This window comes from Alosa pseudoharengus, unplaced genomic scaffold, assembly GCF_046254945.1.
Source record: "Alosa pseudoharengus isolate Yale_2024_CS ecotype anadromous, Long Island Sound unplaced genomic scaffold, YU_APseudo_1.1 YU_APseudo_1.1_scf_7, whole genome shotgun sequence".
In the NCBI taxonomy this organism is placed as follows: Eukaryota; Metazoa; Chordata; class Actinopteri; order Clupeiformes; family Clupeidae; genus Alosa; species Alosa pseudoharengus.
Window position 1 is genome coordinate 38,394,667 of NW_027468859.1, and position 72,089 is coordinate 38,466,755.

Here is a 72,089-nt window from a genome sequence, read left to right on the forward strand (position 1 = left end):
AATGCAACACTATTGAGCTATTGAGCTTATTTGCTTGTGTATGTCACCTTGTGTGTTCTGAGGACGTGGAGGACGGCGTGATTTATCAGGCAAGGGGTGATTTGGCCTTGTTCTGATCGCTGGCTTCTTGTAGCCTCCTCTTTCCTGTTTGAGTCTCTTGTGGTCTGTAAGGTTGCATCTTTTAAACATCAATCACAGACCTCACACAAGTCCACATGTGCGGTTCTACTAAATAAAACATGATCATCTTAGCTCCAAACAATAGAGTCTATTAGCAAAAAGCTTTACAAAGGAAATGATATGATACTGGAAATGTTATCTGGAAATGTTAATGTTTCATTTGAACATTAAGTAAGGAATGCATTAATGGTCAGAACCTCTTGAAGGCTACAGTTCAGAACCAGAAGTAGTGTGTCCTCGTGTAGCTCTGCTTTTATGTTGTTTAGCGTTGAACCACATTCAATTATTTTAACCAGTCCTCTTCTCTTATGTTTTTTTTTGTGTGGGTGGAAAGGTGACATCCTCGGACCATCCATCACTGGCCTAGAGTCTCTCATTCAGATGCCTTATGGCTGTGGTGAACAGAACATGATAAACTTCGCTCCAAACATTTACATCCTGCAGTACTTGGCTAACACTGGACAGGACGACTCAAAAACCAGAGGGCGAGCCATTTCATTCATGATGCAAGGTGCAGAGTTTTTCCTCCAGTATCCAAACCTGTCGTTTCACTCTATTTTGATTTGTAGGCATGTATGTAGCGTGTATGATAGACCACAAAACCCAATACCCATGCTTGCTTTTAAAAACAAAATATCGAGGTGATGGTCATCACAGTTGCATTAAAGGGTAAATTTTACTGAGGGCAGAAAATGGGTTTGATCAAGGTGAAACAAACAAGGACACATAGGTTTGATCAAGGTGAAACAAACTCCCAGGGAGATGATGTTGGGCCAAAGCCAAAATATTGTACGAAATGCTATCTCCTAAAAATGTGGTAAAATTGTAAAGAATGCTACTTAAAAATCACGATCTGGAAACAATACCGGATATACACTGGACAAATACAATGGCCTTTTGTGTGTACATGAGCCCACAGTGCCCATGTAAAATCAAATTACTAACACCAGCAGGTTAAAGTTTAACATTCAGAAAATCCAGACTCATTTTGTTATCTTACTATCTATCTATCCATCTATGAAACACTTTGTGGGCCCTTTGCTCTTCCAAGTATAGGGTTCAGGATTCAGCCCTTAAATAAATGTGATTTGTTTTTTTTTTACCTATGTAGGTTATGAACGTGAGCTCTCCTATCAAAGAATGGATGGATCCTTCAGTGCTTTTGGTGACAGTGACCAGTCAGGGAGCACATGGTATGTCCTTCTCTACGTGGTGCTGCCGTATGTACCTCTATGCATCTGACCAAATAGCCCACGCTGTGCAGATTCACACATGTAAAGACATCTAGACAAATAGCTAAATTTGCCCTGGCTCTCATATACTGACTTAGAAACTGTAATCCATGCTTTTGTTACATCTAGGCTGAACTATTGTAACTCTCTGTATTTAGGTCTGAACCAATCTACCCTTGCTAGACTTCAATTAGTCCAAAATGCAGCAGCTAGGCTTCTTACTGGAACAAAGAAACATATGCACATAAGTCCTGTGCTGGCCCAACTCCATTGGTTACCTGTCAAATACAGAATTCATTTTAAAGTTTTACTTTTTGTTTTCAAAGCCCTAAATGGAATGGCACCACAGTATATCTGTGACCTTTTAAGTCCCTGCTGTCCTTCTAGGCCACTGAGTTCTTCCTCACAACATTTTCTATCAGTCCCAAATGCAACCCTAAAAACTAAAGGTGATAGGGCTTTTTCTGTTGCTGCCCCTAGACTCTGGAATAATCTCCCTATAGAAATTAAGCCCTGTCCCACCATCTAAATCAAATTTAAAGACCCATCTATTTTCTTTGGCCTATAATGTCCATTAATTTCTCCCCTTGTTTTTTTGTTTGTTTGTTATTATCTTCTATTACTTTTCTGCATTATATTAACTGGCATCTTTAACTTTACTTTATCTTTCTCTAGGCCTATAGTAGTAGTAGTTTCAGTAACCATATGTTCTTTTATCTACAATCATAATCTGTTTATTATTATTATTATTATTACTACTACTACTATTATTATTATTATTATTATTATTATTATTATTATTATTATTATTATTATTATTATTTTGTATTTTTATTTTTTATTTTTTATTTTGTCATTTATATTTTTGTTTTTATTACTGTATTAATTTTATTTCTGAGCACCTTGGGTCAATTACATTGCGTTTAAGTGTGCTATATAAATAAATATGACTTGACTTGATATGTACTTTAATTTGAAGCCATCAGAATCACGACTTACAAAATCAAATCCTTTGTGTTCAGGTTATCGGCGTTTGTGCTGAGATGTTTCCTGCAGGCCCGATCATTCATTCCCATTGATCCGCGGGTGTTGGACAGGACCGCCATGTGGCTTACGGCCCAGCAGGACCCCAGTGGGCAGTTCAGCGAGACTGGCCGTGTGATCCACACAGAGTTGCAGGGAGGCCTGGACGGCCCAGTGTCCCTCACAGCCTACGCGCTCATGGCCCTGTTGGAGGATGACGCTTACAAGGTGGGAGAGTCATCACCTGAGGGGAATGTGATTTGTGGGGGCGTTCATTCTTACGGGGACAGTCACACTCTTACACACTGTGTTGGTCAATGTGGTTTGCGGGGACCTGGAGACCTACAGGCCCAGAGTCATTCTCTGACAATGTGTGAAGGCATGTGATTTCTTGAGACTTCCGCTGTCCGCACCCGTATCTTGACACTGTGTCGGGGAACGTGATTTGTGGGGACACCTTTCCGTCCCGCTGTTTTCTGACACATGATTCACGAGGACACATTACTTTTTATGTTCCCTCACAGAACATGTATACGAGCCAGGTGTCCATGGCGCAGAGTTTTCTAGAGTCCAGGGTGTCCCATGGGGTGTCCAGCGACTACAGCCTGTGTCTGGTGACGTACGCTCTGTCCCTGACCAACAGTGGGAGCGCGCGGGCGGCTTTGGATGAGCTGATGGGGAGAGCGGTGGAGACGGGTGGGTCACGGCAGGAGACTGATCCCCAGGCACCTACACCCACACGCCTGCAGTCTGGTCATAGACTGGACATGGTTGATCTTTTAGTTCAGCGGACAAAACAGTAGAAACACATATACCACATGCCACATATATTAATGAGGAAAAACAGTTTGAGCAAAATTGTTTGTGGGTTTTGTGTGTTTTTCCAGAGGTTTACGAAAACACGCTGGACCCATAAATTTCGGAATGAGGCCTCCATGCCTGTCGGTTTAAAAAAAGAAAATAGATGTGATGTGTTTCTGCTTGCACAGCTGTTCTCCTCAGCTGCAGAATTGTCTGAGTATGTGTGTGTGTGTGTGCGTGTGTGTGTGTGTGTGTGTGTGTGTGTGTGTGTGTGTGTGTGTGTGTGGGTGAATGAGTGCAGACGGGGTGCCGATGTGGAGCAAACCGGATGTTGGGCTTGCGGAGTCCTGGCAGCCACGCTCATCGGACATCGAGATGGCCGCCTACGTGCTGCTCTCTCTGCGGAGGCTCGGCCTGCTGGTGGAGGGCATCCCGCTCATGAAGTGGCTCAGCCAGCAGAGGAATCACCTGGGGGGCTACGGCTCCACACAGGTCAGTCTCACACGACCCGGTTTTCCACTCAGGCCATTACCACTGCCAGGTTCATGCTATGCCTCCAATGGCCCTATGTATCCAGCTGTTTTTTTGATGCCAACTCTTCTGTCAAAAACCCAGAGTGATGTTTAGTACTCTGTACAAAAGCAGGTTCAATTGAAAACAACTTTTGAGAAGAGATATGTTAGATTCTTTAGACAATCGCCACAAAATGATGTCACGGTTTGTACATATTACAACAAAGGGCTGTCTCTATTAAGTCTTCCCAAACTCTTCACCACATTTTTATCTGTGACCTTTGACCTATCCACATGTGTTTCTCAAAGTCCTTGGCCTAGGCAGCACCTGCTCTCTGTCAAAAGCACAGTGTGCAATGACGGCTATTAAAAGTAAGATGCAATATAGGCACAGGCACAGCATGGACTGAAAGCTCTCGGACCGTGCCATGAATCTTACAAGATCGAGGAAATACTATCAGGCTTATGAAACATGGGGAGTTGTTGATTTTCCAGCAGCCCACTGACTCATGCACTCACTTCTTCCATGGAGCAGAAAAGAAGAGTGAGTGTGTGTGTGTGTAGAGAGAGGTGGGGGGAGGGAGAGAGAGAGAGAGAGATGAGGGGGAAAGATGAGGGGGAATGATTAGATGGAGGGAGCAGCTGCTCTCCTCAGTGTCATGAGAGGGAGGCGGCTGGCCTGGCCTTAAAGGGGAACGCTGGGGGGTTCAAAGCAACCAGCTTGGATGCCGCTAAAGGCTTCGCACGAGCTGCGGGTCCTAATGGCTAGCATTCGAGTGCAATCTGGGTCCAGGACTGGAGACCCATATAACAGCACCTGCTTTCAGCGCTTACATGATACCTTGAACGTGACCGACTCGTGGATGCGCACACCTGCGCATGCACACCTGCGCTCAGACAAAACTGTGGATTGGTTGCAGGTGAGGTCAAAAGTCTAAAAGTTCAAAATGTATATAAGAGTATATAAGCACAGGTGTGCCTTTTTGACCTGCTTTAAGCTGTTGTGCCTGGATTCGGTCAGTAATTCTGTGTCATTTGCGTCATAAAACGCCCGTGTTGCTCTCCCTGCAGGACACTATTATCGCTCTGCAGGCCCTGGCGGAGTATGCCGTTTTCAGTGGATCGGAACTCATCGATCTCAACATAGAGGTTCAGACAGATTCCCTAAACACAGTGGCCACATTCAACATCGATGGGACTAATTATGGGCTCTACCAGACGCAAGAGGTCCTCCTTGTCGCTGTTTATTAAATTCCCAATTTTACATTTTCTATTTACTCGTGCAGTGAAATGAGCTGGAACCCTTGATAATGACATGGTTCTGTTCTGTTTTCATTCTAGATCGAGGCGGAGACAGACATACAACTGCAGGTCACAGCGGAGGGAAAGGGCTTTGCTCTCTTTCAGGTATCCGTTTTTTACTGGCAGAGAGCATGATAATCTCCAGGCCCCAGAGCTTACACAGTATCTAAGTCATCAATGTGATGTGAGCACCTCATATGGTTTTGATGCTTTTTATGGACCGTGATGCAACGGGCCGCTGCAGTGCCTCTTTTGACCATAAGATACGGACTTGATGCTCTGGAGAGCTCCCCACTGGTGGGAGATTACGGTGTCTGCTTCAAAAACTGGCCCTCGCAAGCACCATATTAGCAGCTGGAGTTCTCCCTGCAAAGAGCCTTTTTGCCAGTGCCTGGGAGACTCCAATTAGTAAGGTACTGCACTTGAAAGCAGCAGTTCCACAGCTGTGTGTGATAATCTTCTCCCTCTTAAGTCATTTCTGCTTACTTGTTCTATTAAAAAGCTTGTGTTTTTTTGTGCGGAGGATAACTGGGGTAAAGGCTGCGGGGGTTAAAGAGTGGCGCTGGTTCCTTTTTCCATCCGATGGCTCATTATTGGGAACCAACCAGCTGTCAGCCCTGTGTGACCGAGCCGTTTCCACTCACAGGTGTTTCCCTCCCACAAGCCGAGAAACCCCCACGACCCCACCCCACCCTTAGTATGACTTAATGTCCTTTAACCCGCTTTTTTTTTTTTTTGTTCAAACAGTCATCAGTCACAGATAAATATTTGAAAACGAGTCTGACCTGCTCAATCATGTCATTGTTTTGGTGTTTGTGTGGCTCAGCTGGCTTTGATAAAGTTTTACAGTCCCGAGCAGGCCTTTGTTGTCATGAGCTGGCTCCTGACTCTCTGGCTCTGCCTGACAGATGACCGTGTTCTACAACGTGGAGAGCGGCAGCTTCTCTCGGAGGAGGCGAGGAGCAGACATGCACGAGGCCTTCTCCTTGTATATAGACACCTTCGACATGGGCACTAAATATGTCCATCTTTTCATTTGTGTGAGGTAAAGTACCTAGTGACTGTGGGGTAATACAGCACAATACAATGCAATGAAATGCCATAGAAAGTCCTTTGTGAAGTTTAATTATTTTCCCACTTTTCTTCTGCATGGAAGCTCCATGATCTAGACATTCACCACTGAGACCTATTGCTTCAGTTGAATGCTTCCCATCTCTGTTTGCCTGACCTGTCTTCCACTAGCCTGTATGAGGGTCTGGGGCTGAACCGGACGGGTATGGCCATCCTGGAGGTGGGGCTTCTGAGTGGCTTTGTGCTGGCACAGGATAGCCTCCAGACGGATGACCTCGTTCGGAAAGTAGAGACCCAACCGGGAAAAGTCATCCTTTACCTCGACTCTGTGAGTTCTGCCACATATTGCGTCAACACCACTGTTGAATCAGTGCGTATTGTAAGCTAGCAGAATTTTGCTTGACGATAATGTTGTTAGTCCTGATACCGAGTTCTGTTTTGAATGTCATTTATTTAAACATGAATATGAGGTAGAGGGCGAATATAAATTCTTTCTCGTTCATTAAAAATTTATCTTTTCAGATTTCCACAGAGGAATTGTGCATTAACTTCCCCATATTGCTTGAGCACAAGGTGGCCAAAGTCCAAGATGCAGTTGTGGTCGTCTACGATTACTACGAGCCCCGTAGGTTGCCATTTTATTCTCAGTCTCCCCAGTCATAGTTATACATAACCTTTTTTCCTACGTATAGTCCTCTAATGGTTATTAGTGCTGCTTAATAGCTAATCCTAATTCTTACATATAGTAATACCACACCTCTGTCTATAAGAGGAAAGTAGACTTTGAAACAGGACCTCGTCTATTAATTAATTTCTTCTCTTTTTCTCTCTCTCTCTCTTTTGTTTCTTTTTTCTTTTTGTAGGACGGAAGACGGTGAGGACGTACAACTCCTGGATGAGGACGGACATGTCCGTCTGTATGTTCTGTGGGGAGGACTGTAGTGAGTGTGGAGGGTCTCACAATGACTATGACGACTACTATGTGTCGGCCTCCCCCTCTATGCACTGCCTGCGTGATGTCCACCTTCTCTCTGTGGCACTTCTTCTTCTGTCTCATGTCTGGTTGTAAAGACCTGTTGTATACATGCATATTTAGGACCTTTCTTTGTTTTTAAAAAGAACAAAGAGACAGTCTCATTTCAAACAGGGCCAAAAAGGGCAGCAAGCATAGCTAGGGATGTTCATAGTTTAATCAAATGGCTCATGCCATCTGGATACATTGTTGTACCATGTGAGTTTTAGTCACTTTTAATGCACTTTAATTATTTGAATTATTCAGTTGTTACCTTACGTAGAAACGTATAATGTCTTATCCTGAATATAAGCCATAGTATGGGTAGGCTGAACTGAAATTAAACAAATATGCTTTTGTGTCTTCCCTCTGTACAAAACTCTCCAGATTCTTTTTTTCCACATAAAAATAAAAGGAAGACAGTTAGACAGACAAACAGACAGCAGGGAGATGTTGAACGGCTTTTAGCGCTCTCTGTAAATCACAGCGCTTAAGCAGGTATGCTGCTCTGGTTCCGCTGAAGAGCGCCAACAAATCGGTCCCACAATCAAAGGGATTGAGATGTGAGTAAAGAGGGAAGAAAGAGAGGGAGAACTGTCCGACTTCAAAGCAACTCCAGTGTGATGGAGTGCCTCAGGAGCCACAGAGTTGGAGCAGATATCTTGATATTTTCCTCTCTTGATCAGGAAATGCAGACACTCATATTTCTTTGATTCCCATTAAGATGCTTGTCCTTTTGATGGAAATGGTAACAGCCCCAATGTAGAGATAATATATCAGTACATTCAACAACAACTTGATTTACTCTGCACAAGTCACCTACTTTTTCATTAATTTTGATGTCTGGATGTAATCAAGGTGGTCGTCATATTACCTTTTGAGATGGTTGGAGAATGTGATGCTCAATATCACTTTAATGAAGTCTCCTGTAGGGCCTGGATGCTTGACATTGTGTGACTAAGGCCAGACTGAACCAATAAGCAGCCGAGTCATGTACTTTCATTTCCTCTCATTCAGTGTAGAGCATAGCTTACTTGTGCTGAGTAAAGGTGACCTATTGAATATTACATCACCACCCATGTATTCCTATGATATTACATTCTTGTTGAAGTGCAAAGCATATGCTTACTGTAAATTCCATTTACCCTATGCTTTGATCCAAAGCACCGTTACACACTGAAGGTGCACTTTAAACGAAGACCTACAGTAGGTTCTCTGAGAACCAAACGCATGGCCTAGGCGTTGTAAATGTCAAGATCCTCAAATTTGAGCCCTAGGAACTCCTCACCTTGTCGGATCTGCTCCACTTACCTCGCCTCCTGGTTCCATAAGGGAAGCCTGGCTATGTTTAATGGATGCCTGCCGGCTTGGGCCTGACACATGGAGTCAGCACAGGGACCCCGACCCAGATGGAGCACTCCTGCCCCTGGGGCACAGGTTCTGCCGGTAGTTGCTCCTGCACTCAACCTGTTTCTGCTTACCCCTGCGAGGGGCCTGGGGGACACCGTGTTATGACCAATCTGTACGTCTTCCGCTGAGGTTAATGCACATCCTGATTTGGACCGGAGACGCACCAGCCCGTGCGTTCAGCCCCGTTAGCCTGCGAAATTATCCAGCTGACTTAAAGGGGGAGGAAGTGTGGAAGACGGAACCAAGAGTCCCGGCAGGAGCAGGCAATGAAAATATTTGCAGTGGAGATGATATCTTTTGAAGGATTCCTGACTTCTCATGACTTGCTCTGGCAAATAACGTGTGCTTTGTATTTAGGGAAAAAGTTATTTGATGAGGGATTACGGATCAAATATAGCTAGCTTGGCAACAGTGTAACACAACCCAGCAATTTCTGGGACAATTGTGAGCAGAAGGAAAACGAAGAAGAATAATAGATGAGCAACAACATGGCCCCTTCACATTCTCTGTCAGAAGAACGGCCTAAAAAAACAGTGACGTCTCCCGACAAAAAAAAAACGCCCAAACAAAAACATGCATACATCAAAAGCGCCACCTTAAATAAACAAGTCCCCGCAGCACACATCTTGGCCGGCGCGCCTCTCGGCTCTCATGAGAACGCGCCGGTCGCTATTGCGGAGGCAAAAACATCTCAGAAGTCAAACCAAACACATGTCTCAGAAACCTCATCACTTGCTCATAATTTATCAGAGTGGCGTGTACGTCGACGGAACACATGCATCCCAGACACTGACAGCGATCCCTGCTGAGATGAAAAGACCAGCGGAGGAATTTGTTGAAGTGATGCTGGGGCTTCGGCATATTCATAAAAGAGGAACGGAGAAAATAGGAACACCCCCCCCCCCCCCCTTACATTCCAATCAGCAAAACTTTGTAAATACTTTACCATAGTTGTCAAGCCCACATCCAAACCATTTTTTTTTACCCCAAAGGGAAAAATACTTGAGTTTCAAGTGAGGAGGCCATAAGGTGAATCCAGCAGTCTTTTTTTTTTGCACTTGAATTGACCCAGTTCACTTTGGCAGTGAAGACATGACACGCTCTCGCCAGCGCCACAATTGTGTCCAATTAGTGAGTAGTAATTGATGAGGAGATCTTTTGGAGGGATACGCGTGTGGACGGTGCTGGAGTCCATGCGCTCCAGACTCCAGACTTGGGAAGCGGCGGCCAAACTTGTTCACAGAGAGGCAGGGGGAGCCCAGCGTGGGAGCCAGCACTCACGGCTTCCTCCCCCGAGGCAGCTCAACATGAGTCACTGCTGAACAGCTCATCGTCATTCAGACGTTATGGATCTGGTGGACACAAGGCCACACTGACCGCCGCAGTATTTGGACGGAAGCCTTCTTGTTTCTTTCTTTCTTTTTTTTTTTACTGTGGGCATTTATCCACCACTAGATGGCAGACTTGGTCAAGCCAGTCTTTTGTCATTATGGCCAAGTTGGAACAGCTATGGAGACTGGTGTTCATTATTGTGTTTATGCTGTCTTATGAGCCCTAAGTAACAGTTCTCCAATCCCAACATCCATCTTTGGATAAAATGGGGAGTTTTGACAGGGAATGTCAGGTACATATCACTGTTGTTTGACACTGCCAACTTTCAAAAGGAAATGGACAAATAATCCTGTTCACTTTGCTCAGCAGTTTGGGCAAGCGATGGAAACTCAATGTTCTGTCTCTCATCACTGTCCCTCTCCTCTCTAACATCAACAAACCTCACATGCCTGATATACCCAGGCTCTAACCACATTTCATAGGTATATAAGCACCACAAGAGAAATATTGAAGTTTAAGCCACATAACTCAATGATAACAAATTAGCCTCTGTTTCCTAACATAACGAGATTCTGCTGCCTGTTAATCATCGACCCTAAAGGATAATGGGATGAAAACTCACTCTTTGGCAAAAGTAGTCAACATTTTGGACCTATAAATGCACTGCATCTGATTTTTTGGCCTGCTGACATCAGTTCAGCTCTTCTACAGTATATGAAAAAAGAAAGAGACAGAGCAGAGGAACGTCTTCAAGAAAGGCACATTCCTCCAGAATATCCAGGCGAGTGTTGAATGCTGTTGCTACACACGTACGCACAGGCACACACACATACACACACACACACACACACACACAGAGCCGCTCATACAAGTTGAGCCAGCAGACGTGCTCTCCTCCCAGCGGCTTGTATGGAATTCTATCCATAGGGATGATTTACTCCCAGGATACAGTTACAGACTCAACCTCTGGAATCCTCCACTCCATCAGCCCTAGACACGCACAGACCGAAACACACATACACACACACACACACTCTTTCTCTCTCTCTCTCTCTCTCTCTCTCTCTCTCTCTCTCTCTCTCGCTCTCTCTCTCTCTCTCTCTCTCACTCCAAGCCCTTCAGTTGGTTCCTATGTTCATAGAGGAGCATTGGGAGAGGGAAGGTCTGAAGTCAGAGACGGATCACTGCAGTAGCAGCATGACGATATGGTCCCAGAGCTCTGCTTGTGGGGATTAACGACTGACCGCAGGACAGTGGTGCTGATTGAGCATCTTCCCCTCTGGACTGCTGCTTATCCACCTCAGACTAATTACTAGCTGCAGGGAGGCGGCCATGCCCCCCCCCCCTTTCTCTCGCTTCTCCGCAGTGAGTTGGCTGTTCACTGTTTGATTATCTATGGCGCTGCAGCAAGGGATTAGTCACTCACATTAGTCATTGCTATTGGCGTCCACTGTGGGACTGAAATGGCCTCAATGTTTGTCATTCGATGCATTTTGAAACTGAACTCATGTAAACACAGCGATTTAGCCTCCCAGCACGCACTGGGCCTTGTGTTTGGAAACAAATCGATGTCTGGGAATGGCTAGATGCAAATACCTCTGGGAGCGGAGCAGATTTCACTTAAATATTGTCATGGAATCAAAACAATGTCAAATTGCTGGCCTTGTTAATGTAGTCATGGGGTAATCCAGATGAACGCAATGATATCCCACCCAAAGGTCATCATTGCAAGAGGCCTAGCTTCATAATCTGGTTCTTGCATGTCACATGTGCACAGCCCTCACAGGAGCCTGCAGGTTGTTCGAACCCCCATGTGTCCAATCATAGCCCACAACTGGTTATGTGTCCTCTGACAAGCACGTGTGTGTCAGACTCACAGGCCTGTAAAAAAGTGTTGCCCAGGCAACAGTGTAAATAAACAAATAAAAGTGCTGTGCCACTTGCTGACTTTGCATTATTAGCAACATAATTATAGCTTGCAGGGAAAGGCACAAAGCTTGGAGAAATCAGACATTCTTGGCAAGTATTTTAGTTGGAGACAACGACAAGGACATGATGCAAAAGGGATGTTTTTTATTTTAGGCTGAAAGAACCATTTAGAAGCAGGAAATCGATATTTAATTAAGGAATTTCATTATGATTTGTGCTTTAACCCAGCTGTCTCACAGACCAAAAAGCCTATTTTCCTATCAGAGAAGACATTACTGCATGGCAGTGGTTCTGGGTGAGTGTGAAAAGGTCAAGAGCTGACATGTCACTGTTTATGGTGGTCATTAACTTCCTAAATGACCCATTCAAAAATTAGAAAAAAAAACTCTATCCAAACAATCTGTGATTAAATGCTAACAGAGTTTGAGGGGACAGCAAGGACTTCTTAAGCTTCTTCTCACTTTTGGAATGGGGAGTTATCACTTTGTAACACAAGACTTCGATCTTAAACTGCATGTGCACTCGTGTTCCAGGCGTTGGGAGGGAGGGCGAAAACTTTTCTCATTGGGCTACCTCTCTTCGCGGATTATCACCTCTTAAGACGAAAAATACTCTCGAAGCCGTCTCTGACGAGAAAATGACTCTGTAGCTCCAGAACAAAAGAGGTGAGAGAACCACTTTTTTGACTTCGCTGTCTCTGACAGTGGATTTTCAGGTTATCACTTTTCACACATCATACGCCCTCGCGTCCTATGACATGACAAGTGAGAATGAAATCAGAACACGGTGGCTTATCGCACAAAACACATCTAGCCCTCCGCAACAGACTTGAACTTGGCGGCGGCTCAAAATGATATCATGCGCGTGCGGGGGCCGATGGGGAAAGTTCTCATTTGTTTCAGACAAACAACCAAACATGACCTTGCCCCTCGGGCCCAGCTGAGATGAGGCGAGCGTCTGGCAGGACGTCACGTTGCGTCTTGTGGACTCATGGAAAGTCCTCCACGGACATCCCACCCAGGGTTTTTATTTAAACAAGCGCGCTCATAATTCAGTCTGGGCTCGCTTCAAAGAGACAGAACCCGGCCCTGCCTTGCCGACGGTGTCGACCCACAAATCTATCTCCTCCACACCGGCATCCCCTCCCAGGCTCTGTGCGGTGTTGCAGTGGATCATGGGAAAGGTCAGAGGTCGGGTCAAGGAGGTGGATCCTCTCAGGACAACTGCCTCTCACCTCCGTGGTGAGGATTGATGCGCGCCCTTTCACCTGGGTGTGTTTTGTGTGCCGTTATTTGTTTTTGGTTTGGTTTTGGTTTGCTTCTCCTGTCTCATTCTGGACCCATCGCACACCAGCAATGATAATAAACACAGTGTTTGCCAAAGTGCACATAGCTGAAAACTAAAAACCAATTACATAAACAGTCTCCTCCAGTTTGATGTTTAATTGCCACGAATTAAATCAAGACTTAGCCTGAAACCATTATCAACAATACTGAAGCTCATTGGACAACTAATAAATAGTATTTGAGGGCACATTTTCATAAATGCAAAAGCCAGATATGACATAACTATGGAGAACATGACCGATTTATTCCTGGAGCTGGAAAAAAAGTAAAAAAGGAAAGTCCTAAAACAACCAGATCCTGCCTATTTTAGAGGGGGAAAAAGAAGGGGGAAAAATGTGCCTCTTAACTCAGAGGTCAAAAGGTCACTCCCTCCTGTGCATACGTGCGCAGAATGGGTCACATCTTGCTTCTGCAATGAGTCGAGGAGAGTGAGTGGGTGAGTCAGTCAGCCGGTAGCTCAGGTAGTTTATGGTCCCTTGAGTGTGAGGGTTCCAGCAGGAGTATCCGGATGAGTGTCCACTGCCAGGAAAAGAGCTGTGTCATTGGTGAAGGGGGCCAGCGAAGAGGGGGATACAGAATGAGAGAGAGAGAGATAGTGAGAGAGAGAGAGAGACGGGTTTCCCGACTCCAGGGGCAGTGCTCCACTCTCTCCACCGTGCTGGCAGTCACATCGCTGGCTTCCCTGAAGTATGCGTGAGCTGCGTTTCTATCAGCTTGTTGTGCCGCTAAACACATTCCGTTCCACTGAAGAAGTTTTGGCCTCTGCACCATTTCCATGGAAGATGTGGTGTGAGTGGATGACATGACCCCTGGCTTGCCGTGATATTTCACTTCCACTAATACACATTAGGTCAGATGTTTAAAGTAGAAGCTCAGTTGACATGGTTACTAAACGACTGACCTCAAAACAAAGACTGCAAAAACTCACAAAGACCAATAACAACAGCTTGTCCCGTCTGTGAGCAGTGTTGGAGAAGACAATGCAAGTAAATGTTTTAGTGAGACATTCTTTGAAGATTTGGTCATCCTTTTTAGGTGAAACCAAGTGTGGAAGAAGCCTCACAGACTGTTTAATGGAGAACTTTAACTAATGTTTTAGCTCTTAATTGTAGCCTGGGGAGCTGTTAGCCCCGAAGCTAGAGGCCTAGCCAGTCTCCTATAAACAGAAGTTTGCTCATACCCCCAGCACAGCAGGAGCCTACTGACACACTTGCTAACAGCTACCTCACATTTCAATTTTACCTTACGTCACAGCTTACCATCAGTCTAAACATTTGTCTTTTTTTCTGGGGACCCACTTTTTAAAAATGACAGACCGTAGCGACCCATTTCACTTCAGATCTAACATGCAACCACCAATATTGTTTTAGGCCACAGGTTCTCAAACTTTTATATGCCCCCCCTAATCATTCTACACTGCCATATGTATACATAATAGCGCCTAGGTCTGGCCTACTACCACTACTATTACAGGGATTGGTGATGCACTGACTCAGTTTCCCACAACTCTGCAATCTCAATTACACATGAAACAATGTTAAATATTTTCAAAGCTATAAAATTCTCGCTCAGTTTTGTACAAACACACAACCTCAGGTTTTCCTCATCCTGCTTTGAACACAGTTGTGTTGCATTTTGAGCACCATCAGCGTGGAAAGTTACCTAAAAGATAACATTTTAATGCGCATCCGAGAGTTTGGGGATATTCTTGCATTCTACGCAATCGTCACTCTTCAACATAGTAAGCTGTTCCTGTATATCTAAAGAGAGATGTTGTAGGCTACGTTGCGTTGCAGACAAATGGATCCATAACAGCGTTAATTCCGATGTAAACATAGCAAATACTCAAGTCGTTATATTGTAACCTATTTCTGGAGGTTTCTTTGGAAAGTTGAATCCGCATTGAATCCGCAAGTTAAACGTTTGCTTGTTTGTAGGCCTTATACTAAGGCTGTGTATTGATGTTGTGACAAGCTATGTTGTTGTAAGAATGTGAAATGAATAAATATCAGAACAAGAGGCTTTTGTGCAATAGCCAAAAGATAATAGAGTTTGCGAGGTGGAAAACAAGAGGAAATAATAGCTTTTAAAATGGCCATTTAAATTGTAGCCTTATATAATGCATTGGTGTGCATTTTTAAAAAATAAAAAAATAATTCTCAGAATCAAATTGTACCCGAAGATCTGTATTCAAGTACATCATCACTTATAACTTAATTGCATCAGCATAGTCAATGTATGTACCATATGGTTGCTCTTGTTTGACATTATCCTTTTAGCAGATTTTCGGGCCTGAAACAGCAGATTAACTAAGAAGGAGGCTTTTCAATAGATTTAGCTGATGTCTGTCCCAGTGTGGATGAAAGGACTGAGACTAGTGTTGAGTGAGTGAAGCAGCAGACATAACTAGGTGCTCCTTTAATGTTGGGCATTGTCTTATGTCACTGTAGAAAGACTTAAAGATATAAAAGGCAGCCAGGTGAGACGTCATCTTATTTTACCGGCAAATTCTCGACATGAGCGAATCTGCTAGATATTTTCTATACAGGAGAACGGCAAGTGGGTAAAACCGGTGAACCCTTCCAACGAGAGCTGTGGAGCTCATATGAGGGTTTCAGTGGCATGTAAAACAATATGAAAAACTCCAGCAGCAGCATTTTTCACCACTGCGTGAATCATAGCGCGTGTCGGGGCTCCGTGCCCGGAGTGGAAAAACGAAGCCCTCTGAGACAGCTCCCCCCCACCCCCCAAATACTGGTGGGAAGGAGTCACCGCCTGAGCGTCCTTCCTGGAGCTCCGGCTCCCCAAAACGACCTGAGTCAGTCAGACACTGGCCCAGACCCAGTCAACAAGGTCGGGCAGTCGTGTTACTCACTAATTGCCTCACACCTCGGCCTTCTTGGACAAGGCAACACATATTAAAAACATACAATGGGAGTTATTGTTCCCATCACTTCTTATTTGGAGTGTATTCAAGCCTTTTAATCTCTTTTTTCCTTTTTTTTCTCAGCAGCAATACATGCAGGCGTTTTGGTTCAATCTAGCTGAGGAGAGAGCGACAGAGAGAGAGAGAGAGAGAGAGAGAGAGAGAGAGAGATGGAGAAAAAGGGAAAGATTTGGTGGGGAAGTTGGAACGGTTTTCTCACGAGTCACACTTTCCACATTGTCCAGAGTGTGATGAAAGTGTGACTCCACGTGCCAAGCCTCTTACGCTCGCCGTGGCAACAAAAGGCTGGATTTCTGAATGGCCTCAGATGAATCTGGGGGTCCACTCCACATGTGGATCTCTTGGGGCTGTGGGGAAGTTTGGAGTACACGGCTTCGTCATGGCTTTTTATTGTTCTGAGAAACAAGACATGTGGATAGGAATGCACAAAAGTATACACACATACAGTATATCATACAGTATATGCTAGATCTGCTGGCCTATTTGTCTATGGCTAAAGCTGTTAACAGCTTTGAGAGGCAGAAGCCTGTGTATGGAGAGGAGCATAAGCAAGCACACAGATCCATAGACGTATGCCCATTTGTCAGTCTGTGAGCAGAGCTTAAATATACAGCATTCGTCAACTGTGGGGTGAAACCACAGAAAAGCCAATTCTGCTCTCTCTTCCCAGGCCACTTAAATGAATGGTCTGAATTGATGTGATCGGTGCAATTAACTGCATGTGTAGCTTAAGCCACCACAAACCAGATCCTCTAGCGAGTCGCACTCACTGCCATGAGTGTCATTCGGCCATCCAGACCAGTGTTTGGGACTTTGCTCAATGTGGAATCAATCTCAAGGTTATGAATTTGATCTGGTTGCTTAACTTAAGCCTGCTTGGCTTAAGCTTAACTTAAGCCTGCTTGACTTTCGGCTGGGGAAAGAAATATGCAATGGTGAGTTGAAGTCTATACGGGAAACCCTGTGCACACACACACACACACACCAAGACACAGCCAACCCCAAACCCCCACCACAACCACAACCACCGCCATTGCCGCTGGCTGCTCTGCTCACCTTATAGCCAATTGCCTCTCTAGTTCAGGAGGTCTTTTGAAGAGGGCCTCCTCGATGTGTGGGGTTGCTGATGACTTCTGACACATGTTGTATATTTCATCCAGTTATATGTATGCAGTTTGACATGAATGAGCCACTAAAAGAAGAGAAACGGTCTCCAAGTGTTGACTGTGACACACCGATGCATTTTTGTCCAGGTATAATGGCCACAGAACGGAGAGTCCAGAAGCAGACTTCCGCAGGCAGGCGTCCGTGCCTCTTGAACCATAACAGGGTCAAACTCCTCATAACGGAGATTTACGGATCAAATTTACAGCCTGCATGACAGAATGTCATTTCAGGCCTTTGATCCACTTATGATACCGACTGAGTGAAATGAAAGTTAAAAGAGTCATTTAACTCAGTCATCATGAACACATGAATTATGTTCCAGAATGTTTTACATTTTTTCACCAAATTGGTAGTCTTGCAGGTAAGTAGTGTTTGTCTCAGATTGATGGTGTTTGTGTAAGGAAAGTATGCAGTCCTCTGTTTTCAGGTTAGAGTCTCCTTCCTTGTCAGACTCAGCTTTATCAGCACAGGGAATTGTCTATCCCTGTGCTGTTGGCTCACAGACACACACACACACACACACACAAATGCCACCCTTACAACCACTTCTCCACACACACACACACACACACACACACACACACACACACACACACACACACACACACACACACACACACACACACACACACACACACACACACACACACACAAATGCCACCCTTGCAACAACTTCTCTTTGGTGTGGATTTACCGTTGTCTAGACATGCGTTTATTACATCCACAAATCACAGCAATGACCATGGCAACCATACCATGACCGTGCCGTTTACATCCACTGAAGTGCTGGCATTACAGATCCTCAGCAGCGCTTATACAGGCTTACACGGCCATGAGGCCACGCACACACACGCACACACGCCTTCATCCTGGTAGCAGAGATTTGTGACGCTCATGCACGCTTAAATTATTAGGTGTGGAATCTCCCTATTGGAAACATTTTCCCTCTCTGCTGCTTTTCTGGCTCTTTTTCACTCACACATTCTCTCTATCTCTCTCTCTTTCTCTCTCTGACTCACTTTCTCTCTCCCTTCAGGCCATGTATACTTTGTCTCTTCTCTGAATGTATGATTCTCCTGCGCGAGGTGCCACGTACTGAAGGTTGCCAGATCCGGCAGAATTATGCACTCCCAGGAATTTCCTTTTGATGGCTCACTTCGAACATCTGAGATCCACATGAAGCCCGGTCGTCCCTGCATGCGCACACACACACAGAGGGGGAATGCGATCCGGACTCCCATAAAGGCAGAGATATTACGCAGATTCGCGCAACACAGGTACTACACAATCCAAACAGACATCTACTCATGTACCTCGTGAGGTCTCCTACATTTTGTTATCTTTTCTCATATTTCTGGAGGGTTGTAAAAAAATCAGCTGTGGAGAGCTGTGGTCATGTTCTTGTTTGACATGTGGGCATATGGGAGACATTCCCTCCCCGTTAGATGTGGAGATTAGATAACAGGGCCTCAGCTTTAAGTGATTGCATAGTTGTGTGAGAGCTGTGTGTTGAGGGGCACATGAAGTCAGAGTCTCCTGCACTATCTTTCCTCATATCTCCACCTGTGAGAGGAAAAGGGGAGGTGTGTGTGTGGGGGGGAGGGCACAAAGGAGCCCTCACTCTTTGACCTCTGACCTTTTGTGACCTTTGTTCTGCCCTCTGCCGTAATGGGTGTTGCTGAGCGCTAAAGATGAATAGTGAGCATCACACCCCTGTACTTTTCCCTGGGAGCAGCAGGTAGTCCTGTCATCATGTGTACAGTACTCCACCATGTTTGGCTCTCCCTTTCAAAGCCAAAAGAGGGTCATCGCCAAGGCATCCCAAACGACAAAACAACTTATCACCAAAACACGTCAGGGTGTCACAATTCAACTAGACAAGTGTTCTTTACCCCGTTCCCTTTTTTACTCACCCTTCACTTTGTTTTGGAACCTCTTGAGCCGGTGGCTTGCTGCAGTGTCATGGTTGCAATGAAATGTGTAATGTACATAGAATTTGTCAAGCAGGGGGTGGAAAAAGAGCACCAAGTCCACATTATGTGAGTCCAGTACAGTATACTGAATTTTAGATTTGCCAGTGATATTGAAGTGATTGACAGTTTTGGTGGTCTGATGTACAAGACTAAATAGCGTGTTTGTGCGGAAGAAGCTACACATGCAGTGAATAGTCGAGATCATCTCGAGTCGAGTCGAGTCAAACTCATTTTCGAGTTCATACGAAAGAAAAAGCCTAAAATCAATAGGAGGTCATGAGGGCAAAGAAGATATGAGAAGGCGTTGATTTGACCTTCTCGGCCCCTGCAGGTCATTTGTCCTATCTCCTGTCTCTTCTGGTATGTTGGTCAAGGAGAAATACTAACAACTAGACTCTAGCCACAACTGGCCACTTCTGCGTACCTGTCTGTTGTCTGTGGTTATGTGGGGAGGAGAATGAGGGATGACAGAGCAGGTATCAGGGGACTGCTGCAACACGTCCCGAGTGGTCTGACCACTGGGCCAGATGGAGGGAGGTCGAGATGGAGGGAGGGAAGGAGGGAGTATGCAGCATTGCACAACAGGGGGAGGCTGTGGAGCGTTAGTCAGCTGGAGCAGACAGAGTGGTCGAGGGACACATTGTACTGCTGCTGTCTTCCCTGCTGGACCAAAAAGGAGAGTTTCCATTTGACTCACACATACGCACACACACACAAGACAGATGCACGTGTGTGTGTGTGTGTGTGTGTGTGTGTGTGTGTGTGCATACACAGACGGCTGTAACCGCATACACACACTCACACACAAATGAAAGCATGTGCAAGTAGACCACAAACACTCTCTCTCTCTCTCACACACACACACCATCAGCTCCAAGAAGGTCAGAGCTTTTTCGATGGCACTGAAACGAAGTCGATGCTTGAGCGGCTGTCTGTGTGTATGGCTCCGTCCCTCCCTCTCTCTCTCTCTCTCTCTCTCTCTCTCGCCACGTCCATGTGACTGGCACTGAAACGAAGTCGATGCTTGAGCGGCCGTGTGCCAGACGCTTCAGTCAATCAGAGCTCATGGCGTTTTATAGACGAGCTGATGAGCCTAGAACGCAGACTTGAGGTGCAGCAGTTACCTCACCTGCCTGGTATGACGGAGAGATAGCTCCACGCATCACTCACAGACTCACTCAGGCAGCCCCTGAAATGGCCCTGCCAGCTGGTACTAGGCTACAAAAATGTCATCCTTCCATACGCTTCTGCTTAAAGTCATACTTGTCCTTTACGAATCCAGACAATTATACATGCTGATGTAATGTAATGCTTCGTAAAACGACTGTAAGCCTGACCTATTACAGAAGCTTTTGAAAAATCACCCACCATGAGGTAATACGTCCTGAGTGAATGTGACTGATATTAGCCTTTAAAAGTTCCATAAATTGTTTTCTTTTTTTGGTCTTCAAAAACTTCAAAGTATTTACACGAGGGCTGTTATTTGGTATGATATGAGCAGACTTTGGAAAAAAAAATGTCTCAATGTAGAGAATGGGAATGTTTATAGAGAATGTATCAGGATTTGTTTCCCCTCATCTGCATGTCACCTGTGTATCTACAGAGCGTGCATAACATCAGGCCACACTCGCTGAAGTCAGTCTGGGTTCAGGTGAGGCCGGACAGAAATGCAGTGTACTCCCAGTGTCTCACTGAAGAGATTTATTCTTTACCAGTAATGCAAAGGTAAGGGGCTCCCGCAGCTCCAGATACTTTGCACTCATTTCGTATCCAAGTAACACGACCCATAAATGTACTTTTATGCCTTTAATTACTACATCCACGAGTGCTGTCATTAAAAAACATGACCAGTTGGGGAAATACACAAATGTGCAATCACACACCCACATGCACGCATACACACACACACACACACACACACACACACACACACACACACATACACACACACACACACACACACACACACACACACACACACACACTGCCAGCTCTACACACTCGATGCCTGTTATGGCTACCCTACATACCATCTTTATACCAAGGTATTTCTTTAGCCCCGGGCTGTAGAATACTTTCCAGGCCAGCTACATAAACACCGCCTAGAGTTCCACTTTCCACTCATTAAAAGCCTGCATGCACACATGATTAATTCGGCATCGTCCACGTCGCCAGGTCCGGGCACACGTTGACAAGTGCTGCAGGTCACACAGGAACTAGGTGCCCCGCTGTGAGTGAGCGAGCCCTATGGAGAGAGTTCCATAGGCAGTCCCCGTTAAAGATTTGCTGAGCATGTATACCCTCAAGGTGGCCTGTCACAATACGGCCATATTTCATCACACTATAGCAGATTTATGTGCTCACTCAGGGCTAAAGCCATAAATGATAGTCTCTCCCACTTATTCTGTGGGAGGACTAAACAAACAGCTAATTTAGGGGGGAAATTTGCATCTAAGCCAGTGGTCTCAACTGTGATGCTAGCAGGGCTATATGATGGCATTATGAAAGAGACTAAAAATGGATAGATAGATATCACATATCAATATACTGTACTTGCGCTGGATTATAATTGATATAGACAAATATAGGTATGCATTATGCCGAAGGAACTTCATAAAAGTGAGTAGTCCCAGGTCAGGTTGAATGTCTCATTTTTTCTGTTAAAAAATGTTTGAGTGGAATGAAAATGAGTGTCATTCATTTCCATGAAGCGCCCGCCGGGAATGAGAAAACGTGCACTGTGTAAATATGCTGTCCATCAACTTTTTTTTTTTATGAAGAAAGTTATTAATCAGATCACCCGATATTGATTAAAGAAAATAAACCTCAGCCCTTGTTTTTCTAAAAGAACCCCCCTTATGACCCATCAATAACTCATACAGTTCTCTCCCCTTTGCACATTTCATAGTGCAAGGCAATTCCCCTCCAATTGCTGGTTTAAATTGTGTGGCCAGGTAAATAACAATGATGAAAAGTGATAAACGGTGTCTTGTCGTGGCAGAACCACTTCGATGCCTCCTCCATATGGCCCGCTTGTTGTTCTAAAGGTGTCACGCCCTCATCTCCTCGCGTCACAAGGAAATAATCACACTACTGCTCAATCAGACACAAACAAATTAAAACACAATGCATTCTTGCGAGGCTGAGAGAACGTCTGAATGGCTTTTAGAGTTCTAGAGTCAGTTCTCAGCCTAATTTCCTGTGTCCCTGTTTTCCTGACTCTCTTCCAGTCGCTGTAGGCGATGGTACCATGTCATAGTAGAAGAAAGTGCCACAAAATGATCTAAGTTTTTTTTTTAGAGAAACAGAGAGAGTGAAAGACAGAGAGAGAGAGAGAGAGAGAGAGAGAGAGAGAGAGAGAGAGAGAGAGAGAGAGAGAGAGAGAGAGAGAGAGAGAGGGGGAAGGGGAGGCAATAAAAAAAAGTTCCTAGGTAAATCATTAAAGCATCAAAAATCTGTCCATGTTTTACCTCAGTAAATCACGACTGGAAATATCTCCCAGATGTGTACCTGAACTCTAGAACAACTCATGAAAGTCAGGTCTTATGGATGTAGAGATTGCATGCTCTCTAATTTGTGCCACCATGCACCTTAAGACCCAGATGGATGGTGGACAGAGGTCAATGCTGATGCTGACAAGGTGTAGGCAGCTGTATAAAAGCCAAACATCAGCAGTGGAGCATGATGACACCCAAACCCAAATCCCACCCCACCCCACCTCAGCTCAGCTCATGCCCTAAGACAAGTGTGACATTGGAGATGGAATGTTACAGGTGGTCTGTTGTGAGGAGAACACTTCATCATTCTCTCTTGTCTGCCCTTTACTGTAACCATACCTTAGCATCGGTGAAGTGCTATGTCGTAAAGTGGAAACTCTCTGTGAACCTGCGTGTGTCGACTCACCTCTTGCCCCAGCTTTTGCAGCAGGAGCTGGGTGGTTTGGAAAAATCAGGTAATGGTTTTACATGAACTCTTTTGATAGGGACAAGGCAAGCAGAAACAATTATGGTAATACTATACTAGTTAATATGTCTCTCTCTCTCTCTCTCTCTGTGGGTTTGTGGGTGTGTGAATGTGTGTGTGTGTGTGTGTGTGTGTGTGTGTGTGTGTGTGTGTGTGTGTGTGTGTGTGAGAGAGAGAGAGAGAGAGAGAGAGAGAGAGAGAGAGAGAGAGAGAGAGAGAGACAGAAAGAATGTCAGACAGAGATCGAGAGAAAGAGAGATGGAGAACAAGAAAGACATTTATTTTGACAATTCCCAGATGAATCATGGTGCTGAATCGCAGCTCTGTGGTGGAGGCAGGGCAGGACTGGGCTGGCTAGTGGAGGCTGGAGCCCTGGTACTGCAGGGGTGCATGGGCACCTTGGCCAGGCCTGGGCCTGAGGGCTGGCTCTGCCTCCAGCTTGGGAGCTTATGGAAAGAGGAGAGGTGGAAAGGGGACGCTGGAGCCACAGGAAGAGTGAGAGTTTATGAGAGTCAGTTATTCATGTTCCTTTGCCATTGGACCCTATCCATGAGACACAAGGAAAAGGGAAGAGGGAGAGGCCTGGTTTGCAGTTTTCTTTCAAGAGTGTGCAGAGATGCATTCTAATCTTAGATCTTGTATTCAAACAATAATACTTCTTTAGGGCATTCCCACTAACAGTCACTTGGATCGATTTTGACCAGCTTTTCGTTAGCACCCAATAAATAGCTCAAAGCTGTTTTTACTTTGAAATGCGGTAATTTCAGGCCAAGTCTCTGTTCTGAATTTTGGTCAGGAAGTCAATAAACCTTCAGTGTCTGCGGGTCAAAGTCGAGAGGAAGAGAGTTTGGAAGAATTTAATGGTGTCGTTCTTGGGAGCAAATGCACAGATGTTCATTTTATCAAACAAAAACAAAGGAAACGGGACAAGTACTGGAGGCCAAACGTATTAAGAGTCAGATTAGGGTAGCATAAATGGAAAATGTAAAAAAGACAAAAATAACAATTAATAAAAATCGCTCTCTCTCTCTCACACACTCTCACACACACGCACACGCACGCACACACACACACACACACACACACACACACACACACACACACACACACACTGTGAGATGAACTGACCTGGCCTGCATGCTGATGAGGGAGCCTGTGGGAATCTTCTCTGGAAGCTTCTTCGTGGAGTGTGAACCGTCAGATAGCATTAGCAAGATGGATCTGACACACTGAGGGACCTCTGTCTCTGCCTGATGCCTGTAGGAGTATTTGTTTGATTTGCATATTCAATCAATTCATCTGCAAACAAAAGTTTGTTTCATGTGCACACATCCACTTGACTGTATCCGACACGTTGGTTTAATTACTGTATCTGACACATTGGTTTAATTAAACTGAACGCTAACCTCTGCAATATTATTCATTTCAATTAAGGCCATTATCTGATAAAGATTGAAGCCATCAAATGAACACAGTTGTGCTCTAAAATGGAGGAGATCTGGTTTCGCAGAGATTTGGTATTAGTTTTCGCGATCTTTTGGGAGTTAAGAAGCTGTCATGACAGACTTTCCACTCAGGAAGACAATTTCAAAATGGCCATTTTTCTTCTTGGGTTCCCTTATAAAGTCATTGATTCGATCAGGAATTTCCTTGGCGCACCATACATTTGGAGATTTGTGCATAATGTTATTTATTTGCTCTGAGTAAGAAGGGATTAAATGTGACTCGTTGGAAGAACGACTAGGTTTCCACTGGAATTTGAAGATAGGGTTTGCTGTTTTAAAGGGCCCTAATTAAATTGACTGTGTTATTTCTGGGTATGCCGCGCTGTTGCAGCCCTGAAAAGGCCCTAAATCAATCTCTTGCTACTGTTTTGAAAGGAGAGAATTTGTGGTTTCTTCCATTTTAATCAAATCTCTCACGTAATACGTCTCGAAATGTCTGCAAAAAAAACCTCCTGGATTTCCCCCATTCATCGCTGAAATATAATACTGATTATCTGTCTTTGTCTGTTTGGGAATTAGTGATATTGAAGCCTTTCAACTCAATCTCTTTCTCAGCACAACGTGTCCAGTTGATTATAAGCTCTCACTCATTACTTGAAGGCAAATACCGGTATGCCGAAGATTGCCAGCAAACCCCCTAGCATTACGGAACCACTCCACACACAGCACCAAATTTGGCATCCCAATCACAGAACTGCCAGAGGACCAGTCCCTGGGTAAATGAATGGAGGCGGGGGCTCTCCTCTCATGCCCTACCGTCCCCATAGAGTGGGACACATTATTCAGCCCCACCATCATTTCCCACACTCCCCCCCCCCCACCCCCGATGATGTCATACCCGATGCTGGAAAGACTTGAACCATCCATGATGTCAAATGGTGCTGACCTTACCATAAAGAGGGAGTCTGAATGGGAGATCCAATTTAGTGTAATTACACAGTAATAACAAGCTGCTGAGCCAGAGCCCATGGGCAAAATGCGCCACGGAGGGGAAAAGTCCAGTGAGTTAATTCCTCTCTGTGGTCATTGCAGTGGAAATGGTCTTGGAATGTTGTAGAAGCCGGTTTCTGGGGTTGAGGGCGTCTTGGCTGGAGCCTCGTGCCGTGGAGTGTAGGGATGCACGGGTCGGGGGAAGGGGTGGGGTGGGGGTGGAGAGGAAATGGGATGTCTGCTTTCGCTCGTCCCCCAACGTCCAGAGTGAGAACGACCACTAGATGCCAGTGTGGATCTGCAGGGATGCTTCGGCTGAGATAGGGGCCCTCTCACTCATCATTTCAGGGTTTTTCTGCCTCCCCGTCCTCCAGACCCCCCCCCCCCCCCCCCCCGCCCCCCCGTTCTCTCTTTGCTCAGTTTTACTTCCCAGACCCCCCCAGCCCCCTCCTCCTTTGGCCCACGTTGCAGAACATTCTGACAGGCGCGCCGCAGAGTGGAGGATATTTTTCCACTACTGCATTTCACCTCAGGGCGACCGCGTCTCGTAACACAATATCTCCACAGAGGTTGTCGGTAGGAACCAGCGACATACGCCCAACAATGCCTGGGTGCCAACAACCCCTGTCTGGAGAGCACCTATGTGTCTGAAACAAGCATTGTCCACATTTATGGCAGTGACGTCAAGGATGAATCAAACCCCTCATTCTCCATTGTTTCCTTTGCAGCATAATTATGTATCTGTGTGTGTGGGTGTGTGTGTCTGTGTGTGTGTGTGTGTGTGTGTGTGTGTGTGTGTGTGTGTGTGTGTGTGTGTGTGTGTGTGTCTCCGTGTGCGTGTGTGTGTGTGTGTGTGTGTGTGTGTGTGTGTGTGTGTCTGGCTGTGTCTGTATTTGTGTGCAGCAGTAGTATAGGGTAAGCCACTGTTGAATACTCACGTTTACTGGAATCGAATGACACACTGCAAAGAATATCCAGTGTCCAGCCAGATGCAGGTGTTAAAATGATTTGTCTGAGCTACATGCGTAATGCTCTGGTCCTGGTCAGCTTCAACTGCTAGCTTTGTTTTTCCATTTGTTGCACAGTAGCAACATAAACCATCTTACCACACAACTCCCTTGCTCTGCCCTGCAGGATGCAAATGACTAAAGCGAGGGCTGCAATACAAACATCTTGGCTTCGGGGAAACTTTTCAACCCGGCATTGATTTAACCCCCTTTTTAGATTTTAAAACCATGCTAGACGTGGATAAAACGTATGCTCTCCTCCCCATCCCATAAACCACTCTAAATATAACCTCTAAGCGTCATAACAGAGAAAAGCGCCGGGATCCTATGGAAAAGGGTGTTGGGGGGAAAAACTGGAAAAACTAACAAAGAGGAGAACGGTATGAGCGATTGAACACTCTCCCATGTGATTGAACACTCTCCCATGTGATTGAGCACTCTCCCATGTGATTGAACACTCTCCCATGTGATTGAGCACTCTCCCATGTGATTGAACACTCTCCCATGTGATTGAACACTCTCCCATGTGATTGAACACTCTCCCATGTGATTGAGCACTCTCCCATGTGATTGAACACTCTCCCATGTGATTGAACACTCTCCCATGTGATTGAGCACTCTCCCATGTGATTGAGCACTCTCCCATGTGATTGAGCACTCTCCCATGTGATTGAACACTCTCCCATGTGATTGAACACTCTCCCATGTGATTGAACACTCTCCCATGTGATTGAACACTCTCCCATGTGATTGAGCACTCTCCCATGTGATTGAGCACTCTCCCATGTGATTGAACACTCTCCCATGTGATTGAACACTCTCCCATGTGATTGAGCACTCTCCCATGTGATTGAACACTCTCCCATGTGTAACCTCAGGTTAGTAAAGGGGAAAATATTTAGCATGGACAAATATTACTTATACTATCCCGTAATAAAATACAATCATCTTCAAAATAAATCCGGGGATGTGCAAATGTCTAAGAGTCAAACTCTCAACATTCCCCCTTAATAGAGGAAAATGCTCCATGCGTCATCCACTTTTCACTTCAAGAATCTAATGAGAGGAGGCACTTCTGCGCTCTCCGTCTCCTCTCTGAGCTCTACTGTGGGGTGATGGCATGCCTATGTGACTCCATATCAGACCCCCACCCCCAAGAAAATGCATCAACTTCACAGACATAGACACTCATACATAACAGGGCATTAAACTCAGCTTATTCTTGCTGTCTGGGACATATAGTTTACCCCCTTTGCCAATTAAAAGAATACGTGCTTTCTCTCTGCAGTGTGAGAGGACGTTTGTGCAATGTGCCACCCATGGCAAACCCTGTGAAAAAAAAAAAAAACAGTGGGATGACACAATGGAATCCATGAATCAGCCGCACCAATGGTTATTATTATGAAGTGTTTTTAATGCATGGGAGTGTTTTGGTCTGTGGCCCCACTGTTTTTGTTCGGCAGCGGCGGTAGCTAGCGATGCCTTGACTTGCACCGGAGCTGGCGAAATGAATTTGTTCCACACTTTTCCACTGCTGAGGGGCAGAGTTGGACAGTGGCAGTGCGATGACTGATGAAGCACGTGCCAGAGGCTCCACAGCTGCTGTGTTTTGAAAGGCTTATCCCTGTATTTGCTTTTGCATGTTCAGATTTAACACTGTGCGCAGTGCTTACTGTGTGGTACTCTTTCTCTCTCTCTGTGTGTGTGTGTGTGTGACTGTGTGTGTGTTTGTGAGTGTGTGTGTGTGTGTGTGTGTGTGTGTGTGTGTGTGTGTGTGTATGTGGGTGCGTGCGTTTGTGTGTGTGTGTGTGTATGTGTGTGTGTGTGTGTGTGTGTGTGTGTGTGGTGTGCTTGCTTTTGCGTGTGCGTGTGCATGCGCGTGTGTGTGTGGGGGAGCACTTAATGAAATGTCCATGTCAGGGAGTACCTACTTACTCGCTTGAAGCCAGTTTCCAAGTGCTGCGGATGCAGATGGATTTGCATGAAATGAATATTGAACTGTTAAAAAGTACACAAACCATCACACTGGGTGGGTGGTGGGTGATGCTTAATGTGCATTATGCCAAATGAAAGATGCCAAGAGCCTATACGAGCCTAGTACTTTCAGACTCGCTTAGCTGAACCTCTCCCAGACTTCCAATAGGTTCACTGTGGGCTATTCAATTTGTAGACATAACCTAGGCAGAAAACATACACATGATTTGGGCAGCTGAGAGTGAGTCTAAGCTTGTGTACACAGATGAGGGGGAGACGAGAGAGAGAGAGAGAGAGAGAGAGAGAGGGAAGAGGGAGAGAGAGAGAGAGAGAGAGAGAGGGAAGAGGGAGAGGCTGATGAGGCACCATATGTCCATAACCTGTTCTCATAAGGTTATAGTGCGGCCTGAGGGAGACCCACCACTGCCAGTTTCCCACCTCTCTAGTCTGTTCTCATCAAAGGCACACACACACACACACACACACTCACACACACATACACACACACACACACACACACACACACACACACACACAGACGCACTCTCGCCACACACAAGTCAGCACTTCCCTCTCGGTAAACATTCAACCCAAAACCTTCCTGCAGGCGGTTCCTCTCGCTCGCCTTCCCCACCTCCCAGCCACCGTGGCCTAATCTGTTTCCAATGCACAACAAAGCACATTAACCAGCAGACTTTCATTGTTTCCCTTTGCATCCCCGACTGCTCTCTGCTATTGGGGTGACCGCTGTCCACATCCTCTCCTCTCATGCCTCTTTCTCTCTCTCTCTCTCTCTTACACACTCTCTAGTTCTCCCGCTTTCTCTCTCTAACTCTCCCTCTCTCCCTCTCACTCTCTCTCTCTGGGTCTCTCTCTCCCTCTGTCCCTTTCTGGCATGTGTAAGTAATTTGCTGCACTCTTATGTGAGGAAACTAAAGGAGCTCCGGGTTTATGCGTCTCTGTTAAGTGTTTTTAATTAATGACTTCTTTGTTGCTGTAGTGTTGCAGCAGCTTCACAGTGAACTCGTTTCTGCCCTGACACCACAGGAAGGAACTTGCGGGGGAAGATCTCATCTTTGCTGGAACTAACTCACATACCCTCCAGTGCCCTGGTTTGCTCCAAAATGATGGCCTTTGGAAAATATCTCTTCCTGTGTTTGTAAATAATACTTGATGTCTTAGCATAGCTTTCTATATATGGCGCTCACAGGAACAAATCCTTCCAGGCTGCTGATGCATAATGATTGTGTGTTTTTTAAAAAATATATCTCACTCAAGGGAATCTGCCAACAAGTGTCTCATCTCCAGTTGCTAAAGGTGCTGTTTCTCATTTTCCTCTTCCAATATTTCACAAGCATTCTTGTTACGTAACCGAGAAGCATTCCACAACAAGGTCAGATCTTTACTATTTGCATTAGAGACCTAGGAAATGTCACATCTGAAAGCCCTTTTTTCGGTCTCTTTGATCACGTTGCATTCTTTGCAATGAGAAGTAAACAACACCTCATACTTTTTTGATCAATAAAACAGGCTCTAACTGAAAACATTACCTCAGTTACTCTCAATCAGGCTTTAATCACTGCTTTGCCAAAATAAATATGCGAGTGACACGACACGTGTCAAATAGCTAATCTTGCTCAAGGTAAGAATATTGTTGGCATTTGTTGTGATTTTTTGTGAGGAATGCAAAGTAAGCAACTGCTGGTTCTAACCCACACCAAAGTGTACATACTCATCATTGCGTGCTACCTCAGGAGAATATAGACAAGGCAACTAAATACTTTCACAGAATAGACGGGGCACTGGGTGGTTTTCTCTTTCACGTTTAAAGAGATTTTCAATTAACTTTATAATGCATTTAAATCAGATCATAATAACCACACACTCAACTAGGAACAAAACCTTACTAAATATATCGTATGGGCATTTTATGTCCTTGAATCTCGACTTGAGCATGATGTCACTTCCCCTATTAAAGACCCTGCTCAAAACAGTGACAGAATTAAGAGTTTCATGGAAAAATGTGTGAGGAAAATATGTGTAACCTGAGACTAACAGCATTCTTATGTATATGAGTGTTCTCATTCTGTTCCGATCGGTGCTAAAGACATCATTTATGGTAATTAACACAATTGTTACCACTGCATGCAAAAACCACAAACCCCTTTGCCTTGAAATCCACAAGAGAAAAACACAAGAGAAGCAACTAGTGCCCATTTAAACACACACAGACACACAGACACACACACACACAATCATACACACACACTAGAACACACACAGAGGCCTTAGCCCTGAGTGAATTAGTAGACTAAACACCCTTTGCTTTCCCTCTTTGTGGTTACCATAGGTTGCTTGACCTTTTGGCAGTGATGCCCTGCACTGGCCTGCAATTGAGGCCGCCTGGGGATGCTCAGCTCGCAGAAACACATCTGTCGTTCCCAAACAACATGCCCCGCTTTCAGCACAACCCCTGGTGCGCAGAGGCCGCCAAGGCAGTGCATTTTAGCTAAACATTCCTCCAGGACTAAAGGAATCCAACTGGTTTAATACTAGAATAAAGCAGAACATGAACAGAATCCAATGTGACATCAAACAACAGCAAGTTATTCCAGTGAAATGGCTAACGCTCATTCTTTAGCCCGTCTGTGCGCATGGAGCAGGACCACGGCAGCAGCCGCAGGTCTGACTCCTCCTGGGCCACTTCGGACGACTGAACCCAGAGAAGGACCGGAGCACACTAATAACTTTTTCAAACGTTAGTGGTGTGAGTGATTAACGTTTCGACGCGCAGTCGCGCACAGTGTCTTCCTCAGAGTCAAAACAACAACCTCAAGTCAGCAACGTATTACACTTAGGATAATGCTTTATATAGATACTTAAAGCGCTTTACAATGAAGGGGGAAACATCACGTCAACCACCACCATTGTTTCTTGATGTTGCCGGTTATAGTCTTCCTAATCAGTCCTGGAATTATTTCAATTATTGTGGCCCTAGTAAAAAATTCTCTTTAAGCAGATAAAAAAACTCACAAACACATGTTTGAGACCACAACTTTGATCAATCACATGATCACAGCTTTGTAGGGCTGGGATAAACGATTAATCTAGCGATTATTTTTTCGATGCATCGATTAATCTAAAACACATCCAAATGACATGATTTGGATGTCAACTCAACGTATGTAGGCCTACTCCCAATCATCCGTAAATTGATCTAAAGTGCATTTTACGGATAATTCCTTTAACATTAACACAGTTAAAAGGCTGCTGATGTGTGGATGCAATTCATAACATAGTTAGTTCAAATAACGGTTCGTAGGCTACTTCTCCTTTGGACAAGCACTTTTGAGTCTTGGAAAACACTTTTCCATTTACATTGGGATTTTGCAAACATTCAGAGTCAATAAAATGAGCCCTGCATGAGTAACGAATAAGCAGCTGCAAGTAAGCATGCTAAACTTGACACCCAAACAGTATTCTAACGTTAGCTTTGAGATACTGCTTGATTGCATACTGTAACTTAACTTAGTTTAGTCTTCTCAATGTACTGTGTTGTGATAAGACCTTAGCAGAGTTTACTTTAACTTTAATTCAGCAGTTTTAATGCTGCAAATCTGCGCAGCATGGTCATGATGCTAAGCGGATTTAATAGCAATTTAGCCCACTGTGTTCTATGCAGTGCTTCTATGTGGCAACAACAATCCTTCAACAATCGTGAATATTTTGTTAAATGCACATGCAGAGGAGGAACAGCGGGCTCGTTACTAGAGAGAGCGGGTGGGGCGAGGAAGGGCTGTGTGAGTAAAAAGTGCAGCTCAATGAAATTATTTTATCTTATCTTTAATTTAAATAGTAGGCCTATGTAGTAGAACATCAATGTGTGGTGGCCGGTTTTGATTTCGTGGTGCCCAGCCACAGATTAGTCAACGTATGGAAAACACTGAAGGTGTAAAATTAAAAATATTTAGCAGCACACGTTATGCTTGACGAATCGACGCTCATATTTTGTGTCGACGTATTTTTTGCGTCGACGTCATCGATTACGTCGACGCGTTGTCCCAGCCCTACAGCTTTGATATTGGTAATGTTGGTGCTACTTTTGCAAGCAATGTTGTTGCAATGTTGTTTATTTTAGATACAAACTAGTCTTAGTCTCATTATTTAAAAAATCTTGCCTACAGTCCTATTTGCTAGCATGGTGATACTGTGGGCCCTTGATCTATTTGCTAAGTATTATTACTGGTTAGCACTTCGGACTTGTAACCGGAGGGACTTGTAACCGGAGCACTGTAAAACCGAACAGTACAAGTAAAACAATGTTTTTGATTTGTAAACACTCAAAAATGAAAAAAAGTTAATAGTACTCTAATCGTCTGTGTTACTTGAACAAATTTGAACTTTTAAGTTGACAGCACTCGTCCGCTTTAAGTCATTTGAAAAAATAGAAAGCGTGGGAAACTTCCCCACGAAAATTGTAGCAAATTTGTAGGCGGATCTTCTGCCATACGTGGACCTTGTGTACAGCACCAACTAGCCAACGCCGAGTGACAAGCGACGCCGGCAACGGTCGACCAGCAGATGACAAGAGACGAGAACAAGAGCAGTGAAAATAGACAACGAGAGAGGAGACGACGAGAAGAGAGAAAAACCGCAATTAAACGTAAGTGGAAAAGTGAGGTGCATGTTGACCCTAAAGCACGTCCTTTATCATATTGTTTAAAAACCCGAATGTTTGAAAATATTGTCTTAGGCTACGTGACGTAACTTTATCCAGTTAGAACTAGCTAGCACTAGCGGCTAAGAATTTGGCTGCTGTATGCCAGCACTTGCTGGATCAGCCAGCGATCTAACTCAATTTGCCAATGTGAGTACTAAAAATATGAACTAATTAACCCCCGTTAGCACTTTTTAACACAATAGCTTGGAAGTGCAAGCTTTGTGGTGCACTGCTTGATAACAGGGCACAGGTCCTGCAACATTATCGTTTACAGCATGTTAGCAATGTTTCCTCCATTAACGTTAGTCCACTGTCATGTTACTGACTGTCTGCACATTTAAGTCAGTAGCCTAAATTCATTTGACACGGTCACACACAGTTCATGCTCAGTCAGAATGTGTATTATTCGCATGTCAGCTGTGTAGGTGAAAACAACCATTTAATGTGCAAACTGTTCTCGGCCATTTAAGGATGCATTTAAAGTGGCATTTAAAGCGACCTCATGAGATGGTGGATTGTCCTAATAGAGATTGTCAGTATGTTCAAATGTGTATTCGTCCTTCAATTCACAGATTCAGAAGTTGATGCAAACAACATTGGCATTGAGAAGGAATCAGACGTTCTTCCCCGCAGACATAGCCTATTGGTTCGGTGGTGGCCTGCAATCATGTTGGAATCTCAGGTAAGCATTTCTTTTGTACAAATACTTGGAATAGATTCATTTCATGTGTGGTTCTGACCAAATGTGTTTTAAATCTTTACACTTACCCCCCTATTTTGAGTTTTTGCTCGAAATTGCACACCGCCTACTAACAATGGCCCTGTTTCCACATACTTTGACTTATATTCAAGTGCTTGACCCCCTTTGAAAGCAGAGGTCTTGTAGATTACAACTCCTCCATGGACTTAAGATAAAAAGAATGCTTTGGTTTCAGAAGCTGTACTATCAAAGAAAGGTAATCCTATTGAATTGCATTTTGTAGTTATTAACTGGCTTGACTCCATGTTTTCTCATGCAGGGATCCTCAGATGTAAATATCCGACGTGCTGTGGCGCTCCGTGGCCTTCCTTTCTACCTCCATGAGGATTATGCCACTTTTCTAAAGACATGGGATGTAAGTAAGTATGTTTTCTATTGACATGACAGTTAAAGCGTAACTGTGGCATTAAGCGACCTATGGCCTGTTGTTTCGAGGTCAACGCATGCTATTAGAATGAAAAACAATGAGAAAATTGAGTACAACATAAAGCAAATACTGGTCCAGCAGCTTAAATGGGTGGTTCAGGATTTTGGACATAGGACCTAATTTCCAAGTTAGCAAGTGTGATATTTATCAGTGGAGACCGTTTTTAACACGTTTCATCCAGTTCTCGTCTATTCAGGCGTTATATTTATTTGCCTCGGTGTACTATGGAGTGGGTAAGACTGTTTTTAGTGGCAGGCTTACACATACTGTTGACTCGCGCCAGCCTAGCACCTGCAAACTCTGCAACTAGAAGGACTGGATGAAACGTGTTGAAAACGGTCTCCAACTTGTGTTGTTATCTTGGATCTTGGCACAAGGGATTATAACACCTAATCCTGTGTATTAATGTAATATCACACTTGGTAACTTGGAAATGAGGTCCTATGTCCAAAATCCTGAACCACCCCTTTAAACTAACCTACCAAGGCATTTGAACTGAACTGAAACTAAAGCCAAATTCCCTGGTAGGTTATCAATAGCTGCTGGGCCACTACTCAGTCTATGTTGCACCAAATTTTTTCATTCTTTTAATTTTATTCTTACGAACAGCCGTGACCTCGAACAACAGGGCTATGTGATGAATAACGCTGGAGTTACATTTCAAGCTTTTGTTTTTCTGTTTGTTTTTTCACCAAGAAACTCCAGGGAAGTTACTTAGTATTATTTCAAGTAATTATTTCAATAATGCAACTGCCCTGGAAAAGTTTGAAGATAAAATGTTAAACTTAATATGACATGGTATCACTTGACATGTAATGCCTATTAGATATTCAATTAACACACAATTGTTCTTTGTTCATTTCTTCAGGTCTCTCAATCGGAGTTCCCAGATATTGAGGACCTTACTGTTGAACTCATTCTGATCAGCACGAACAGTGCAAATGCATCCCTCTGCCCAAAGAAGACTCCTGTTGTTTTGGATTGAAATGATTGTTGAATTTCCTAGCATTGGTCAGGCATTTGTCATAAAGTATCTATCTATCTATCTATCTATCTATCTAGATAGATAGTATCTATCTATCTATCTATCTATCTATCTATCTATCTAGTCTTTATGCCCTTGATCTAAACTGTGTTTATTTGAATGTAGCCTCCACTACAGCCCTGTTCTGAACTCCAACCTGTATTTGTTTCCATGGTTTACATGAAAATAAAAGATTAAGAAGAATTTCACTGGCCTTTGTCAACCTTTTTAATAATTTTTTGAAACTAATCAAAATGGACAAGTTTGTTCAACTTTCTGGAAATTAAAACTTTTAAGTTTAATTAAATTTAATTTAAAGAATTGGTTGAAGCAAAATGAAATATTTCAGGCTGACATAAATAAATCCAATTAAGCTATCTAAGCTTAATTTTATTAATTACCGTGAACTCATGTAGTTGATGTTTTTTTAACTTAAAAAAACCTTGTTGAACACACTCAAAATTTGCTAGTGAAGACTAATTAAAAAAGGTAAGTTTCTTTGACTTAGCAAAACCGAGTTACTATTACTTAAATTTTTTTGTGTAATCGGTTTCACCAATTTTTTTGAGTTCAATTAACTTGTCGGGTTTTACAGTGAGGGTTGCCGGTTCGAACCCCAGTAGGCACGGCTGAAGCGCCCTTGAGCAAGGCACCTAGCCCCTCACTGCAACTCATTGTAAACGACCCATGTACTAAATGTCTGTAAAAGGTTATAAAGGGGTTGAGCAAGATGTAGATGTCTTTCTTTATAGACAAACATATTCAGCTGCCTCGCTAATTACTGTTAAAGCATGAGTCAATCAATAAAAATGAGTTTGAGAGCTCCCCCCTCTTAAGCAACTCATAATTACACCAAATGGAGTCTGTAAGACTCCTCAGGCACACAGTGAATAAGCATTATCTTCATCCTCCATCACTCCTCTGCTCTCATCACGTCCTCTTGCCTAGTCCATTTCTTTCACTTTCAACCCCTGAGTCTGACTAAAGCTCCTACCTAGCCCCTAATCAGAACCATTACAATAGGCCTGAATGGTTTATGATTCCACTCGGTGAGCAGACTGTCAAGTACCTGGAAATGTATTATATTAATCGAGGCACCTTTGAAATTTGATCTATGTGGAGATTGTTCAATGCATTTTATAGACTCCGATGCCCCAGTTTCATTTTATGACTCTGGATAGAGAAGGTGGAGGGGAATTTGATGACATCTTTGAATGACTCGTGTTATTGTGCAAACAGCACACATTTCTTCTCATCAAAAATACCAAACTTACTCAATTTAGTCATTTTCATATTTCAGTGCTATGCTATGTTGTTAAATAAGTTAAACATCATTTAAGCATTTTAGTGCACAATTGGATTGCTTGGTTGAACAATAGGTCAAATGTGTGCATATCTATGCTGTATCAGAGTAATGAAAAATAAACAGACACATCTCCAAACTTCTTCAATAATTTATGTTGCAGATGCAGTTTTATGAGTTTTGGAGCATGCATGTAATATTCACTTTCAGACTCCCACACTCACACAGAAAACAATGACCTTGCCCTGAAGAAGTCTGCTTTAACTTAAACTGTCCCTATCATTACACAAATGTTCCAAATGTCTCCTAATTTCGCCGAAGTTGAGGACACATTTGTGAGCTTACTCCAATTAGAAATGTTCCACCGAACTGTCCCCTCCACCCAAATGTCATAAAAAACATTTCAGGCCATGTAACTAGAGATCCATCCTCCATCTCTAAAACACCTTACATAAGGGATAGAAAACTGCAAATAGCTCTGGCCTGCTTCATAAAACAATTTATTTTAACATCAGACAGATGCAAAGCCTTCTCACTTTAAACAAACAAAAGAAAAAACTGTATTAACACATTCACTATCAATTTGACAGAAAGCCGCCTTCTCCAAGACATTCAGAGACATTGTCCAGATTCACGCTCTGAACAGCAAAGCAGTGCTGCTCCACCTGTGTATTCTAAAGGCGTCTGTTGGGATGGAATTTGGCACGTTCAAACTGACTTGGGCCTTATTACAATTTCACTCCATATATGATACAGATATTTAAAATAGGTGCTGATTGAGGACTCTTAAAGGAATTATCCGGAGTAAAATGCACTTTAAATCAATTTACGGATGATTGGGAGTACATACGTTGAGTTGACATCCAAATCATGTCATTCGGATGTGTTTTGAGAAAGTTCGATGTTACCGTTTTTAGTCAAAACTCGTTAGCGTGGAAGTGAGAAGGGCATATTATTTTGCCGCTACAAAACGCTATTTTTATACCTCTTCTACAGTTCCAAACAACATTACACTTACGTGGTAGTGAGTAGAGGGTCCCTAAAGCCAAACCGAAGTATCCCGAGGTCTTTATGTGGTCGGATAGAGAGTCCAGAATTAATTTCATCAAGCCAGTACCTTTCCGGAAATGTTGCCATCTTTGCTACCATCTTTAGGGGAAAGTCCGTAGGAGTCGATTGCCAAGTGTGCTCTGGAAATTCACAATTTCGTCGCCGTTTAAAAAAAAAAAAAGAAAACATAGTCCAGTATTTCTTTTGAAATTGAAATGAAGTTGTATGTACTGGACTATGTTTTTTTTTTTTTTTTTTAAACGGCGACGAAATTGTAAATTTCCAGAGCACACTTGGCAATCGACGCTAACGAGCTTTGACTAAAAACGGTAACATCGAACTTTCTCAAAACACATCCGAATGACATGATTTGGATGTCAACTCAACGTATGTACTCCCAATCATCCGTAAATTGATCTAAAGTGCATTTTACTCCGGATAATTCCTTTAAACCCACATTAGTCTTCTCAACATGCAACTTCTCACTTTTGTTTGCACTGACAGCTTGGATGGATTTGGGGGGGAAGCCAGTGAAAAGTATTTATGTTCATGTTAGGGCTGCATGCATGAACATACAATACACACTAACTTCAGATGCGTTTTGGTGTAATCTTAGATAATGAACTGTGCTGTGCGAGTTAGTGTAATTTCCTACAGGCATGATCTGCCAACATCTTGAGACTCCTCACGCGGTGTTGTTTACTCAGCGCAATGGGGACGTGTGCTCTGTGGCTGACACCTGGCCGGCTGGGGGAACTCCAACACATTTCTCCCTCATGCCATTACTTAGAATAACACCTCATTTTGCACCTGGACCTCACAGAGTCAGTTGTGTGTGTGGTTCGGGGAGATCCTGAGCAGGAGTAGTTTGTGTTACTGACTCTTTTTAATGACTTCACAGACAACAACTTGAGCCCATGTGCACACGTTGTTTTGATGTCTCTGGTACTGAGTGGCCTTGTTGGAGCCATTCCACCACAGCGATGGAAAAATAGTCATTTTGAAGAGGGTGGCAGGTGTTCAGGTGCCTAACAGATCCTGTCAAAGTTTCATCACCCTTCCGGACATGGTAAAAGCCAAAAGTCGAGATAGTAACACAGAATATCCTCTCTCTGCTCCATGTTCTGATTCAATCCAAAGAGACACCTTAGGTCATACTTCCAGCATCAAAAGTTCAGCTGTCTCTACTGCTACTTTGTGATTTATTCACACCTGTCATTATCTGATTATTTTTTATTTCCTCTCTTCTTTATCCCATAAATAACAAATTACCCTTTAATTCATTTTATAATGGACACACACACACACACACACACACACACACACACACACACACACACACACACACACTATTTTTGAATAGATTAGAGGCCAGACTCAAATACTTCAGTGTCACTCTGATCCAACAATATTTGTTTTAGCTTTCAATAGCCAAGGAGCATAATTTCCTTAATAGGTTAACATCACTGATTTCTCCATTCAAACATAACAAGAGTTATTTTTTAAGAAAGATTCCAATTACTTTTCATTTAGCTGTTTGTTTATGTATCAGGCAACCATTTAAAACTCAGTAAAGCAGTGGCTTCAATCTCTGACAACTCAAGGGCATTAAAGTCATCATTAAAGCCCCAATAAAAACAAGAAGCTGGTCAGGACGACTTCCTTGCAGGGTAATCTGATTCACAATATTCTTCAAATGAGTGGAACCGTAATGTTTTTAGGTAGCCAATTGCCACTATTTGTCTTTGAAGATTCATTATTTTGAAAACCGATATTGAAGGTTCCATTTTTTATCCTTCAGAGGGGGAAAAGAAAATCACAACTCAGCCAAGTCTGCTTTTCACAGATTCTGTGTTAGCATGAAGTCATATAAACATCCACATCTGAGTGCTTCAGTGAAAATGTGGCTAGTGTGTCTGTCTCTTTCTGTGTGTGTGTGTGTGTGTGTGTGTGTCTGTGTGTACTGTATGTGTGTTTCACTGACTGGTTTTTAGTGTCCATTACCGGTCCTTTTTATCATTCGGTAGGATGTGTTGCTGGGCTCCATACAAACACACAGGGGCTACCAATGACTCACTGACCAAATATGCCCCACAAGATGGCAGTTGAAAGTGTGGAAAGCTCTGTACCATGACGCCAGTCATCATTACGACACACATACACACACACACACACACACACACACAGTCTCATGCTTTTGTAAGGCTTGCGTGTGACACAGCACACGGTGTCTGACTGCTTGAGGAACCAAATCAGCCCAAAGTCCCTCAGCGCTCCCTCAGCTTGTGTGTTTTGGTACCAAGTTGCCATCTGCTTCCATTAGCTGCTAATGGCTCCACTCCTTCATGCCACCAGAGGAAAATGTGGAGACTGGTTGAAGGGAAGTGTTTTTTAAGTGAACGGTGAGGTCATGCGATATGAAACAGGAGCATGCTGGCATCGCCACATTACATGTCTCTTTCATGTGAAAATCAATGAGAGTCTAGCCGGGCAGCTGATGAACCACCACAGCCAATTGTGCGCCAATCGACATGTTTATTGCGGTGAAGCTGGCAGTGATAAGGAGTATGATGTCAATGTTTTGTGAGGTAAGGCCCTCACAGTGAGGGGGCGACCAATTGCCTCTCACAGATGGAGCCCTATGAGCCGAGACAAGGGGAGGGCCAATGTATCATCACTCAGAAGGTTCTGACAACAACCATTGAGTGTGAAATACGTGAGGAGATGAGAGGATGGAAAAGTGTGGGGGAAAAAATGGGAAAATACTCTGGGCTCAGACAAGAAAAGCATCCTCAAAAAATATAGGTTATACATACAATCTGTGTCTGTCTCCGAATGATAAAAGGCAGCCCTCAGACTCTGCCTGTTTATGTCAGAAGAATTTGATAAGGAGAGAACTTAAATCAAAACAAAGTAACACAAGAGAAAATGGAAAACAGATTTTTTGTTGCACGGATTTTCCTGGTTAGATCATAGTATTGAAACGCGAAACAGAGGGGTCCTGTAGCATGCATTTCTGGACCTATTGATAATAGTCCTGGGTCAGTTTCTCACAACTGGTAACATTTACCACAACATGATGCTGTCTGTGCAACAGAACACTATAATCAGGAACATGTTTGTGCATTTGGGTGATTACCTGCAAGGCCTGAAAATACTTTCACGGGCACGCACAATCCAGATAGCCCAACACATCCTATGTCTTGAAACATCACTGACAATGTAAGTTTCCCTTTGAAGAACTCCTGAACAACAATGGTTTTACTTTCAACAGTGTGCTCTGTGCTCCATCAATCATTTCCCCTCTTTTTAATATTGTTGTAATTTGCGCAAACAGTGATTGGAAGCAAGTGTCTTCTGCATAGTAAGCAATGCATTTCCATGTTGTTTTTGTTTGAGTTGTGTGAGGCATTTGGTTTAGCCCCAAGACAAGACTGAGTACCACTCTGATGATGGAAGTTAGACTCTACACCAAAGTGTCATTGTTAGATTGTCAGATCCATCAAAATGCATTGCATGTTTCGTTAGAACTGCTTTCACATTGCGATAGTTAGCAATAATTTAAGGAAGGAGTTCATGTGGCTTTGCATTTTTTTCAGAGAGGAATTCCTTTAAGGCTACTTCTGTCAAGAGGAACAGAGTTGGATTTACCAGTGCATTCCCTAACAGTGTCTGTGCCCTGACTAAATCAGAGACATTTGTGTGTGCGTCTGTCTCTCTCTATCTCGGTCTCTCTCTATCAGTGTGTGTGTGAGTGTGTGTGTGTGTATGTGTGAGTGTGTGTGTGTGAGTGTGTGTGCACATCACAATGGACTGGTCAGTCAAATGTCATTCGGGTTGATAAACATCTCACAAGACGTCCATGAAACAAGAAATGTGACTGGCCATCCAATAAGATTAGGCACCTGATAGGATACCAGAGAAACAGAAGGAGGAATGCTGACAGCACAATGACATCTCAATCTTACTACTGGGAGTTGCAATCTGTCGAGCCACAACACAAGGTTTTTTGCTATACTGTATCTGGCTAATGGGCTTAATGGCTTTGCGTAATATGGCATGACTGGGAGCGCTTTCCTTGTCTGTCTCTGGAGAAGAAGCAGACAAGCTGTCAAGCACCTAACTCAGTATGATGACCTTTTGTGTTGTAGACAGAGAACTTTGTGTTATTGCAACATGGCAAAGGAAAAATTATTTCAAAACATACCAGCTTGTGTTTGTTAAACATCGTCAACCAGACCACCTCCTATTATAGAAAAAATGTCCTCTCTGATGCCCTTTAAAAGTGGTGATGCTGTTTCCCACACTGTGAAACATTTCAGTACTGCAGTCTCTGCTAAAAAAAGTTGGACGGTTTACTAAGACACCAGACACCAACTGTCCTCTTTATAAGGCTCTTATAAGGACATTTTTGTCAAAAAGTTGTTGGCAGATTCTTATTCTGTGACAACTTCATAGGTGAGGTGTTTCGTGAAGTTTTATGCATTTTTGGACATGAACTCTAAAGAGGCGTGTTCCACTTATCAATATAACTATGGAATTCTAACCCGTTGAAGCTCAACTTCTCAGAATCCAGATAGAACCTAATAATTGCAAGGGGACAAAAATATATACATTCATTTTGTGTGAACCCAGACTAAATTACAGAGGTTAAAATGTGCAATAACTCTGGGTGGTGAGCAACTAGTGTCCAAGCCAGGAGACATATTTCTTAGTCACATTTAGAATCCACAGTTGTCTGTAAAAATAGTCACATTTTGTTTCCTTTGACTGTTAAGAGAGTTATTTGCAAGGTGTGGAAAAAATATCTCCATCCAAAAACGATCTTCTGCTAAGACTACCATGATTGTATTAATCAGCTTTTATAGCTACGGTTTTTACAAGCACAGACATAATGCATTGAGGGCTCATTGTTAATGAGCTATGCTAATAGGATGGCTGTATCCATCACAACCCACTGATTTCCCATATGTACATATTAAAAAAGGTTTGGTGTGGATGGAACAGTATTATTACCAGCAGGCCAGGTAAATAGACATGGAGATTTGGTCTGTCCTTTCCACATTTAACATATAATTTAACAAAATGAACTGTGAACAAAATGAACTCTTTATAAAGTGAGGAATCTACCAGTATACAAACCCAGGAAACAGTTTACACCATTGTACTATCACAGTCCATTGTGCTATCACAGTCCATCTTCTTGGCAAAAGGACGCTAGCAGCGAGATAGGAAGGATCAGTTTCATTTCATGTGAAAAAAATGTAAAGAAACTCTCCAAACTCAGTAATTAATACCTACACAATCCATTCCACATTTGTAACCTCTCTTCTGTACCCCTTTTTTCAACTTTCCCACAACAATTGCACAGCCCACCTTGGCCTAAATCGATTAGCTGCCTGGTCTAACTTGAAAGCTGAGACTCTTTAGTTGTTTTGTTCCAAGAATCTCAGCGTAGTTGTGTGAACAATTGCTAACACAAAGGAACAGATAATACAATGACAAAGTTTATTTCTGCAGGAATCATTGATCTCAAAACTGCTTATTCCTATACGTCACTTGCACGACCTCTGAAACATTGACGCTACCAAGAAACACAAATACAATTTCTCCCTACCAAATCTGATGAAGCTCTGGTCAATATCACAAACACGAATTAACTTTTCCCAAATTTATTTCTAAATTGACACCATGTGCCTAGCCCTAGCAAGTGGGAATTCATAAATTACTGAGAATCAAAGGTCCGCTGCTTCAGAAGATTTTCATGTAGCCTAAACTAATAAACTTGGGCTCAAATGAAAGATTTTGCCAAGAATTATAGAAGTTTATTACCTAAAAGTGATTTTTCAAAATTATAGAAAAAATTGTCTGTCATTTTCTTGCCAACCATAAGGGTGAAATCTCAGGATTTGTCTGGTGTTACCTAAAAAGGGAGGCTACACCAGGCATGTAATTGAAGCGTTTCATTGAATTACTGCAACAATTAGCTTCCACTTTGATCAGTGGATCTGGCTACACCAGACGTGATAGCAGCGCGTACGTTCCAAAAAAAATAGACCAGGGGCCTCATTACAGAAACTTCCTAAATCTGAAATCCTACCTTATCTCAGTTTAGGATGGCATTTAGGATTTTTGGTATTACAGAAGCATGTTTCCTAACTGCATGTAGATAAAAATTCAATCTTAACTTAAGATAGGAATTTGGCCATTACAGAACCATCCTAACTCAAGAATTTCCTAACTTAGGATGGCACATACCCTGTCCTAAATTCAAAACAACTGCCAAAACTGACTGCAAGTCTTGTTGAGTTGTTGCCTAGCCTATGACAAGATGATGAGCATGACTGTTAGGGACACCATAAAGCATATTTCACTAAATATCAATAGGAAGATAGGATTTTTCCCTATCTTTGGAACTTAAGTTAAGATAGGACAAGCAGTTAGGATATTTTTCCGTAATGAGGCCCCAGTCTTCTAAAACTATTTTTAGGCGTTGCGAACGGAATGCTTCAGTTACGTGTCCAGTGTAGCCTTCGTGTAAGACCTGATCCACATTATTATCATTAAAACAATGTTTTTAAAACGGAAACGATCTTCAGCTCCATAATCAGAAAGGTTCTGTGTGCCCAAAACACCCAAGAAAACGTCAAAAGGTCTGAATAATTCCATAGCATAAGCCTACCTTGAATTATACCACAATAGTAATATTTTAGAATGCAGAATTAAACTAAGCAGTAGCTATGGGTAAAGACAGCAATGTAAGCAAAGCTTGTAAATAGTCTTCCATGTTGGTACTAGTCATGGGCGGATAATGAACTTTCGGGCCCCTGGGCCCAGATGTATCCCCCAGAACATTTTTAATTTGTTTGATGTGATTTCCTGTATTCTGGTGCATTATGGGGATGGCCAATACTAAATTCAATCAGATTCATAGCCTACATCCTGATTTGTTGATATTGAGGCAATGATTCCATGCAAAGGCTTGAGCTTCAGGGCCCCCTGACCCCTTGGGCCCCTGGGCCTGGACCCGGTTGGCCCGTGCAGTAATCCATCCCTGGTACTAGTCACAGATAGCTGATTTCTCATTGTTTTTAGCCTGTAAGTTAGCCTTGTAAGTCACAACTCAGGACTTTGTAACATTCCAGGCAAAATCACGACAAGTCACAACAAACCCTTCTGTGGCTTGTTGTTTATGGGTCTGTGATGTCAAAAACTGTAACTGGGAGAAGAACGAGTTCACGGGTAGCCTAGTAAGTTACAAGTTTGACTGCTGTTCCAGGGCACTTTCACGGGTAGAAGGATGTGAAAACACAGGTTACGAGTTGCCTGGAACGCACCATGTGAGCACAACAAAACAGGGAAGGAAACAGGAAAAGAATAATGTGGATTTGAGTTTTGCGGTTCTGCCTGTCCACATTGAAACGTGAAACTGGAGTTTTTAGACTAAAATGGGGTCAACAGTTTACCCATTTCAGGGGCTCAATACCTTGCTGAATATTTTGAATTAACAGGAAGTGAACTCTAGTGAATGGTCAGTGTAGTGTATGGTAGTGCCGCTTTTGATACCTAGATAGCTATATTACCAAACAAATTAATTGATGCAAAACTACTAGCACAGCGTTCTACAGGTGTGCATCACAAAAACTATTGGCAAATCAATGTGCTCTTGAAGTCATTCTTGTTTTTAAAGTAGTTCTGTCCTATGGTTATATGGTGCCAAAGGGTAACCACAAAGCCCACAATGTATTACCTAACAATGCATTACCTTGAAAAAAATTGAAAAAATTGAACAAAAAAAATGGACAAAACAATGGGATGTAATAGCCCACTACTTAGCAAGACAGAGCATCAAATTAACCAAACAAACCAAATAAATCACATTAATGTCAGTTAATTTGGGTGATTTTGTTCATTATTCATTATCATGTCATTATTTGTTCATATGATTACTGAGAACGTTTGGTAAAAACAATAAAAACCCAATAGCCAGGCAATTGCGTCCAAAGTGTTACACATTTTAGCTGGGTTTAAATCCATGATACAGCCTCTTGGGCCTAATCACTTAATTAAGTCATTTTCATGTCAGCATGGCTGTACTAGAGTGCATGTGAATAAGCACTCATTGGAAGACCTTGGGATGTCCATGTTGCTCTCTGATTACTCTACCAAGAGATTCTAATATTATTATTTGGCAATGGGCTGGCCCATAGTTTTTATTGCTGAGTTCAAATTGCAACCATCTGGAGAAATTTGTTAAAAGTTACATTTTTGAATCCTAGCGTTCAGTGCAAAGCTGGGACGGTACTACATGAGAAACGTTTGAGGGGGAAAGGTTTATGGCGAAACATCTTCAAGCAACTTAGTGATGATCGGTTCCCTTTCCGCTGCATTCATAACCATTTTATTGCATTCTTTTGCGTGACAGTTTGTTGCCAGCAACAACATAAAACTCCCATGGATTCCTGTAAGCCCCTACCTCAGAAGTGGGAAGCAGCAATGACCTCAAACAGATGATGAGGAGTCGCATAGTACACACTCTAGTCTACAACGTCGCTCCTCCATCAGTACCATATGGGAAATATTAGCCACTTTGTCTTTCATCCATAGTAAATAATTCAGACCTTGTTAATGGGAAAGCTTGACTGAAAGACAATGCTGATGTTCCTCTTGTTCGCCTATTATTTGGCCATCATTATTTCCTTTTTTGAAGTTTACTTGATTAATTGCATATTTTTGATCTTTTTATACACTTAAATGACAGTGTCTGTTGTGCAGACATTGAATAATTGAGCTTATGATAGGGATTGCAGGCTTTCCTACAAGCACAACACATAGGCTACTGTATAGATACATTTTAAATGATTTTACCTTGTGTGTTTTATGTTTCCTTTTTTATTATGATTTTTACTTTTTAAACTATTCTTCAACTGTTGCCCTTCTGCTTTTATTTGCTATTACTTTTGTTTAAAGCAAATTGTGTAAAGCACATTGAATGACCTCTGTGTATGAATAAACTTGACTTGACTTGAACACATACTGTACTGTATAGATAAATAGGGATATTATCAAATATGCTAGAAATACACCATTCTGTCAATGTCTAGATTCATAACACCTAGAAAAGCATGGTGTGCTATTCAATTGCATTGTGCCTGTATCCAAGCACTTGCTAGGGTTCTCTCAGGATGTATGTTTTTTTCTGGACCAAATGGAGGTGAGAATGAAAACAGAACTGCAGACTTAGAATGTCAACTTTGGGTTCTTGAATTGCCTCCAGAAGAGTTACATAACTGGGATATGGGAGAAAGATAAATGCTACATGCTACAACTTTGTATACTATCGGTGGAGAGAGTATTCTTTGTATTAACATCCTGGCATAGATCCTCATTCTCCTATTTCTTCTTTGTGCTATTCAGACTGTGGTCTGATGCCAAAGCTCACCAATCAACTAGTAAACATTAAGAGATGTGTTACAGCATGTTTAAGAAAAGTAATCCAGCCACATCCTGTTCAAGTATGAAATGTTGGACATCTACTAGTTTCCACTGACACATCCATGTTGTGACAGTTTGTGTCAATAGCCTCTGATTGTTAATTGTCTGTCATTGTGTCAGACCAATGATTTAATAGGTCAGCATGTGTCAACATTCCAGCCAATTTCCAGACATTTTTTCCCTCCAGCCAAGTCATTTTTAAATGTATATTATAAAGACTTATTTTTGACAGGTTGCATCTTATTATACGGCAATAGGAACATCTCTACACTGTTTTGAAATGCAATGGAAATATAATTTCCATTTTTATAAACACTTTTAAATCCATAAAGTTACACTTCACCTACTTTTATGCCTTCATAAATGAATGTGAAGGTGGCCTAAAACTAAATAGACACCCCCAGCTACTGGTGGTAAAAATAGTCTTGACTTCAGACAGATGAGTAAGCTCCGCCACATACCTTTAGGCATTTAATGTGATTTCCATTTGTTTCTCAGTCCTAAGAGGAAAATGTGAACGGCTGGCAAAAGTCAAAGGCTAATTATCATAAAAGTCTGCCATACACATGAGTCACAATCCAAGGACTTGTCAGGGCTATCTATCTGGCCTGCCGCAGGTAGAGCGCAATGAACTTGGAAAGCCTCGGCGAGGATGAGTCAGTCCTGCTGATAATCATTAGGAGTTTTTCCCCCAGAGAAGTCCTGACATGCCACACTGTTCAGTCCACAGGGGTTTGGTGTAACCATCAAAACAGTCTAGCCCGGCCTTATTGATGGGATAGCACACTGTGTCTTATTTGTTTTGAGATACTTCTTTCCACTCTCTAAAACAAACAGCAAACTACACACACACACACACACACACACACAGGTTTCAGCCACCCTGTGGAAGCTACCAAACAAAAACAGCAAGCACAAGCCTTTAATTGAATCCATCTTGCTTCGGCTTTGTTTTTAGAAAGCACACCAAAGCACACATCTACACAAAGTGCTTTGGCTCATCTGCGAGGTCCAGACCGTTGGAGGTTTGGGTGAGGGAATGTACAGTAAGTCATTGAGGGCTTGGTCTGCAGCTGGAGAATGCCCAGAGGACCTAGCATCAGCGGCACTGGCCATTGAGTGTGTAATAGCAACATTAGGCCCTCATCTGTCAGTGCTTATCACTAACCCCCGCCCCTACACACACACACACACACACACACACACACACACACACACACATACACCCTCGCCAAAAACATGTGGAAAGTGTGCCCGTGTGACGTTTTCACACAGCGTGCCTCAAAGATGTCTATTCACGTTTGCTTTGCCTTCCCTCCTGCCTTTCATCTGGCCACAGATGTGAAGAAGGAAGGAAGGGAGGGGGGGGCAGGTTCACGCCGGGTAAGCAGATGATGCAGACCAACGGGTTGGTGGAGGCCAATCTTTTTTGCGTAGTAACAAGCAACCGAGGACATTCGCGATTGTTGAACTTGTTCACACGGCGTGTGGAGTCGCAATAGTCCATCTCATTGCGGAGGCTCTGGTGTGTTGTGTGCTGAGGATGTGTGGGAGACTAGGGGCCTGTAAACCAGCCAACACTGCATTTTATATAGGGCAGGGCAGCCCACTGGGGATCACACTTACGCTGGGCCTTTAGCTTTGCATTTATGTCAGGCATAGTTTCCGAGTGATGATTAGGTCTATTCCTCTCTATGTCTCTTTCTCTGCTTTCAGTAAATGGAGAAAACCATGGAGACAGTGCATTATCATAACATAAGTCCAATGGAATGTATAGCTTTCATGCTCATGAATATACAACTGTGACATATGGCATTAACATACACGACTCATATGGGGTTGTAGTAAAGACCATGGTCTCTGACTAAAAAATAATTTATTTCTCTCTGTGCGTTTAATGCTCTCTGGAAAATGATTGCTTGGTGCAAGCATTGAGGCCAACTCATTTTAAGTGAAGATTTATTCAACCGGGCTCCGACAGAGAAAAGAGGATTGACTGGACCGCAATGTGTTGCGCCACAGCAGGGATTTTGCAAGACAGACAGGGAAGCGGAGAGGGTTGCTGTTGCCAGAGGGGCCTGACTGTGGAAAGTTCAACGCGGCCCTTAATTAGAGCGTACCTTAGTGTCCTTCATCTGGAGGGGGCCCAAGAACAACGGCGACGACGACTGACCTCACTCGCTCGCCCGCTCACAACGGGCGCAGTGACTGCTGTGCTGCTGCTCGCACAGGCTCAAATAAGAGAGGGGGGCAGCAGACTGATTACTGTGTGTCCATGTTAAAAGCCCAGCTTTGAGTAAATATGTGTCAACATTCATGTTTCAGACGGAAAAGGAACACTGGTTTGTTTGAAGAGTGAGTCAGAGGCCGACCGCTCTCCTCTGCTCCTCCTGTTCGCGCGGGGGAGTGCCGGTAAAAGGCCTGGCTTCTCATCGAGTCCTGTGAACCCGTTTCAAGAGAGCACTTTTCCACCATACTTTGCATGTGTTTCAACACGATTGTCTGGGTTGGGATTCACAATAGTTTTGGATCGTCGCTACAAAGCAGCTGCTAGATAGACTCATGAGCCTTTTCAACACTTGGAGCCTCCTGTCTGTCAGTTATGGGTGAGGCAAAGAAAGCAGTCGCACAAGCACCTCACAAGTCTAGTGCATGCAAATGAAGACCAAAGAGCATAAATCAAACGTTTAAATGGTGATGGGGGCGTTAACGCTTTACAATTTTTTCATGTTGTTTAATTTCCACAGCAATCTGTCTCTCGTCAAGACCTCAGGAGGCCATCTTTTGCATCTCTGGAGGTGTGAAAAGACTCTCCCCTCTGGCTTGTTATCTGGCTGCCACTCTATCCGCGCTCAGCTCCTGGGCCAATTGGGGTTATGAAGAATGTAATGGAAACAGAGCTAATGTCAGTGGGTAGGACCCAAGCCCGTGTGCCCACTGAGCCAATGAGCAAACTCAGCCAAGACAAAAAAAAAAAAAAAAAGAGAAAACAAGGACAGAGCCATGAGGGAACCATTAAAACCGTTTTATGTGTTTGTTTATGTAATTTTGAGAAGGGAACAAACAAAAAGAATGAGAAGCACGCACTAATGCTATCCCCACGCTTGTTAAACACAGACAGTTTCAGTTGTTTTACAGGTAAAAGCCTGTCAGACTGCCGTGCTCCGGGCCACAGTCTGATGACAGTTTTATCTGCGATGATGTAATCATGATGATGTAATCCATGAAGGGTGGCCATGAACCCCAACGATCCAGCCACAAGGTTTTGGGACACGTTCAAGCGGTTACTCAGTGTATTAACCAGCTGAGATGCACAGTGACCAGCCATTGGTTCCAGATATTTAGCGCTCAGTGGTTTAAGGACCTGTGTAAAAACCTCTGGAATGGTTCCTTTCCAAGAAAGCTGCAAGGAAGTCAAGACATTTTAAGGCTTGCTGTCATAGCCACAAGTCTTGGCGTTTCATTTTATTTCATTTCTATTTATTTATTTATTTGTTGGTGATCTGTGTCGTAAAATAAAATGCACCACATAATGACTTTCCTTTGGATATCAGATGGACTAAGTGATTGAGACATGATACGTCAGATAATATGTCACCTCCTAAGATTATTTTAGTCAAATATGCAGTGCATGCACTACTTTGGTGCGTAATGCATTTCAGATTTTCAAGTGAAAAATATCAAGAATGTTCAAGTCGAATTGAAGTTGAAGTGTTCGGGAAGAAAAAAAAACATTGTTCACATTTTATTGTATTCCATCAAAGTATGAATAAGCACTACTTTTATTCCAATAGTGTTTACTAATGGAAAGTGATTAATGAACCTGTTAGATGTTTCATTGAGGTCATCAGTATTTCCCAGCATTTTAATATTCATTCTTCCAAGCAATCAGTCCTGTGGTGTTTCCTCAACATTCTCCACCGCAATACAATTCCTGAAAGCAATAAGGCATGGCCAACCCTGTCTGCGGAGAATTTCAACATGGTGTAGTCGGAGTGGTGTCTGAAAAATACATTTTTGAATTGGTAGTGATTATTGGCCAAACTCCAGAGTTTCCTTTCAGCATGTTTTATTTTGTGCTCAGTATTTTCCATCAGACCCTGTGAACTGTAATATATCAACCACTGGCATAATCCAAAGATACATTTAGTCATTGCTTTCTCCTGTTTAATTTGTGGAAGATCACATTAATCTTTGACATTTGGGAGAGTTAACGTTACCTTAAGAATAATTTAATCTGTTTAATGAAGGGAATACACTGTATATCTAAATGATTTTACTGAAATTAAAGTTTAGATTTATAGAATGTTGATAAGGATGAATTTTTGAACAGCAATATTATCCAGCTGTTCCTTGTTTATGACAACATAGCACAGCTTTAACTTGGCAAATCACTAACAACTTTAACACTTCCCCTTAACAAGAGAATAGATTTCCTTTTGCAACAGCTAATAAACCTAACCTTCTTTCTTTGAGTGCCAAGAGTCAAATTCAGAACACATTACACAAATAGTTTCAGGCCATTTTTTAAAACAATTAGTCTGTTTGTGTCTTTATTTGTTTATTTGCTACCTTATTTAATCTGATTGAATCATTCTTCTCAGTAACCACCTGTAGACCAAACGCATTGAGCACATGCTGATGAGGGTTGGGTGCGTTTGTTAATTGCATCACCACACGGTATGCTGTCTCTGTGCGCAGGAACATTGTAATCATTCAGATCATTCTAATCAGCAGCTTGTTTACTCCACACCGTGATGGAATGGCCAATAAAACCTCAGAGGACATGATGGATGCATAGCTGTTCTAAAGACATGCTCTATTCCTTAACCAACTGATATCTATATACTGACCAATTATTCGTACTGTTGAGTTTTTGCCTTTAAAGGGGCTGGTGCATATTGATAGCTAATGTGGGAGGTGGTAGATTAGCAGTGATAGCATAGTGCCTAAGGAGCTGGGCTAGCATGCAGCAGCCAGAAAAAGTTGTGGGTTCGATTCCGGCTGCCATCATTGTGCCCTTGAGCAAGGCACTTCACCTTGAGTTGCTGCGAGCCCTTGTAATAATTGGCCCTTGTAATAATTGATATAAGTCGCTTTGGATAAGAGTGTCAGCCAAATGAATGAGTAAATAAATTATGTTTGGGTAAGTATAACTGTATTTAGGATAATAAACTCATCATAGCTGGAATCCTCATTGGAAAATGATCATAATGTGTTATCATAGTTATAGCACCCTCCGCCGTTTCTGATGAGTCATAATGGCCTTACCACCTGTTTCTGCAGACTCAGCCTACTGAGACTGTGGAGGATGCACCATCCATCATAGCTGTCACTATGTAGCGTAAATCCATATCATGTACTTCAGCATACTGTTACAACATTTTGTTTAACGACAGAATTTATCTTCAATGTAAGGAAATCCAAGCATGAAGTAGTATTATGCTGTGCAAGCTCCTAAATGAAGTAGTAGGCTAGAGAAACATCCTCTGGTATGGATGCAGGATTTTTTCCATGGTAAGGAAACATTATTCAATCTTTTCATTCAAAATAAAAGCCATGATGGATGGAGCAGAGTGGCAACCAAAGCAGCCCATTTGTTGTAGAGCTGTCATTTAATTTCCCTTCAAACATCATGGCATCAGTGGTTTTCTTCTGTTTTATTTCTTTCTTTTTTAAATTATTTGGCAAAGAAAGATCTTTCAACCATTTCATTCAAAATCAGAGCCATGATGAATGAAGCACAGTGGCAGCCAAAGTAGTCCATTTGTACTCCGTTTATTGTAGAGCTCCTGTAATTTCATTTCCCTTTAAACATCATGGCATCAGTGTTTTCTGGCAACTGGGGTCATTAGAACAAAGCTGCTGGAAAGTTCTCTGTATTTATTCTAACTCTTAACATGATCACAACTTGATTAAGGTTGGCCTCGGCAAATAAATTGTTTTTTAATTGAGAGGAAATCGTTTGTGCCTCTGATTTGTGCTTTTCATGCGTGGCTCTGAAAAAGGACTTTGTGTGCTGTGAGAATTGTTTATTGGCCGAAAAGCTCAAAGTTGTCTTTGCCGAGCCATAATGTAATGTACAATCCCAGTGCCAAGACAGATGAAAAAAAGTTGTCTGCCAAAATAATGATTTATTTGATTTGAATTCACCTAAAACCATAAAAGAGATATTGAACCTGATAAGCTTTGGATGCACATCAACCCCATTCAACGAGATCCCGAAATACATGCCAGTGACCTGGTGGTGAAACTGTATGTGCAATAACCTGGAAAAAGACATCTACTTCTGACATCTTATTTCTTAACAGCCAAAACACCCCTAAAATCACCAAGGTTGTATACCGACTGCTGGCAAAGGTTTGTTTAATAAAGATATATTGAATCATGTTAGTGGATCTTGAAGCTTGGAACTCTTGGCTTGGTCTGACCTGTAACTTGAGGTTTCCATCATTGCCATTCAAAACAAGTGGAACATATTGATTACCCTGTCAGAGATCAGAGAGATTATTTCATCTTCTTTGTTATTTTGATGAAAGTGAGGTCGTATAAAAGAGGAAATTAAAGCTCTCTCTCCGGTTCAAAATGAATGAAAAACTATCTTATCTGGGCTTCTCTGTCTTTCTTTCTTGTCTGATCTTTCTTTAAAGCCTTGAGCTTGAAAACAGCCGCTAGGAAACAACTTCTTTCTATGAATCCAGCTTTTCTCCCTACAGAAACTCTGTTCGGTTTCATTGCTTTGCTTTATGCTTTATGCTTTTTGCTTTATCTGTGACTTGGCTTCACAGTCGTTTAGCTGTATTGCAGTGATTTTGCGCATCTAAAACTTTTCTTTCAAAGGGTTGGCCCATAGGCCCGCTCTTGGCCCCTCATAAAGGCTTACATTCATACTCTTCTCAACCGAATCAAAACTCATCCAGTACTGTTGCCATAGCAATGGTCATTAGTCGTCAGGAGCCTGGCCACTGCACACAGATGCTTGCCCAGCCCTGTCATCCCCTTGGCGGGTGCGGGTGCATCCCAAGCCACCCTCCCCTGGCTCCAGAGGTGCACGTCCGCTCTCATTACCCCAGTGGTCCCAGCCCAGGCTGCTGATGGGCGGTCGCCCAGCAACCATTCATCCGTCCAGCCAAAACTCCACAGGCTGCCGCAAGAGGAGAGTTCCGGAGCCGAGCTCTGGAATAGGTGTGGCTAAGCGATGAGTGGGTGAGCAGGCAGGGCTGGACCACGGTCTCACTGCCCCAGATATTCCGCACTGTACTGGAACGGAGCCCGCAGGATGGACTAGCATGCACATGTGCTTACAGATACACACACGCACACATGTGCACACACACACATACACACACACACACATGTACACACACACACGTACACACACACACACACACACGTACGCGCACACACACACACACACACGTACGCGCACACACACACACACACACACACACACACACACACACACACACACACACACACACACACACACACACACACACACACACACACACACACACAGAGAGTCAGGATTAGAATCTTCCTCTGTTAAGGATCTTGCATAAAGCCTTTAAACATTGAACATGTGCATAACGCTAGCATATTGTTATGCTATTACTATTCAGCATAGCATGTCTGTCTCTATGGTTACTGTGGTTTTATGTTAGGATTCTGACACAATTATGTTTTTTTCATTCAGTAATAGCTTTTTATTTCAATATTATTACAGAAAAGTCATATTACTTCCATAATCCAAAGCCTTTTCTCTTGTCAACTGCTTTATTTCACCAGCAGTTTCTGACTCACATGAACTGGCTCCATACATGTTTCTAACATGTAACTACGGCTAAAAAGTTTGCCTTCCGGTAATAGTTCACAGAGGATTAATGTCATGTCAGCAATCTTGACTTGGTGCCACAATCTGATGCACAAATGCATGGGCGATAGCAGTGATTTACAGAGCTTCCCAGAGTTCTCCAGAACGCCGGGCTTGACTGACAGCGTGTGCACTGCCTTTCACCCGTATTCCTGTGCTATCAGAGGCCATTATATAATTGATTCATGGCCAGGGCTTTCTTTGACTCCTTCACTAAATCCAGAATGGTATTCAGCTCTGACACAGCTGTATAGCCTTCTGCAGTTCAATCTTTAAATCCTCCTTACGGTGTCGTGGGGACATGAAAGCAAAAATGCTACCTAAACGTCTTCCCCCTTTAAAAAAAAGGAAAAAAAAAAACTCAGGAGGATACTGTGCTGACGTGAATCAGCCTGGCTAGTTACCTTGAGCAAGTTAAGGTTTCAGAAACCTCCGGCAGGTCTGGGTGGAAGTGGACTGAAATTTGTGCTGGCTTGTGTTGTGAACACCCCCTTATTTTCAATCATAAATTTGGACTTCATTAAGGATTTTCTTCTTTAGTGCTACAGCAGATGTGCACTCGATGCCAGTACTCAGTAAAACAGACCCACAGACGCACACACACACAGACACACACACACACACATATACACACACACACACACACAGACACACACACAGAGACACACACACACACACACACACAAACAAGAGCCTCAGCATCCTGGCACCCTCAATTTGAATCCTTCTGACAAAGGGATAAACAGTCCCATATGTGGACAAAGCGGTCCATCTCTAGTCCAGAGGACGTAGTAGTGATGTAGTGCACTGTAGTGCACTTAAGCTTTGTTCCATGGGAGATGAGAGAGAGGAGGGTCAGGGCAAATCCACTGCAGGTAATCCTGCACTCAGCGCAGGCCCATTGTCCTCTCTGACAGGAGGGGACGGGACGGCGAGGGTCTTTGAAGGACCGCTGGCGTCAGCTGTGTTTTGGGTCGGTGCTGCGGAGCCGTCTGCACACCTCACCAATGACTGTCTCTGACCTCTGGAGTCTAGGCAGCAGTGGCGGCACGGCGGTAGCCCATAATGCACGTCACGCACACACACACACACACGTGGGCACTAATGCACACACACACGCACTTATGTGGTGTACGGGCTCACATGCTCTTTTTATTCTTTTATCTAGCTCTTTCTGTCTCCCTCTCTCTCTCTCTCTCTCTCTCTCTCACTTACTCACCCACACAACAACTTGCTTTCAATTCTTTTCTCCACTCTTGCTTTCTCTTCCTCTTTTTCTCACACACTACTTGGCCACACACATGCACGCACGCATGCACACACAGACACACACACACACACAAACACACACACACACACACACAAACACACATACACTTACATCACATCTCATTTGCAGAGTGGCAAAACCAGATGAAATGCGTGATGGTACGTATACCGTCCGGATCATTATATTTCTCTCATTGGCGCTGGCTGTCTGGCGCAGATGAGGCGAGTTCGCCTGGCTTACCGCAGACACACCACTGGATCGTGCTCCACTCCCTCTCTGTGCAGTCTGCCGATGACATCTGGAAGCCATGCACAGGTTGGAGGGCCAGTAGACATGTGCTACAATTATTTTCCTCTCTCCTCTCCCTCAGGTTCTGAAGGCACAGCCGAAGAGACAGCTACGTAAAAAGGGGAATGTGGGGGGGACTGACATTTGATGTGGGTTCAGTCACCGTAAAAATACTGTTTGAAAGGCTATCTATAGTACTGATAGGCATTGATGGCGCTATTCATGGGGAAAAAATCTATATTTTAGAGTTTTTGGTTTAGGCGTGTGGGGGAGGGGGAGGGGGGCAGATTTCAAATGTAAAATTTGACGGCACATCTGTAAACACTTCCAAAAGCAAAGGGAAAACAGCTTTGTTTCACCAAAAAGGAATGTGTCCGTTGTTTTTTTTTGTTCCCTCCGTCATCTAGTGAGGCTGATGGTCACCTAAAGTCTCTGGTGCTGTCTCACCGTGGTCTGGGCTCATTAGCAGAACTACAAGAGCAAAACGGCCCGATTCCCGATCAGTGACCATGGGAAACCGTCTAGCATCTTACATAAGGCCAGACTCACAGTCTGTTCTTCGAGGCACAGACTAGCCACAGAGAGAGTCTTGTCATTCTCATCATCGGGGCTTTCTTGAGCCTCTACAGTCCAGGGCTTTATTATGGGTCCATCTGGCTTCATGTGGGTGTTCAGCAGTGGGGGAAGAGAAAACAAGACGTCGGTGCCGTGATTGATACCTCTTTCAGTCAACAGGCCTGGCCGCACTCTGGTGACACGGAGGCAGGATTTTGATCTATGGATGGCAGCGAGCTGGCACATGTTAATTCTCGGAAGAAAGGAGCATCTAAGTGGTCTGCCTGTCTTTTAAAAAAGGGAGAAAAAGAAAGAGCTGAGTTGGTGAAAGAGAAAGAGCGAGAGAGTGAGAGAGTGAGAGAGAGAGAGAGAGAGAGAGAGAGAGAGAGACAGTAGGGGGTGCAATTTCCTTTCCACTCTCACTCTACACAGAGAAAGGCACACATAAAAGGAAACGCTGATGGCAGGAATCATTGCAGGGTTTATGTAAAATCAGAAAAATGCAAATGTGTAGCTGTCTTGGCACATGGCAGAATTTGCTTGTGGTGACATAGAACTCCCATACAGATTGTCCAGTGTGTAACCAGCAACATACAAGGGGAACATGCAATGTAATCAACCCATCAGGACCACACACAGTGATGTCAAATCACGCTTGAATCACTTAATAAACCACGTCATTACAAGTCAAATGGCTTTTACTTATTCATCTGTGCTGTTATTTGACTATACAGTAGATTGAACTGACCACACTACTGCATAAACATCTGTAGCGATGTGATTGCCCAATTAGTGGATGTGCATGGGTTCATATCCGAACATCGCTAAACAATCACTCCATTAAGTTCAGTATAATAGACAAGGGAGGAACAGAGGAGCTCTGTACAAGAGTGTGTATAGAATGTGTGCAGCCTGAAATCCATACATGATGTGGTTAACTTAATGTTCATCCTGACTTGATTCGCCTTTGCATGAGTGTTACGTCCTCAGGCCTTTGAACACGCCTGCTTTGTATTTCACAATGTACAACAGGCGATGACATGGATCTCAAAATGGCTCCCCAGGCTGTTTTTTAGTTGTTTACTGCCTACGCCTGAGACATTGCTCGGTGTCATGCGATCTAATGGGCTCACAGATTCCCTGTGTGAGAGGTCAGTGCCTCTCAGCGTGGGGTTTAACAGCCTGACATGAGCTGCAGGACCAGAAGACTCCTGGGGTTGACCTGATGCGTGCAGCATGCAGGAGGAGAAAGCATCCCCATGAAGGCCTGTGCTGCAGAAGGGCTGGAATGTCTGACAGAGTGACCTTTCTGTTCACTAGGTCCAAGAGCGAAACTGGACCATCCACCTACACACACCCCTCGCTCCTCACACACCCTGACACTCACAACTGTACAGCTGTCTTATTGCAAGTCACTTTAACAGCCCATAGCCTACTATACAACAAGCTATCCTGTAGTGTAATAAATCTTCAGAGTTATTACAACAATTAATCTTAATGGTACCATTACCACTAACACACTATTATATTATTACAAATAGGCTTTAATAAAAACAATAATGTTATATGGCATCTGACATGACATAGTTAATCTATTTTATCAGTTTAGTGTGGAGAGTTCAAGTAAGAATACTTAATGGCCACAACACCATAAAGCTTTTTGTATATTGATACAGTGATGTTTGTTTGAAAACAATTACACAACAGTTTCCAAGTACAAGCACTTGATGAAATTTCAACTTATATCAAATTCCTTGATGAGACTTTAAGCTCCTTATTTGCTGTAAAATAGAATCATCATCTTAAACAATACATATCAGAGTTATCTGAACTAAAGCAAGGACTGAATTTGTTGAAGAACAAGAGGCACTGCGGCTCTGGCACAGGAGTAAACATCTATTAGACATTGTTCTGGGTAACATCAGCTTGCACAACTTAAAGGGCACACGTGGCTAATTAGTGTGGCCATAAATGTGCTAGGCTCATGAAGTCAGATGGAAAATGTAAAAAAATAGACTTTGTGGATTCTTAAGGCTAGTCATTATTAAATGTTGTAATGTGATTATGCTGACAAAAATAGAAGTGCATCGGGAGGGGGTAGTTTCTTGCTGTGGCTATGAAGATGAGGGTCTACATCTCTAGCCTTCACAAAAGCAATGAGCCTCATCAAAAACACAGATGTTAACATTTACAACATCATGGCCATGAATGGGTTTGAATTTGTCATGTCTTCAAAAAATGACAAAGAACTTCTGTGGATTTTGCCCTATGTGGATTTTGAATAATTTCTCTCTCAATGTGTACGTTAAGCTTTTAGGTTTGTTAGGCTAAGCTAATGTTTAGCTTGAAGCCCAATTGCTATATGGTCTGAACCCTAATAAAACTGGTTTGATTTCCAATGAGCACAACACATTTGTAATGAACTTAAAAACACTTTCCCACTGATGGTTGTGGTTGATATTTTATGGGACTATTTGTTTTCTGGAAAACTGGCCTTGCTATTTGGAGATATGACTCTATCCTCAAACAATGACATATCTCTTGTGAGAAATCACAAGATATAATTGAATAATGAGATTTTTTTTTCACATCATTAAGAGCTTCCATAAATATGAACAAAATTGAAATCTATTGGCCTATTTAAATGTATCCATGTCTATTTTCATGCAATCCTATAATGCATATACTTCCCAGTAGCATCCTGGGAAGCTTTGGCTAGCTTGCTATAGGTTTCAATCACTCCACATAGCCTTAAGTTCCACATGTGCCTGACTCAGAAAAAAGGCCTTATAGGATAACTCCAGTGCTACTGTAGCTGCCTGGCTACTCTAGCTGTTGGCTACAGCAACCTGAGCTCGGTAGCGCTGAATTTATTTGTTTTATTTTGTACCAGCAGTACTCGGTGATCTCGACAAACAGAGATCTATGTAATAAATCATGTGTAAAGGAATATGAGATCTATACACATTCACACAGTGAATGAATTTCCCTATGCAAGATATAAGGCATGAATTTGCTTGTACACAGTTGGCAAAAGGATAAATGGGCAGGGATGCAGAATAGTTAAACAGGAACTTTGCTTGAGCTATGATGCAACATTTGTCTAGCAATTTGTATGCGTACTTGCATGCATACATGAAACTTGTGCACTAAACAGAGCACATCAGTTGGGTTGAAAATCACTGTCGTCACACTTGGCATCCACTAATGTCATTACTCTACAACCATTACAGTATGTAAAACAGACAGACAGCATATCATAGCTCATGCACATCTATAAATCAGAGAGAGTTGAAGGAACTCTTCAAACTAGTTTTCGAGTACTGTAGACTGTGAACAATTTACATCGCATACAAACCCCTGGCAAACACATATTACACACACACTCTCTCTCTCTTTGTGTGTGTGTGTGTGTGTGTTAGTGAGTGAGTGAGAGAGAGAGAGATAGGAAAGTGTTTCTCCACCCTGAGGGCCCATGTCACTCATCCTCTCCCTGTCATAAAAGCATGAGTGGCTACCTCCACCTTATTCATCATGGACTATATGGAGCAGGTGATGAAAGAGGCATGCATTTGCACATTCCTGAAGTTTGTCTGTCTGAAAGACAGGAAAGAAAATTAAAGACAGATACAAATCAATAGCTAACAGTTCCAGCCAAAGGAAGACACTGTATTTCCCTTGGAATATGCATGTCATGTGTCAAGTGGTAGCACATATCATAATGTCACAGATGATGCATATACTGTAAAGCCTCATTTTACAGACTACCCAATTCTCCTTCGTTATTTACCTAAGATATAGGTAAATAATAAATTACACACACACACACACACATACTAGAGCTTACATCGGGCCCAAAAAATCAAGCCTGACCCTACCCGAGCCTGGACACGTTGTGTCCAAGCCCGGCCCAACACATTAACTAATTATGAGCCCGAGTCCGATTTAAACCCAACAATTTTTTAATACGTGGGCCGTTATAACTAACGTTATCAACTACAATTCCCAGTTTAGAATTATTTTAATGAATACTGCAACGACAAAGTATGTAAATTGCGATGTTTGTTTATTCATAATTGAATGGATCGCAAATGGATCCAAATTAAGAAAAGTATACACATAAAATGGCCTTATGTCCCTGCAGCAAAACTCAATGCATTTATGTGAGAGCTTGCCTCGCCCTCAGGGGTATGCTTGGGGAAGTAACAAAAGTGTGATCATGTGTCTGTTCATCGTCAAAGTCCTCGTTTTTTTGCCGTCATAGGTGAGCAGCGTGCCACACTTAATGCACTCGACAAAGCCAACACATATCTTGTCACTGCCCACGACTTGTTTAAAATGGTGCCATGCCTTTCCTCCAAACTTGCTCAAAGTTAATTCTCCTGTTTTTATATTTTCTTTACATCTTCAAGCTCCATGTTGCACTTAAGCTACACAATACAGCACAGCAGGCTCAGTGTGATGCGTGCGAGTGGAGGAGGCGCTGCACATGACACGTGTTGCATTTTTCTTTGTAGCCTACAGTACTACTACAGTACTGCTGTATCTTGTGCAACTTTGTACACATTTGTTACTTAGGCATAGTTTGCTAAATATATACAATATTTCTGATTATGGTATATCGGGTCAGGTCGGGTTAAGTTCGGGCTCGGGCTCGGGCAGAGAATCTAAACTCTAACACACACACACACACACACAGTAATTCATCTATCTAAAGATCAACATGTCCTTCGTGTACTGACAAATGTTTTCAAAAATGTCGAAGATGGACCATATTGGACTTTTGGCAGGAGGTGCCTCCCAACCACATAATGACACGGGAGCTCATCACTGGCAGATACCCCAATCGGACATCCTACTGAGTGGAGTGACCATGTTGCTGTCCATCATTATATCCACATCAGCATCCCTGCCAGTGGTGGCATTCAGTCCCAGCTTGTGAGTGTTTTGTTCTCATAAATCAGAAACAACTTGAGCAACATGCTTACATGCTTGAGTAATGTAATTCTATTTTATTGTGCAGAGAGGCCTATAAAGGACTTTCTCACATTTTAGGCCTTTGAGAAAACCAAACCAAAAAACAACCAAAATATGAGGTTGTCATAAAGGCTGAAATGTTACTGAACAGAACACAATGTGATGAAATAATGAGACAGAATAAAAATCACAAGAATTCTAAAACACGCTCCCATGATGAGAGGGAGGAGCCTGCCTGACTCCTTTCACAAAGATGCAAACAGCTGCGTGTGTGTGTGTTTTGTGCGTGTGCACGTGAGTATGTGTGTGTGTGTGTGTATGTGTGTGTGAAGCCCTAGATAAAGCTGTGGGAAACATATTGTCTGTGGTGGAGAGGGAGGATGCAGAGGTTGCAGACATACTGGGCCATATTCCCCATATAATGTGTGCTAGTCATTACCCGCATACAATTGTTATGTGGCGTTTTGTGTTGTTATGTGGCGTTGTTATGTGGTGTTGTGTGGTGTTATGTGGCGTTTTGTGTTGTTATGTGGCGTTGTTATGTGGTGTTGTGTGGTGTTATGTGGCGTTTTGTGTTGTTGTTATGTGGCTCTATGTGGTGTTATGTGTTGTTATGTGGCTCTATGTATTGTTATCTGGTGTTATGTGGTGTTGTTATGTGGTGTTATGTGTTGTTATGTGGTGTTATGTGTTGTTATGTGGTGTTGTTATGTGTTGTTGTTATATGGCTCCATGTGGTGTTATGTGGTGTTGTTATAAGTAAAAGTATATAAGTATATATACTCTTTTGATCCCGTGAGGGAAAGTTGGTCTCTGCATTTATCCCAATCCGTGAATTAGTGAAACACACTCAGCACACAGTGAGCACACAGTGAGGTGAAGCACACACTAATCCCGGCGCAGTGAGCTGCCTGCATCAACAGCGGTGCTCGGGGAGCAGTGAGGGGTTAGGTGCCTTGCTCAAGGGCACTTTAGCCGTGCCTACTGGTCGGGGTTCGAACTGAAGTGCTACTGTAGGCCACGGCTGCCATGTGGTGTTATGTGGTATTGGGTGGTGTTATGTGGTGTTGTTATGTGGTATTGTGTGGTGTTGTTATGTGTTGTTATGTGGCGTTGTGTGGTGTTATGTGGTGTTATTATGTGGTGTTGTTATGTGGTGTTATGTGGTGTTATGTGGTATTGTGTGGTGTTATGTGGTGTTATGTGGCGTTATGTGGTGTTGTTATGTGGTGTTATGTGGTGTTGTTATGTGGTGTTGTTATGTGCCGTTGTGTGGCGTTATGTTTTGTTGCGTTCACAAAAGAACACAGTGGTGTCCACGTCCTTCTGCAGGCGTGCCCCGCTGACCTCACCCAGCACGTTGATCATGGAAAAGCAAAGTGCACTACCCCTGACTTCTTGCTATAAAAGACACCCTTCGGTAATTCTGTAAATGAAAGACATTACTTTGATTTAATATAAATTAGTTCATTTGATTTCATATTTATTTGTTGTGGGCACCTCTGAATGGTGTGCATTTTCATGTGGTGGCAGTTTATGTGGAAAGAATTTCATCCTGATTTTCACAGCTTTCATCACAGTTTGTTTTTTTATTCACATTTTCCTCTTGCGCACTGAATCCATGACTGGCTTTAATAAGTAACGCAGCAGGATTGGCCTGCTATTTTGGACTGTCAGGTCTGAAATATGGAAGAGAGTATACACCAAGGAGCTAGTAGGTTGTCTTTTCAGCACCCATTTCTAGTATAGCTACTCTTATTTCAGTACACTCATTGCACACTCATGATACCCCAAATACATGTTTTGGAGAAACAATAAAATTGATTAGCCAGTATTGGTAATTAAACTTGGGTTTTCACTAAATGTGCATTGTATCATACACATTTGATTTATTCCAGAAGAGAAGCGCCCATTGCAATTTATTGTGAATGGACCAATGCTTGAGTTCAATGCATTACAGCATACACTTGATGGATCATTGAAAATTCAAATTTCATGAAATTATCTGATGCCACAGATTTCATGTTTGTAAATGGAGCTAGTGTTTGTTTCCAGTTGTTGCATAGTGATTGCCTTATTATTTGGCATGCATTTTGCTGATCAAAAAAGGGTTTGCATATTTTAATTTGTTTATACTGTAATCTGGGCTCCTTGCATCTGTACATGTTGTTGACTTTGAGATATTTGAGGATGTATGGTATATGTTTTGACCTGAGTGTGCCAGTCTCTGCAGTAAGCACACACATACACACATACATGCACACACACACACACACTCTCACAAACATCCTATATATTTTACATATACATACATATAGATTTGCGATGCTAACCTTGGTCTGCAATGGAAGGATTACAGGATGGCTCCCAGGAGGGGATAGCCTTGGCGGGTATTCGGAGAGATTAAAGTCTGGACCCTTATAAACAGCTCCTGCTGTTGGACCCCTAAACCCCAGAATACTCTGGGTGACCTTTACCTGTGAAAGTGTTTGTTGAGGAAGCCAGACAGTTAGAGGAGGCAGGGCACCTGAGCGCCATTCTCACGCTGTGAATATTGCATACCAAATATTACTTCAGGATGTCTCACGAAAGCCTAAGCCTATATCAGACATGTAAGCAAACATGGTTGTGTAACACTTCTGTTGAGACAATAAATCTTCTTCAGATGTTATGAAATAAGCTTGCAGGAATTCTGTTTCAAAGAAGACAGCCATGACTATCCAATAGGGTGTCCTTCAGCTGTTGACAAAAAGAATAATTTCATATTTTAAGGGCATTCTTGACAGAACATAACATCATTTTGGTTCTGGTATCCATCACTGGTAGTAAATAACTAAAACTAAATCTAACTTGGCGGGACAGTTTTATGTGTAAAGGGGCTGACATGCAGTTTAGGGCTATTTCACATGCGCCAGCTTTGAGCACTTTCTTCAGTGATCCAAAGTCAATATAGCAATGGAAGGAAGCTACAGTAAGGAGGAGCGGCTAATGAGGCGTAGCTCGACTAGCACTCTCAAACCACACAGACACACGCTCTCTCTCTCTCTCCCCGTCTCTCTCTCCGCATCTTGCTAAGATGGCACAGTACACACATGGTGCATGGATTGGAAGACATGGTACAATCCGTTGTGCCGTTTCAAAGAAGAGAACAGGACAGAATGCACAGTTCTGGCAGTGAGCACAAAGCCAAACAATCTATCATTTGGTACAAGTTTCCATAAGTTTTTTTTTTTCTGAACCCAGACGCTTGGATAATCATGTCTGGATGGATGATCACATCTATTTAGCATTACAAATAATATTTTGCAAATGGGCCATTATTGTCCACAAAATATAATTATGGATTTGATATGTCCTCCATCTTTTTCTTTAAACACAGAAATGTTGTTCATCCATACATGTATGCATCAAGGCACTTTACTGTTCACTATGCCAACATACATTTCTGCTAAGAATCTGTGAAGGCATCCTCTTCTACTTGATAGAAGATGTCAGAGCCCCTCAACAAAGACACTGAAGCTTAATTAATTAAATGGATGCATGGCGTACTGTGATATCTTGTTAATTGTTTGTTTCATGGAAGTGGCCAAAGATGACATTGCCGTTGATGATTTACTCTGTGGGTGGGTTTCAGAGCTAAGCTGATCTCCAGGCATTAGGGAAATCATCAAACAGCTGGATTTTGGAACTGTACATACAAATTGACAAAATCTTTTTTTACTCTCTCTTTCTGTCTTTGTGAGGTTTTTATGACTCCAGAGTTGACTTTATAGTGGCCTTTGAAGTTTTACCTCTTTAGCAGTAATTGTTTCAACCTCAGTGATTGGACTTTTCCCATCCACCAGTGCTGTAGTGACAAACTCTCACTGTGTTAAAACTCATGGGATACTAAGCTGGCATGGATGTTACAGGTTGTGGACACCTGTCTGTAAAGTTAACTCCTTGTGTTTCTTGGCAAGATTTAAAAAGATAAGCCCTGGTTAGTGTTTTTGAAGTTGTGCATCTGTGATAACTTCAAATGAAGTGTACAGATGCAGTTATCTAGGTTTTTCATACAGACTTTTCCTACATTGTCTTAATTCAACTGCAAATGCATTAGTCTGTAGAGAGACCAATTCCATCTCCATCTCCATCTCCTTCATACTGTGTTACTGTATGTGTGTTCTAGTGTACTGTATGCCTATTTGTAATATTATACAAGGAACTTGCCAACCACGCTATAGTCACATCGTAGGAGTTATGCTGTGTGGAAAAAGCTGAGAGAGAGCCACAAATGTAAGTATAGGTATATATACTTTTTTGATCCCGTGAGGGAAATTTGGTCTCTGCAATTAGTGAAACACACTCAGCACACAGTGAACACACAGTGAGGTGAAGCACACACTAATCCCAGCGCAGTGAGCTGCCTGCAACAACAGCGGCGCTCGAGGAGCAGTGAGGGGTTAGGTGCCTTGCTCAAGGGCAATTCAGCCGTGCCTACTGGTCTGGGTTTGAACCGGCAAGCCTCCGGTTTCAAGTCCGAAGCGCTAACCAGTAGGCCACGGCTGCTCGCGAGTCACTAGTTATAAATGATAATACAGCAGCGTTTCTCAAACTGTGGGTCGCGACCCACTACTGGGTCGCAGAGACATGCCAGGTGGGGTGCGAACTGACGTGAAAAACAGGAGTTTATTATTTATTTTTTATCTGTAGCCTGGACCCAGGTAGCACCCGATGCGCAGTGGACGCACTGTGTTATTCACAGGGAAGCGCTCGTGTCAAGGCAGCTTAATTAGTCCTGACCTACATGAGATTTTGAACGTTGTTGTGAGAGTGGTGAATTTCATCAAAACCCGGCCCTTAAAAGCGCGTCTATTCTTCGCACTTTGCAAAGAGATGGTAGCTGACCAAAAGGCTGTAGCCTACTGTTTCACAGCGAGGCAAGGTGGCTTTCCCGAGGTAAAGTGCTGTCGCGCGTGTTTGAGCTCCGAGTCGCCTCTTTGGAGGAAGAGCGCATGTTTGAATATGCAAGCACGTTCACTAATGAACATTTCTTGACGAAGCTGGCCTATCTTAGCGATATATTTGATATATCTTAGCGATACATTTGAGTTAAATGTCCAGTTACAAGGCAAAGACAAGCACCTACCTCACCTAGCAAATAAGATTACTGCATTCACCAAAAAAACTTGAGTATGGGACAGGCGCCTCGATCGCGACAGTATTAGGCCTATGCCTTTGAGATTTCTGAGCGAAATCGCTGAAACGTCTGATTGGGAGGCACTCTTGTGATCCCATGTATTAAACAGTAGGCCTACATCACATCCCTGCAAAGTTTATTTCAAAAATATTTCCCAACCAGCAGTGCTCAGTATGACTGGATTATGGATTCATTTATTGCAGCATGTTGGTATTTCATTGAATATATTGTACAATGCTGTAAAATGGCCTATCCTAATATGTTGCTGGAAAACAGAAATATGTGTGTTAGCCTATGTATTTATTTATTATTATATCTGCAGCACCAGCTGATTTTAACTCTGTTGAAGAGTATACATTTAGAACTTGTTATTATTTCAATAAATTTGACAATTTTAAGCTTGACCTACCCCTTTCTTAGAGCGATGAGGGACAGGTGGGGCTCGAGAATGCCCCCTTGATCAAAGTGAGGAATGAAAGAAAAAGTTTGAGAACCAGTGATCTAGGTTGTTACCACAGTCACGAGCAAAGATTCTAGAGCGCTACGCTTCGCTCTAGAATCTTTGGTCACGAGTTGGGTCACGATAGTCTGTCATTTTTAAAAAGTGGGTCCCCAGAAAAAAAGTTTGAGAAACACTAATACAGCGATGTTTCTTTCCCATGTTTAAGTGCATTTAAGGGGGATTTTAAAAGGTATTACACAGCAGAACACAGCCTCAAGTGAGCAGGGGATCTCATGAACGCTTATTGGAAAACCACATTTTGATTAAACAGTTTCATTGGGCCTTGCTCAGGGTCTGGTGGTCCTTCTCTCACATGGATTATATAAATTGTTTCGGGGGAAACTAACAGCACCCTGACCTGAGATCAGGAAAAAAAATGTCTTCTGCGCTACCGCCAGTTGGAGACAAACAAGAGGGGATTTCTACAGTCCTGCGTTGGAAATATCAATGTACAGAGGAACAAATCTGTCTGCCTGCCATTTTAGGAGCTGTGTGCTGTTTATTTATCCATTTTATTCCATTTTGGATCATGGATTTGAACTGATTCACTTTCCTCATATGAAACAAGTTCATTTTAAACACAACCCATTTTGTTAACAGTGTCTTGGGGTAATCCCAGAATTGCAGGATTTGGAACAATCAGGATCGCATGTCAGTAGTAAAGTAAGCCAGGAACCATGCCTTTCTCCCCATGCGATCATTTCTGTGCACTACCAGGGGTTATTCAGAAAATGTGATGCTTGGCTATGAGTTACGCTTCCAGTTCCAGCGTGACTGATTGGTCTACTGATCATGTCTATAACTCTGGTGACCACAAAGGAACATTTTTTATGGCTATAATCTGTTGTGGAACAATGCATTTATTGAGCACCAATGTTGTCAAATTGGCAATAATTAAAATGAGTGAACGGGGACATTTCTATGAAATAGAGTAGGTCCTGGAATAGCAGAACATTCTGAAGATAGAGGTCATGGGGTTAGGGGGACTCCCAGTGTAAAAATGTTGGACCAGGGCAAGGTGCAATCTCATCTGCAACTATAACAATAGCCATTTGGGAAAAAAAATAATCAAGCATCTTTAATTATTTCAGCCTGGGGGTAATCAGAAGGCCACTTAGACCTTTGAGATCCTGGAGGCCTGGGCCCAACCCACTTGGAAAGATCCATCTAGCCAGTTCTCAAGTTCCCAAAAGCTCATAGCTGATAAAATGCATTACTCATGTTAACCTGTTGAGGAGTACGGTCACAAATATGTGATTAGAATGTTCGCGAACCGAGAGTTCCACATTATGATGTCACAATTACCCCCATAGACTGTAAAAGGAACACTGAAACTATAGACTGTTTGCGTAGAATTCTAGAAGGAACCAGGAAAATAATTCACTCTTCAACAGGTTAAGGCCCTGCTGGTCATTTCCATTATTACACCTTTTCTAATCCCTGTTGGGGCTCTGCCCCTTTGGTCTGTGCTGCCTTGTATCAATCTGCATATCATGGTGTGCCCATTGGTGCTGGGAGTAATGGGTGGTCCTATAAAGAAGACCTCATGGGTAATGGACGCTCTCTGCTCTGACTCTCTGGCCTGGTTCCTGGTCACTCCGTGGCTGCTCCGCTGGGGAGAGCCTTAGCCCATCGCTCCTTACACCGACGTCGTGTTTTACACTTTTGTTTGATCACCCCTAGACATACTTTGCATTACACTATCCTTTTTCATACACTATACTGACCTTATCTTTTTAATGTTAAAATAAAAACTTCTATTATTGAACATATCGCTACAGTGTGGTCTCCGATTTAATGTCACAGCTACTTTGAGCCAGGTGGTTGTGACACTCAAATAATTGTGTTATTATTTTTACTTATAGTAACACAAATGAACAACTGTTTAAGCATTGTACCTATTTCAGAAGAGTGTGTTTGTCAAATGGCAAATCTGTTTTAGCAGGTTAGATCTTGATATAACATCATAAGTGATTTGTTTAGTTCTGTAGAACAAAATAAAACCTTCAGAAACTCCTTCAGAGAGAGAGCAGAAGCTCTCGTTTTGTTTTGCGAAGCATCCTCATTAGTAAAAAGAATGCAAAAGATAATTTCTCAATGTCGTCTTTTATCAAAAACAGACCAGCTTCTCTCACCAACAATGCTTTCTGCACTAAGCATGACAGATGACCATAATTTTAGCTGCATCTGTGGTAAAAGGCCTCAAGAATGACACAGTAAATCACCTTTGACAGAGCAAGGCCTGTGACTTTGATTATGGAACAGATCATGTTTTTGCCCGTTGAAACAATATCCTTTATGGCAGCTTTTTAATAGTGCATTTCATACTTAAAGGAGAGCTCTTAAGTTGAATATGACGGGGCCATTTCTCATGTCAGTGAGCTTGAAATGAGTTACACTCAATTTCTCACAGATACATGTACTATTTTATCATATTCTGTGTGTCTGTGTGTGTGTGTGAGAGAGAGAGAGAGAGAGAGGGAGAGAGACAGAGAAAGAGACAGAGAGACAGACATGGAGATAGAGACAGACAGATCTTACCCCAGTCTGCAATTGGTCAGAGTCCATATCTCGTGAGATGATATATGATGATCTGTCTCTCTACAGGAACATCTCTGTCAACAGGCGGCAGTGCGTGGGGGACGAAGATGGCTTTTACCAGTCAGACATTCTGGACGCACTGATTGTTTTCCACACACTACGGCTGCATTCTATCTCTGGGTCTTCAGATCTTTCCACCGGGAGGCTGAGCTAATTTGGATGTGAGTCACCACTGTTAAATCAGTGCATGCTTTTATATTAGTCCAAGGGTCAGGTTTTGGATGTGAACGATAATTCAAGATGGCTTAGCTGACACATTTCTTTATCACTTTGGCAGGTTTAGCGGGAGACTGATGGACGTTATTGCTCAGCAAAGCCACAGTGCTGCACATTTCCTCTCTAATTCACTCTAATTACGTAATCGCACTCAATTGTATTTTTTCATTTTTAAGAGCGGCAATAAAAGGCTGGAATGGTGGACTCTGGATTACCTTGAACACCAAAAGACCAAAGGGGACATAGATACCTGCTAGACTGCCCCAGACCAGACACTGGCCTGCTTACTGAATATTTTGAAGCAGCAGTCACCCCTAGACATGGGCCCAAGACATTTTGCACACACAAACGAAAGAGCTTAAAGCAACACCAAAGATTATTTTTTACCTTAAAATAATGTTTCCAAAATCGTTTTAGTGGTTCATCAACTCATAACAGGGTGAACGGCACTTCTGCATTCGCTTTGTGGCCCTCTATCGGCTATAACCGCACGCAAACCGCAAGTTTGCCAGATCGGGTAGCGGATCTGTAGTTCGAATGAGACATAAGAAACTACAAATTTGACTTGCTTCAGCTGATGTCGCAATACAGACAACTTGTCTGTGAACATCGTTATTTCCAAAGCCGGTGCTGGATAAACAAATAGCTTGCGTGCAACAGAGGAGAAGTGCTTTGGTGTGGCTTTAAATGGAAGCATCTGTTCTGTTTAGTTAAAGTATCAGGTATCAAAAGGTTATCTTTACTGCCCGCTCCTGCTGTTGCAGATAAGGAGCCATTACTCAGCAGTGTTGAGACCCATACGCAGGTCCCAGGCGGGGTGGGGGGGGGGGGGTTATGCACTCCTTTCAGTTCTTACATGATCACTTTATTTGTTTGGGTCCTGGGTCTGTCTCAGTTCACAGAAAGCCAGCACCACTGGTTGATGGAACCTTAAACAAAAACAGAGGCTTGCCTTAACATATAGAGAATTCCTTTGATTCTTCAAAAAAAAACTGAAAACATTAAGTAAAAAAGGAAAAGGAACTTCGATGGTACTCCTAAAATAATGCACCACTTCGTTTTATGTGCTTGCTCTTACTTTGGGCTGTTGCTGTCCCGCTGGATAAGAGATTTCCTGCTGAGAGGGGGGATGTTTCATAGAACCATCAGTCATCTGTGAACGCCTGATGAATGCTATTGGTTACAGCTCCTTGAGGGGAGCATTCTGCTGAAGAAGTCCATACCTGGAAAGGC

At 42.9% G+C, this 72,089-nt stretch overlaps 1 protein-coding gene and 1 long non-coding RNA gene across 2 annotated transcripts in view; both read left to right on the forward strand.

Annotated features, from left to right (window-relative positions):
* Positions 1-7,305, forward strand: part of cd109 (CD109 molecule) — a 19,791-nt gene extending 12,486 nt beyond the window's left edge. The window contains exons 23-33 of the mRNA XM_076271981.1: positions 515-691; positions 1,292-1,373; positions 2,435-2,663; positions 2,960-3,131; positions 3,538-3,728; positions 4,820-4,975; positions 5,090-5,155; positions 5,959-6,095; positions 6,293-6,449; positions 6,644-6,746; positions 6,985-7,305. Coding sequence (XP_076128096.1) covers positions 515-691; positions 1,292-1,373; positions 2,435-2,663; positions 2,960-3,131; positions 3,538-3,728; positions 4,820-4,975; positions 5,090-5,155; positions 5,959-6,095; positions 6,293-6,449; positions 6,644-6,746; positions 6,985-7,190 — 1,676 coding nt within the window. The 3' untranslated portion in view covers positions 7,191-7,305. The remainder of the gene's footprint in view (positions 1-514; positions 692-1,291; positions 1,374-2,434; positions 2,664-2,959; positions 3,132-3,537; positions 3,729-4,819; positions 4,976-5,089; positions 5,156-5,958; positions 6,096-6,292; positions 6,450-6,643; positions 6,747-6,984) is intronic.
* A 25,609-nt stretch (positions 7,306-32,914) lies between these two features.
* On the forward strand, positions 32,915-34,443 carry LOC143109610 (uncharacterized). The gene is made up of 3 exons (XR_012983914.1): positions 32,915-33,279; positions 33,909-34,018; positions 34,356-34,443. It is a non-coding gene; the product is annotated as an uncharacterized LOC143109610 (long non-coding RNA).
* The last annotated feature ends 37,646 nt before the right edge of the window (positions 34,444-72,089 follow it).